A 71,497-nucleotide genomic window follows, 5' to 3' on the forward strand; every position below is an offset into this window, starting at 1 on the left:
TTATAGATGGCAAACTCCTTTTCTTGACAGCCAGCCGAAGTAAAAACAATCATGAATTGGAACCAGAGTTGGCTGGAATCCTGAATGGGCTAGATTTTGCTGCCTTGAGAGGTTTGAAGCTGAAAGAAGTTTGGTGCTATAATGAGGCGCTATCTGGACTTCTTCCAACTCCATCCCTATCTCCATGGCCTTTTGAAGTCCTAACTTATTTTTTGAAGATTCTGGAGCGAACCAATGATGTCTCTTTCAAACATTTCACCAATCCTTCTCTGCTTAACTGGTTTAGATGTTTTGTTGCAAATGCCCCCTATACCCCTAGTAGTCTAGACTATTGTACAAAAGTACCCTTCTGATAGTTTAAATATCTTTATTTCCATAAATAAAAAAAAAATGTTAGTTATCTCGTATTGTAAATTTGTAATGTTGGTTCATTGATTTCCCATCTTGAGTTTTGCTTCCGAAGTGGTGGTTCTTACCCGATCTAGACCTATTGGATTTGATTTTTGCTCTTTTTAAAAACTATATTTTTGAAGGCTAACTTGGAGTCGTGTTCAATCTTTTTAAAAAAAGTTTGCCGTAGGTTCTCCAGATTTCACGTACTAGGGTTTTTCTTCCTATCTGGAAGTTCTGAGGTCTGACTAAGGTTTGATTTTCCGTTTTCTATGTACAAGTAAAAAGTTCAATTTTTTTTTATACAAGCTCTGATTCTAGCAGAGAACCAACCCTGACTCATATTTGCTTATGTGATCGATCAATGTCTCTTGTCAAGTTCATCGATTTACAATCCAATTTGGAGCTTTTGAATCGATCTCAATCATTGCATGGTTACCTCAAGTTAGACTTCAAAAATAAGGTTTTTAAAAAGAGCAAAAATTAAATTTGAACACTAATGTTTGGGTTCTCTTATGCAGGTCTGCAAGAATTTTTATTAGGTATGCAAGCTAATATTGCGCCCGAGGGAGAGAACATTTGCCCAATATTCTTGTTGATATCATTTTTTTCGAAACCTTGATAAAAAAAATGTTTTTGAAATGTGTGTGTGGGTGCACATGCTACTCAAAGTCTGGGATGGACAAATGTTTGCAGCCTTACCCCCTGTTTTTATTTTTATTTTTATGGAAACAGTACTTGTATTAACATTAGAGTGAGAAAAACATATTTACATCATAGAGTAAGGGGGGGATAACATTCCTGTTGGTGATAGAGAAAGTAGCAAGGGAGCGCATTCTACTAGTCCATATATTATTTTTATAGTTAAATTGTACACTTGTAAAGTTTGAGGTTTGTTCAGCTAGTTCAAAAAAACTCGGAACAATTTGCCAAGGAATGGTGATTATCTGCTTGGCAACCAAAAAGTTATGAAGGTTCTTGTTAGTGATCCAGATTTCTTTTAGTTGGATTCCATCATTCACAGCATGGCAAGATTCCAATCAGCTCAGCCTTCATTTCGTCAGTTGAAGTGGCAAACCCTGCAGATGTTAAAACACTCTGGTTTTCTAGCAAAATGCAGTAAGCCCATCCTATTAGGCCTACATTTGGTTCAGAAAGACCTGCACAACATAAAATAGGTAAGTTCATAACCTGGTTAGCGTTAGTGGATGCATCTACATCATTGTATGTATTCACAATGTTATCAAGCATGTGGCTGTGCATCAGTGGTGGTCTTAAATGAAGATCTTTAATCCATTTGGTAACAAGTTTGAGTACAGGGGTAGGGTCTGCTGAGTCCATCTTGTGGATTACTTTGTTTCTTACAGTCCAAATGAAATAACAGGTAATAATGAAAACTGAAAAAAACCAAATAGTTGTTGGTTTATCCATGGTCTTGGATTGGAAGAGGGTAGCACAAAGCTGTGACAGACTAGAGCTTCTTAGGTGCTCAGTTCTGAGTCCGAGGGGTCCGCAGGCCAAGATACGCTTAGTCCATTCACAAGATAGAAAGAGATGCCAGTGGGATTCATCATGAGCACCACAAAAAACACATGTAGGCTCAATCGATGTCCACTTTGAGAGAGTGGCCTTGACAGGTAAACCTGCATGCAATACACGCCAAAAAAACATTTTAAATTTCGAATGGATATTTAGTTTTCAGAAAAAGCGCCACCATTTGGATTCACGGGGCCTATTTTGAAAAAAGTGGATTTAAAAGGTGTGCAGCATTCCGGGTAGAGAAGCTGCCATCTTTTGTTAGAGAGCATCTCCAGCAGTCCATAGAATCAGAAAGATGCAATTTAGATATTTCATGATTCAGGCAGTTGGGTATACGTGAAAGGATTTCATAATTCCAGTTTTGGTTGATGGTGAGATCACTTACCATATAGTAGGAATGGTTTTGAAGATTTGGAGGTATACAGTGCCCCGGTATAGTAGGGACCCACGGGTCATACCAACAATTGGTGGTCATTCCATTCCCAATTCTTCTCCACACAATTTTTTTGAGGTCAGGTAAAACAGAAACAATACTATTCCATATCCATGTGCCTCTCTTCTTTGCCACTTTTGGATTAAAAATGGAAGTGTTGGAGAAGTATTTAGCTTTGATTTTTTTTTTTTTTTGATAGTTGTATATAGCTTTGATTACTCTAGCCCATAGAGTAGTATTTTCATTTAGTAGTCTCCAGCCTAGTTTAATTATGAGGGCTTTATTATGGATGTGGGAATTACGAAACCCTAGTCCACCCATAGTTTTGGGAGTGCAGATTTTATCCCAACCAATTAGGTTGGTTTTGTGTTTATTTGGTGGTTTGTTGTTCCAGAAATTTAAAGAGATTGAATCTAGGGAAGAGCATATTTTTTGTGGGAACAGAAAATAGGTCATTTGGTAAGAAGGTATAGAGGCCAAGACTGATTGTATTAATACACCCCTTCCAGCAAGAGAAAGGCAATTTGCCTTCCAAAGGCTCAATTTTGATTTGATGCGTTGGACAAGGGGTTCTAATTCCTTCACCTTGGACTTGTGGTGGAAAAGCTTGGTTCCCAAGTAGAGGGAATTAGGGTTCATCTCCTTCATGCCCATCAGTTTGCAAGTTCTTCTTTTTTTTTCAAAACTGGTATTCCTACTAAAGAAAAGCTCACTTTTAGAGAAATTTATTTCCTGGCCAGTCAGGTTAGAGAAGAGTTCAAGAGCGGCCTTGATAGTAAGGACATCTTCTTTAGAGTTCCTACAGAAAATGAAGGTGTCATTAGCAAAAAGGAGATGTGTGATTTCAGGGGCATTTCTTGCAATTTTGATTCCTTTAAAAGTTCCCGTGTCCCTAACAGCACCAAGCAGACGGGAGAGTATTTCCCTAGTGAGGAGGAAAAGGTAAGGGCTGAGAGGACATCCTTGTCTTAGGCCCCTTGAAGGTTTAAAGTAGCCAAAAGGACTGCCATTTATTTTAAAGGAGAAGGAGGTAGTACTAACGAGGGACTTGATCAAATTCGTCCTTTTGACAAGGAACCCAAGAAAGTCGAGAATTTTTGTTAGCATAATCCATTTCACCCTGTCATAGGCCTTAGACATATCTAGTTTCATAGCTACAAAGCTAGAATGACCAGCTCTTTTCCTTTTTAGGAAATGGAAAATCTCATGGGCAATCAATATGTTGTCGGTGATTTGTCATCCTTGGATGAAGGCCGCCTAGTTGGGAGAGATGAAGCTGGGGAGGTAATGCGTGAGTCGATTTGCCATTATTTTTGCAATGATTTTGTAGGAGCCTTACCCCCTGTTTCACAAGAGAGGTTATTTCCGAGTTTTGAACCTTCAAACAGGTTGCAATAGCATAATTGAACCACGCCAAGACTTGCCCACTAGGTTTATAAAGCATTTAGTAATGGTGCCCTCTAATAGGTTTATAAAACATTTAGTGTATTGGCTTACACGTAGTGAAAGCTATATGAAAACAATATTAGAAAACTAGTGTCTTGCAAAGAAGGTGACATATATGATGATGTGGCATAGAGAATTAAAGTGACATGGATGAAGTGGAGAGATGCGATCAGAGTATTGTGTGACCGATATATTCTATAGGACTATTGTCCGGCCAGCTATGATGTATAGGGCAGAATTTTGGGCACTTAAGAAGTGTCATATAGCGAAGCTATGTATTGCAGAGATGAGGATGTTAAGATGAATGTGCGGCAAAACTAGGAAGGATAAATTGAGGAATGAATGTATTAGAGTTAATGTGGGAGTCGCCCCGATCAGTGACAAGCTCCGAGAATGTCGTCTAAGGTGGTATGACCATGTTCAACGGAGGCCTAGGGATGCCCCAATGTGGATGAGTTATCTGATCCCGATTGATGGAGCTAAAAGAGCTAGGGGCAGGCCTAAAAAGACCATATGAGAGGTTGTGAAGAATGACATGCATAGTTTGGGACTTGTGCCAAGTATGACCTCAGATAGAGCCTATTGGAGGGCAAGGATCCATGTTGCCGACACTATGTAGCTTATATTTTCTTGATTTCCTGGGCTATCCTCTTTCCTCTTACTTTCATTATCCATTTCTCACTTCTCTTATCTCCTTTTTTTCATTTTTATTCTTCGTTCCTCTTACTTTCTTTTTCCTCTATGAGAACCTCAGTTTTGCCTACTTTGTTTTGAAAGGATCCATGTATCAGAATTATTGATTAATCGATCTTGGAATATACCCCTCATTACTACCATTCCCCCCCCCCCCCTCCATTGCCTCAATCATCATCAAGATCCCTGTTGCAAATAATCCTCATTCGGATTTTATTTTCTACCCCTTTGCAAATAATGGTATCCTTACCACTAAAATTGCAGCTAAATTTCTATGTACTGGTTTCACCAACTTTGATGGAAATACTGCTAATAATACCAACCATCCAACCCTTTGGAAAATACTTTGGAAGTCACCCACTCACCCAAAATTCACTTCCCACTCACCCAAAATTCAAAATGTTTTTGTTGGAAGCTTTTAAACAAAGGACTCCCAACAATGTATCTCCTCAAAAACTTTCTAAAAGTTGATAATTTTTGTGTCTTTTGTAATTTTGAGTAGGAAACTGTGTAGCATTTTTTCTCTCATGTCCATTCTCTAAGCACATCTGGGCAGCAGGACCTCTGGGACTAAGAGCTGAACATCTCCATGGCTCTTCTCTAATAAACCTAGTATCCAATCTACATTTTTTCAAACCAAAACTCCACTCTAGATAAGAAATTTTTCCTATTTGTTTTCTCCATCACATGTTATTTCCTATGGATAACTAGGAATAATCATTGTCATTCCCTACATTTCCCACCCAATTCCTATCATCTCATGAACAACATTCACTGTTGGATAACAAATCTCAAACTCTTTTCACATACCCCATGACCACCACACTCCCTAAGATTTCTATGGAATACTACCTGGAAGCCACACAGCCAGAGGTGTTGACATTAATATGTGATGGAAGCTTCTTAGCAGATTCTGGTAAAGCAGGATGGGCTTCTATAGCAATTTTAAATCAATCATTTATTTTTGTTTTCTATGGACTTTGGTTTTGCAGGAACAGCTCAGGAGGAAGAAATAAAAGGTCTTCCTTCTTTCAGGCTTAGGACTCACCAAAGACTTGACTGATAAAAGGTTGGAGACTTGGACAAACTGTGAAGACATGGTTCGTTGGCTTACAGAGGATGTTTTCAAATGGCCTTGGGAGATATTTACCTTTTTGTGAAATATTCACTCTTTTCTTAAAGCTTTTCCTTCTGTAAATATTGTTAAAAAACAAAAAAAAAGACAGACTTCTTATTTCTATGGCACATGATCTTGCTCACTCTGCACGGTATAGTAAGTTGTAACAGACAAAATGTATCCTCTTTTTTGCTTAATTAATATCTTTTCTTTCCCAGCATAAAGGCCATAGAGCATTCTTCACTGATGGAACTGGGTAAAAATTCCTATGTTGAAGTGGTCGGTGCACCAAGATCTGGAGGAGTTGCCCTAACAACAGCTACTCCGGGGGAAAAAGTAATGTCAGGTGCTGCACAACCCATTCTTGATTCAAAACTCCTCTTGTTTCTTCGATAATTTTGCATTCTATAATGAGTAATTTAGCTGAAAGTGTGTTGCACTAGAAAAAGCTTGTTAAATGGGGTGAAGCATCAAACGAAGAGAACTAGAAGCAGCCCATCTATTATATTGTCAAAAGGAGCCCGATCACAATATTACAATATGTCACAAATTCTGGTTCTTCCCATAAAAGGGAAGTGAAAAGCAGCATCTGTGAACAACAGTCTTGATTCATTAGGCCACACCTGAATTTAAAAATCTCAAATTCTCAATGGTGAATACCGGAGATTAACATCTAGTGAGTCCGGGGAGACAAAAGGGAGGAAAAAAAAATGGTGAATCAATAAAACTACTCAATGGATATCAATCATCTTATTGTGGTCAGATTGCATAGTTGACTGTCTGGATGACTGCTACAACAAACAAATAAAAGAAAATTATGCAAAGACCAGATACAAAGGGATCACAAAACATTTCAACCACCCCCCCCCCCTAATAAAAAAAAAGGTGCAAGTTACTGGCCATAATGTAAAACTGTTACAGATGGTTGGCCACTCTGAAATTGCGTTGCACCCAGGCCCATCTCTGGAGGCAAGACTGCCGGTAGCATGTAAGTATTATTAGACAGATGGTTGGGCACAGGCTGGGGTATGGATGCAATAGCTGGTGCCCATCCTGCCAAAGGCCGAGCACCCATGATTCCATCAGCTGCTGGAGCAAATTGATTCCCATTGTATTGAGTTGCAGCAGGAAACACCATTTGAACTGGCTGTTGCCCCAGAACTGAGGGTGGGGTGCTGTAAATTGCAGTACCAGGAATCGTGTAATCTCTGCTTCGGTCGTTGTTGACCTGAAATCAAAATATCAATCAACACTCGATGCTTGTTGGGAATTATATCCAAAGAAAAAATACGTTAGAGGGAGACCAGAACCATATTTTGCTTTGCAATTTGGCGACATAATTGTTCCCTAAATCAAAAGCCCCCAGAAGATGCTCTTGGACAAAGGAAGCAGATTATTTTCATATTGGTGGTTGGCAAATATGGGCGTCAGATAGATATGGAATGCAGTCTAAGGGGACCATGCATATCAGGCACACACAAAGATCACCCTATTTGTTTGGCCCCACCTAGTACACCCTTGGCAAAATAAAGAAAAAGGCAGGTGCAGCTAAACCCAACCTGATTAGCCATCCTGACTGGAAACCAACCCGCCGCCACACCAAGTTTCTGTTGGACAGTTGGAGCCCTTATACCTAGTTCTTAACCCAGCTTCCTACCAAAGAGAGTAGCCACCAGAACAGAAATCAACCACCTTACAGCCCAAACTCACCAACCGGATTACAGAACAGGTTGGTTCTAGATTGGGTGATTAACTTTCACTCTAGAAACAGGATTACATGATTGTAGCCATCAGAGATGTTGCTTCCCGAGTGGATGCTCAATATGAAATAGATGATCAAGAAAGATATCAGCAGGTTGCAGATGTCAGGCATCCACTATTTTTTCATTGGTTTCAAATTATAATACTAGGGATCCAGCAGTATCAATTAACATTTGAAAAAGTTCGAAAAACCTTCAACTACAATTGCAGGGGATTGCAGGGGTTTAATTGAGTGTACCTTCACATTGAGATCAGTATGGTGGGAATATGAGAGGTGAAGCTTGCAAAACCCCCCATCATAGATGGAATGCCCCTCCAAGGCTTCCTTGGCAGCTATGGCTGTCTGAACATCTGCAAAACTTTACACCCTTAGTACAGTACCTCATATCTGGCAATTTATATAGGAGGAAGTGCAAGAATAACGTATAATCATAGGGCAAGTAAGACTATAACAAAGAGAAGCAATTACAGAGTGGCAGATGTCCTGCTACACAAAATGGGGTCTGATTGATCTGTCTCCATTGGCCATTGCAACAAGATCTCCATCAAGGAAAATAGTTTATGTGAATGTGTCTTCCATGTGTCATTATGGTATCACCTTTGCTATACATGTTTTTTTTTTTTTTTAAACATATTAGCTGCCTCTGAGGATAGAGGCAGTTTTTATTTGGGGGGGGGAGAGGAAGGGGGTGCCATCAACTGTTAATCAGGGGTTTCCTCAAGGTTTCGTTTGCCATAACATTCATGATTAAGCATATACAGATATACAAAGTAAGAATGCTCATAATGATGAATAAATTGGAAGGAGACCTACGGTGATATAGGGCTGATGCGATACCGGGGTTTCGCTATGGGCCCACCCAAGTAATAGAAGACTCAAATCAAGAGCTCAGTGACAAAACAGAAAATATTTTTAAGTTTATAAGAGAATGGCAGCTTGATAAATAGATGGAATCTTAAAAGGGTATCTAGGTAGACAAAAGAGAAAGGATAAGGAAGGGATTTTAATTAATGAGAAAAGGCAAAATAGGAATATGAGCTAAAATAAGGGCAAAAGGGGTTAAAAGAAATATGGAGGAGCAATCTGGGAAATCAGGGGATAAAGAGGATTAAAAGCAACCAAAAGAGGTTGTCTTCTACCTTCCGATGCAGTCCAGTGGCAACCGTCTTTCAATTCAGTTGATAAAACTCATTATGTAGGTTTCAGTTCGATCTAAGATTTTAGGCATGGATGTGTAACACAGAGACCTCTTTAAGGATGGGAAATAATGATACCGGAAATCAAGTTTATTCAAAAGAGATATGACTGAGCTTCTGCAGGTAGGCTTAGAATCAGATCTGAAAGTGACTCTGAAACCCACTATTCCAACAAGCTTTGGAGCTCAGGTTCAGCAAGATGGATCGCCCTAAGGTAAGGCCTCAATCCTCAAAATCTGAGAGGGAAAGGAGTAGAAATGGGGGAGATTGATACCCAATCATTGGAGACTGCAGTATCGCTGGAACAGACAGAACAGGGAGTTGATGACAGTATAGCAAGAAGAAGAAAGGGAAAATGGAAGGAGAAGGAACAAAGGAAGAAAAAAAAAACTAGGGGAGTTCACATGGAAGGAAGGGGACAGGACTGATAGGGGAAAGAGAAGAAAGAAGAAAAGAGAAAGAGAACACAGTGACCAGCAGGCCACAGCACCCCACACCCAATAAGGTATACTCAATGGTGGAGGGCCGGTTAGGAGAAGAGAATAGTTGCAGGGGAAGAGGAAAGAGATCACACAATCACACACTCTCAAAGAGTAAACTCAACAAACTTCTATTCAATTCACTTCACTGCCCATTGTTGGGTTACATGCAACTATATAAACGGAAAAATAACATGACTCCTAATTTAGACTGTGAAACTAGAATAACAACTTGCAATAAGAAACTCTAACTCTAACTCCTATGTACTCAACTCAAAATAAAAGACTGAAGTAAATAAATTAATTCCAACCCTTGTTGGACCAAAAACCATTAGACCAGTTCTGTTTTGGTTTGGGTCTCCAAAGCCTATCATGCCAGTCCAACCAGCCAAGTGATACTGCATCACTCCAACTCTATTTTCATTCCAACCTGTTGACGATTATAAGTAGATATATAAAAAGAGAAGGAAACAAAACAAACAAAAATTCCTATGCCAACTCTAAAACTAAAATATAGAATTCCAAACTAACTAGCCTATCTCCTACGACTCTATCAAGAGAAATAAAATAATAAGAGGAAATAACCAAAAGAAGTACATAACTACTACCAGCCCTTATTAGACCAAAACCCAAGTTGGGCTGGTCCCATCTGGGCTTGGGTTTCCAAACACGGTCATGCTGGTCCAACCATTTGAGTGCCACTGCATCAAGGGCATTCCAAATTTGTAATAGCTATGCATGTTTGACTTTTGTCTTGGACGTCATGCATTGAACCTTCATGCGTTCACTCATAGGGAATATGTTTCAGGTGCAACAATTAGAGCTTAAATGACTCATGTATAATTCAAGGAAATCGACATATAAAGAGAAAAGTTACTGTAGTTATAAATAAAATTTTAAAAAACAAATAAATAAAGGACAGACATAGAGATTTGCTAGCTCAAAAGATGCTGTAAGTAGATTTCCTCACAGGCCATTTATGATATGGCGCATTGAAGGTAAGGACAGGCAGAGATATATCTTTGCAATCTAAGAAATGAACCACAGAGATCTGTCCAGCAGCTTTGTTTTCGTCAAATCTGTCCCACCACCTGAAGTCCCACAAAAGAGAGGCTAGTGCAGTAATTAATCACAAAAAAAAATCCCTGAAAACCCATTCTTTAAAACAAAGGTTTAGAAACCCCTAAAATTTAAGAGTGCTTAATTCATACCCTGAAATACATATTTCAGAAACACTTCCCCATCAATGAAAAATGATCACTACAAATTATCCCCATCATTTAGCCCTTCAAACAGTTTAAAGGAGAGAACATCTAATTCAAATCTCCCCCTGATACAGTAGCGCAATCATGGTTGGACTGGCATGACCCAATCTGGAAACCCAGACCAAGGTGAACCGGTCCCAAAGCAGGTTTTTGGTCTAATAAGGGCTGGTAATGATTTACTTGTTTCTTTTGGGGTTAATTTTTTTTATTTTTGATTATTTTATTTTAATTTTGTTTGGGATAGATATGTAGGGGGATAATCGTTTCCTAGTTAGAGGAAAGTCCTATTTCAGTCTTAGTCATCTTTTTTGTTCTTTATATATGCTTTGTAAGCAAGGAAAAAAAACTCGGGTTTTGACCTAGCCAAAACAAGGTTTTTTAGGTCTGATTTTTTGCAGGTTGCCTATTTTTCACATTTTAAACACAATCCATAAATTACTTTCACCAAAAAATCACTGAAAATGGTACTTGTGGTTGACCCAAGTTTACTAGCGTATGCGCTGATACGATACAGACACAAAGTATCAATATGCCAATCCTTTTTTTCACACGCCACAAAGTATCAATATGCTTTAAAATTCCGGAACTCTCACCTTAGTATTCAAATCCTTACTCAAAACTTTCCATAGAAAAACTTCCGATGCCGACCGATACACTGATCTTTATCCAATCCCATATTGATTTCCAAGGTGACCGATCCTGAAAACAATACCATGGTCATTCTAGATGAATTCAATAAATTTTTTTTAGGTAATCCTTTATTTAAGTAGCATGGAGGGTGGATCTCATAATTTGTACTATCACGAAATGGCAGGAATTACAGGTTGCCTTCTTCCAAACTTTTTAGAAAAATCACTTTGTCCTTTGGATATTGCATTTCCTTTTCACCCCTTTTACTACTGTATTTCTACCCAAAAAAAAAGGAAGTGTATGGCAAGGTTATGAAGAGATGAGTTGAATGGAGAAGAAGATGCAAAAATAACCTTGATATGGCAAGGAAAAAGGTATTCAAAAGGCTATGGTTTCGACCGGCTCGACCAAGTTTCGACCGAAACCGGAGATAAGGTTCAGCCAAGGAAAAAGGTATTCAAAAGGCTATGGTTTCGACTGGTTCAACCAAGTTTCGACCGAAGCCGTCGGTTTCGGTCAAAACCATGTCGAGTTTTGGAACTTTTTTAAAGTTACACGGTAATTCATCTCAGAACCTGACGAAACCGAGACAACTCAACGGTTTCGACAGGTTTCGGTCGAGTTTTCGATCCATGCTTGTAAGACAATAGAGAAGGACCGAAAAGAATGATTTCAAGAAAGTAGTTGAGTTGCTGTGTTGTGTGGTGAGAGAGCCTATTGGTTGGTCGTATCCCCTCCTTCCATCTCAACTTTCCTGGTTCGACTCCTTCCCATTCCAAGTTGTACTCTTATTCTTCCTTGCTTTGATATTGAACTGATTTCTATTTCTTTTCCTGCTGTTACCTTCCAACTTCACTAATTTTTCTTCAACTAACGATAGCAACAGCCCATAGGTGAGTGATCAATCTCCCTCGTACTCAATCCTTTCGGCCTGTTATTCTGGTGTGAGTCATTCTCCTATAGGCAATTAAACCCCTGAAACCCAGACCTGAAAGCCCCTTCTATTCTGAGAACCAAACCTGCAAACCAGGCTGGTTCCTGCACTACTGCCAGATCTTACTTCAGGGAATTTTATTAAGTATCGTGTTGCAAATTCGAGTGGCTTATTGAGTTATTTAACAGACCAGAGGGTTAGGGAAATGCCATCAAAGTTCCAGATCAAACCAAGAATGTTTGATCGAGTTCTACCTTTTGAAATCAAGTTTGTTCTCCACCACTCTCCTTCCTATCATGAAGAAGAAGAACAGCAAAAGGCCGTACCCAGTGCACAAGGCTCCCGCGTTTAGCAGGGTCTGGGGAAGGTCAAATGTACGCTGCCTTACCCCTGTTTCCAGGGGGGGTTTCCAGGACTTGAACCCGTGACCAAGCGTTCAGCAAGTGAGCACTTGACCAATGCGCCAAGCACAACCTTCAAGAAGAAGAACAGTACTTCTTTAAAATAAGAACCGACTTTTCTGGTAATTACTAAAAGACCCTTACTTTCTTAGTTTCTTAAGTCCATTCATATCCTATCTCTATTTTATAGTTCCAGAAAAGCCCTCCACTTCTAAATTTCAGTTCCAGTTTAGCCCCTCACTTGTTATTTTACATATAAGATGCTGGACCATCCAAAATTTATGGATTTGCCATCAATTACTATTTGATTTGTGTCTAATCATGTTTGGAACCCCAGATTGCATAACCCCCAAACACCCCCCCCCCCAAAAAAAAAGGAAGACAATTACAGATCCATCAGCCAAATATGATGCTGAGAAGTCAAAAACCAAGCAATAAATGGTTTGCGAAGGACTGGAAATTCCACTTCTGTTAAACAGAATAAACCAGTAACTTTTATGAAGACTGGTGCAGAAGTAAAATCAGCAACGTACTCGTATCCAAAAACAAAAAGTGTCAGCAACATACAAGGGTGTTTGTTGAAACATCTAGGGCTTGTTATCCGAGTAATATTTGAAGGTTACCTGGGTACTGAATCAATGCCTGACATCCTGCATTCTTCTCAAACATGGCAATCTTTTGGACAGGTCCACATGCAGAAAACACCTGCCGAGAATGAATTAGTGTTCTATTTTGCATATATTAATACAGAATCTGGAAGTACAAGTAGTAATTGAAAATACCATGTATAAAATATCGACGTTCACCGCACACTGCATCTTTTCAATAGTTGCAAGAAGAACATTACTCTCAGGTTCTTGCTTTTTCCCATTGAGGCCCACAATAAACTGCATTTTCAAAGCAAATATGAGCAGCCATTATGGAGCATGCTGACAGGAAAGGGATAGCCTCACAGTTGAATCAACAAAATGAAAAGAAAACCAAATGTACTCATTCAGTATAAGAATCGACGGCTTACAAAAGAAAGTTGGTATATACAAACACTGAAGAAAAGTGGAGCAAAAAAATTATGCCTATGAGATATTGAATGCCTAAATAGAACTGCTTGTATGATTGTGAGTTGTGACCAGTCAATCATAGATTATGGACTGGATAGTTACCATCATGTGATTGGATTTATGTAGTTGATGGGAGATTTCTTTAGGTGGGAAGCAGCAAACGTTGCATTCTGGATCCCCAGAATGTACACAAGTACTATACAGCATGTGGACCATCCTATACTCTGAGGGGCACCATAGATTCCACATAAAATGAATATGAACCCATGAATCTCTTGTTACGGTGTTACCACTGACTTACCTGACCACTGCTATCTATGGCAGATGGAGCAACTGGGAGGTACGGATTAGTGTAGTCCCTGAGCAAAATAAGGAATATAAGTACTGAATTTCATACTAAAGAAGTTTAAGGCGCTGTAGAACATTGCAATAGAAACTAATAAACTTTTCAAACAAAATGAAATAACTTCTCAAACACAAAAATAAAATGAAAGAACCTCTCAAACAATAAATGCCTCATTATAATCAAATAAAGAAGGATTAAGTTTTTAAGTTATGGAGTGGAATGAGTAGCCGGAAGAGATGACTCCGCCCCCTCCGGCAGCCCTGCTTGCTGCCTACCCCGACGCTGCAATCGCTACCCCAACCCCCTCTCTTGCTACATCCTCTTCCCCTTCTTCCAACCCTGCACTTGCTATCCATAAACCACCTAACATTGCTACCTCCCCCTCTGCTTCACCCCCCGCATCACGCACACACCATGCATTAACCTCTCCTCCCTCACACCCTGCATTAACCTCTCCTCCCAGCCATGTACACCCCCATTGTACCCCCCCCTCCCAACACTTGGTGTTCCCTCTTCTCCGGCAGTCCCTCTGTCACCTCAGACAGACACTCCCTGCACTTTGTCCCTCCCACCATCGTTGATGATTCCAGGGTAGGCTTCTGCCCCAAGGGCCTGCTAGATGACGAGATTTCCAAATGGCACTGCTGCCTCGTGGGACATTTTCTTGGAGCCCGTCCACCCTTCCACATCGTCAAATCCTCACTGTAGAAGCAATGGTGCTCGGCAGGGGCTGTCTTCACCAACCTTTTATCCAGCGGCATCTTCATTTTCAGATTCTCCGACGACTCCGACAAGTCTCGAGCCTTAGAGGGTGGTCCATGGCTGGTTGGCAAGAAACTGATCTTCCTGCAGCAATGGGACCATCGCTCCTCCCTCAGCAAAATCAACCTCAAATCCATCCCTGTCTGGGTCAATCTGCCTGGTCTCCCACTTCACTATTGGTGTGCCTCTGGACTCAGTCTCGACGGATCGACCATCGGCAACCCTCTATTCTCCGACGAGCGCACCAAGAAAATGGATCGCCTATCCTTCGCACGCATCTGTGTGGAAATCTCGGCAAATGACCCTCCCCCTGACTTTGTCATCATCCAAGAAGAAGGTGGCCATTCTTTCTCTCAAAGGGTGACCTACGAGTGGCTTCCCCACTACTGCTCCATCTGCAAAACCTTCGGTCATTCCTCGAAGCAGTGTCTTCCGGCAGTGGATGCCGCTGTGGATGTCTCTATTGCTCAGCCGTCTCCTTTGATCACTACTACAGTTCCTTCAGATGTAGTTGAGAGCACTTTTGATGACACCAAAACAGCGCTTCTTACTGTGGAGGAGGTTGAAGCCCTTGTGGAAGATAAAGCTGCTGCTACGATCGATAACTTGGTTGAAGATGACGCTCATGGCCAGGCGATTACTGCTTCGATGGAAGGCAACTCTCATCTGCTCGAAGGTCCCTTGAAACCTTCGCGTGGCCGGAAAAAACAACGGAACCGTCATCGGAAAAGCTTGCGTGGCTCCGGTGAGGTTCCCTGCCTTGGCAGCCCTCCCGATGCCCACCTACCTCTCGGATCCTTTGACGCTGACCACAACAGATTCGTGGTGCTTCAGTCTCTCGATCCTGGCGATGACAGTGATGTGGCACCCTCGAACGATACTCTCAAGAACAGCCTCATCTGCGACGACGATCTGCAGGCCCCCCCTGCCGTTACCTCTGCAACGACGATCTGCAGACCTCTTTTGCCTTCGTCCTGCTCCTCTTCCACTTTTGGAAATCCAAAACACAGCTTAACCCCTTTTAACCAAACCACACCTTTCTCGAGGCCTTCCTCTCCCTTTTCAAAGCATCTCCTCCCTTCACGTGTCCCACCTAACCACTCACCCCCCTTTGTCCCATCTTATGCCAACACTTTGACTGACCCGACCCACCAAGTCACCAACCCGCCCTCTTAACCCACCAAACCCACCCAACCCATCTAATAAATGACTTAACCCCTTTCCCCCCTTGGCCGAACCACTCCAAACCAGCCCCTGACCCACCACCCGGTTCCACTTTGGCCCACTACCCTTCATCTCTGTTCCCTCCCTCCCCCTCTTGCCCCCTGGTTCGCTTTCCCTCCTTGAGAGAGTACCGCCTTAGGCCCTGAAGTATCCCCCCGGTGTCTAGAGTCAGCCCCACCGAAGGTTGGTTGCCCCCTCCCCCCCTTTGACCATGATCCCTTGGACCATTTGGAATGTCCATGGCCTCAATACCCCGACCAAACAAGCTGAGATTCGTGACCGTATCAAATCCTCCAAATCCTCCCTTTGCTGCCTCCTTGAAACAAAAGTTCTTGAGCCCAACTCTTCCCGCATCGCTCACTCTCTTGCTCCCTCTTGGTCTTTCCTCTCCAACTACACCCACTCTTCAATTGGCCGCATCTGGGTCCTCTGGGATCCTTCCAAATTCCATATCTCAGTCTCCTCCGCCTCCCCCCAATTCCTTCATCTTAGCGTCTCTGATCACCTTCACAATCTCCTCCTCTTCTTCACCATGGTCTATGCTTTTAATCGCCATCTGGATCGGCTCCCTCTTTGGGATGACATCCGCTCCATTGCTCTGTCTGTTGGTTCCGCCCCTTGGGGCATGGGTGGCGACTTCAATGTTGTCCGCTATAGCCATGAAAAATTAAGAGGGGTCCCCATTGACCACCAAGCTGTTGATGCCTTCAATTCTTGTCTCGAGGATACGGGGCTAAACGACCTTAGATGGTCGGGTGCTGAGCTCTCTTGGCACAATAAGCGCTCTGACCCTGACAGAGTAGCCTGTAAGCTTGACCGAGTCCTCGTAAATGACACCTGGCTCTCATCCCTTCCTTCTTCTTATGCCGTCTTCGACCTTCCCGGCCTCTCTGACCACACCCCCATCTCTCTCTTTGTCCTCCAGTACTTATCCTTTGGTCCCAAACCCTTTAAGTTTTTTGACATGTGGTCCTCCCACTCTGGTTTTCTCCCCACTGTCCAAACAGCTTGGGACACTCTGGTCCAGTCCTTCTCCTCCCCTCTCCTTGCCATCTCTTTAAAGCTCAAAATTGTCAAATCTGCCCTCAAGTCCTAGAATTCTACCACCTTTGGAAACATCTCCTCCCGTGTCTCCTCTTGCCGCGACACCGTCTCCTCCATCCAGTCCCGCCTCCAGTCCAACCCCCTCAACTCCACCCTTGCTGCGGAAGAGATCCTTGCTGCCTCTAAGCTGTCCTCCTCTCTTTCCCTTGAGGAAAGTTTCCCCAAACAGAAATCCAGGATTAAATGGCTCGAGCTTGGCGACTCGAACACAGCTTTCTTCCACCATTCTCTCAAAGCCAGGTCCAACTCCAACTCCATTCTCTCCCTCACCTCCTTCGATGGCTCGGTCCTCTCCTCTGTTGAAGAAATTAAATCTGAAGTTGTATCCTACTTCACTGGCATCTTCTGCCCCCCCTCCACCACCCAAGCCCCCATCCCGGCCGACCTTATCAACAAATTCGTTCCTCCTCACCTCTTCAACTTTCTCTGCTCCATTCCCTCTGACACTGAGATTATCACTGCTGTTCGCTCTCACAAGGCTTGTAAAGCTCCCGGCCCTGATGGTTTCAGTATAGGGTTCTTCTCCACTTGTTGGAACATCATCAGTGCTGACCTTATTAAAGCCATCAAGAGCTTTTTCTTCAACCCCCATCAGATCCAAAGCATAAATCACACTTTTCTCTGTCTCATCCCAAAATCCTAAGGAGCCTCTTCCATGCCTGATTTCAGACCCATCTCCCTCTGTAATCTCCTCTATAAGTTCATTGCTAAAATTCTAGCCAACAAGCTCCAGCTTGTCATTGATTCCCTTGTCAGCTCCAACCAGTCCGCCTTCATCTCCGGGAGAAGCATCACGGACAACATTATCCTTTGCCAGGAAATTGTTCGAGGCTTTCACCGTAAATCCATCTCTCCCTCAGCCCTCCTGAAGATAGACATCCACAAAGCTTTTGACTCCATCCGCTGGGACTTCATCTCCCAAGCCCTTCTTAAGATGTCCTTCCCTCCCACCTTTGTCAACTGGATCCATTTTTGCATCTCCACCCCTCGCTTCTCCATTCTCCTCAATGGCAGTCCTGCAGGCTACTTTAACTCCTCTGTTGGTATTCGTCAAGGCTGCCCCCTCTCCCCCTTCCTTTTTTGCCTTTCCCTTGAGGTTCTCTCTCGTAGCCTCCAATCCAAAACTGATCTCCATCTCATCTCCCCCATTCCCAAATGTAAGCCCACCAACCTGACCCACCTTGCCTTCGCTGATGACCTCATGATTTTCTCCAAGGCTGAACCTCTCTCCCTAGAGTCCATCATGTCTTCCCTCCACCTCTTCCAGGGGCTTTCCGGTCTTCGCATTAACCTCCTTAAATCCCAAATCTTCCTCGCTGGGGTCCCCGATACCACCAAAGTCACCCTCACTACCATCACAGGCTTTTCCCTTGGCACCCTACCCGTCCGCTACCTTAGCCTTCCCCTCATCCCTGCCAGACTTTCAGCCCACCATTGCAACCCTATCCTTGATCTCCTCCACAAGAGGCTGCAGCTTTGGAAAGCCAAACTTTTTTCCTATGCGGGTCGTCTCGAGCTCATCAGGTCAGTTCTTCAGTCGTGCTACATCTATTGGTACGGAGTCTTCAGCCTTCCCAAGGCTACCATCAAGGCTGCCGAATCTATTATGTGTGCTTTCCTTTGGAAAGGTGTGGATTCAGCTAGGTTCCTCCATCCCAAAAGATGGTCCTCCATCTGCTGCCCCAAATCTGAAGGTGGTCTTAGTCTCAGAAGGATTAAAGACGTTAACTTTGTTGGTTCTCTTAAGCTGATTTGGAAGCTCCTTACCAACAAAACCAGCATTTGGACCTCCTGGGTGTATGCTGGGCTTCTCCAAAGAGACTCCATTTGGACTGTTAGCTCTACTGCAGACTCCTCCTGGACCTGGCGTAAAATCCTCCAAGTGAGGCACATAGCCATGGGAGCTATATCCTATAGGATTGATGATGGGTTACATACCTACCTTTGGCTTGACAAATGGCATCCCTCAGGTGTCCTTGCTTCCATTGTCAACCCCCGTGTCATTTATGCATCCGGTCTAGACAGATCTACCCTTGTGACTTCCATCATCACCAGAGGCTCTTGGTCCCCCCCCTCCCATCCTCCCTTGGCAGATCTCTGGAGCTCCCTTCCTCCTATCCCCCCCGGTCATCATGGTAGAGGTGACACCATCTTGTGGCTTCACTCCCCCTCTGGCAGTTTCAGCTCCCACTCCGCTTGGGACACGGTTAGACATAGAGGGACCCCCTGTCCTTGGCATAAAGTGGTTTGGTTTAGAGGGCACATCCCTCGTCAGAGCTTTACCGCTTGGCGCGCCTTATCAAATTGTCTCCCAACCCAAGACTTCCTCTTGCATCGCAATATGCAAGTCTCCTCCAGTTGCTGCCTCTATTGGAATGGGCACGAAGATGCAAACCACTTGTTCTTCTCTTGCCCCTTCGCTGCCTCCATCTAGAACCGTGTCCTTCGCCATTGTTGGCCAGCCCGGAGATCGCCGCTGCCTCTCTCCAGAGAATGGGTTTGGATTGATATGACTTTTGGTGGCAACTCGATATGTGATTCGATTAGGAAGCTTGCTTTTTGTGCCGCTATCTCCCACATTTGGATGGAGCGAAACCTTAGAAGATGGACGTCCAACTCCCGCTCTTTCGACAAGATTTGGAAAGCCATCTTCTTTGATGTTTCATCTAAAGCCGGTTCCCTCCCCCTCGCTGGTGTTAGGGATACCCCAAGGAACAGGCTTATTGTTGTCTCCTGGGGTCTTCCTACCTCCATTTTGCACACTAGCTAGTCTCTAGCTTCTTTGTTGTTGGCCCTAGGGCTTGTTTTTTCCTCTTCTTTCTTCGTAATTAAATTTTTATTCATCCAAAAAAAAAAATCAAATAAAGAAAGAGATATAGCAAAATTCACTAAAACAATGTGGTGTTTGTAAGCTTGAAATCATCAAGGTATTGTGAATACTTCAGTCTCCTGACTAAAAGAATGACTTCATACTTACCTACTGCGGTGACTCTGAAATTTCACATTCAAATCCGTATGTGCAGAAAAATTTATCCGGAGGGTACATGGCCCTACATGGTCAGGAAGCAAGTAACTACATTCACAGGCAAACAAAGGAAAACAAGTCAACAATCCATTGTGCAGGATGGTAATGAAACAAAATCGGTTTATAGAGTACATGGCATAACACACCAGGTGTGGAGAGGCAGGGAGCCTGAACCAACCATTTTCTGGTCTAAACTAGGAGATCCTCTACACTAAAACAGGTCCATTGGGAAGATCATGACTCTCCGATATTTTGCATTCTCTAGTGAATAGAAGAAGTATGGCTAACAATGCAGAGAAACAAAATCGCAGTTAACACACAAAAATACTCGCATAAAACACAAAAATATAGACACACATACAAAGTATGTTCAGATCATCTGTTAAGATCAATTCTAGTTTAGATCTGCCAGATGTACACATTGTATACTCCACATGCACCAAATGTCCACAACCATATAACTTAGAGACCATTGTTATGGTCCAAAACACAGACAACATGACATACAAAACAAGTTCAACCTGAAAACTGGCCAATGGAGCCGGTATACCCAAATGGATTTTTCTTTTGAATTGAAATTTAAGTTAAATATTGTCTCCAATTGCCAGTCCCACCATTGTAAATGTCAAAGTACAATGGGCATGTCAAGCAAAAGCATTCCATGTGGCTATTATCTTTGCAGGATTCAATTACATTAAAGATAAATCACCTGGGTATGCTTCTCCCATCCAGGGCATTTTTTGCCGCAGAGGCCGTTTCAGAATTGGAAAATTGAACTAGTGCCTGAATATAGGGCATTAAGAAAAACTGTTGAGATGAGAGGGGTGGACAAAATAAAACATAAGAAGTAGATGAGGATTAGATTTAATATAAAAACCTGGAATCCAGCTGTCTTTTCAAAGGTAGCAATCTTATGTACAAATCCAAACGCTGAAAAAACCTTCATCATCAAATTTTTAGCTCTCTGAAAGGGTTACTGAAACACATGGTTTTGAAGCAAATATCTTGTAATATTGAAAAGGAAATATTTACCCATAACCTTCTCCATAAGAAGGTTTTTTAGGAAAAAAGGGCAGAGGGGGGAGGGGGGGAAGACGACACAAATAACCAGAGTTTCCAAGTCAGTGTATCTTAAATATGCATATATTTACATCCATGTACATATGTCATGGAGTATACGATAGAGGGGAAATAATCTGAAAAATAATTAATATGTAAGTTGCAATAACATATACTATACTATTTATGGTACTACTAATGAATATCAATTCCAGTTGAGGAATGCAACTGCTCTCCTATTTAGAAGTTCTTGTTCGCAGTGATTAGCTCATGAGCCCCCATTAATCCATTACCACTCAGAAACTGTTACAGGCTTACAGGACAACCTTGTGTCATCTTGTCTATGAGGTTAATGATGTTAGGCTAGAGTAATGAAATTGACCTGGATAGTTGTTACTTCTTGGAGACATTGTGAATGGTAACTGGTCCATGAAATGTTAATGGTAAACTTCAAGAAAATGAAATATATTGAACTCAACACTATTAAATATATCTTTTTTCCTGATTCACCAATGGGATTATTGAGAATAAGAGAAAGGATAAGTAATTGCCCAAAACAGAAAGATAAAACATAAATACAAACAGAAAGTGGTTATAAAACGGGCAACAACAAGTACAGGATCATACAACTAAAAACAGGGCTGACCAAAAGAAAAAAAGATCATTTGAAAAATCACTATCGAAATATTGTCCTGCATATATAGACTCCTTCACATGGAACAAGAACTCGCCGAGATCTCGCCCAGATCTTGGTAATATCTCGCTTTTTTCAAAAAGCGAGACGAGATTAGAGGCGAAATAGAAAAACTACATTGTCTCGACCGAGATCTTGGTCGAGATCAAGATCTCGATTCAACTGATACTAAACCAAACCCATGTATAAAAATGACTTAACTCGACCGAGATCTCGGTGCTCTCAATCATCTCAGTGTGAAACGTTGGTATATAGACACTTATTTATGCCAAAAACCAGGACAAACACTTATTTATGCCTAACATCATTTAAGTAAACGAACATTATATATATTCATTTAATTAAGATATTATTCATAAATAAGCAAATAACCCCCTATTTGAATCCAATTCTAAAATGATAAAAAATCAAATTCTAAAAGGATAAAAAATAAAATTCTAAAAGGATAAAAAATCAACCCCCCAGTTCAAGAACAAAAACTGGATTTTCAGCGGTAGGTGCAATTTTCAACTTTTAAATGTTGGGGTTTTTCTCAAATCTAAAAATTTCACAAATCTTAATATGGTAAAACATTACTAAAAACCAAAAGTGTGGTAAAATATTCATTTGTTTTCATGTCTAAAAAATTATTTTCATTCAGAGCAATTTTGATAGCATTCGCGCACACCAAATACGGTTTGACTGAAACACTCCTTCAATATAAATCAGATTGAAGCAATCTTAGATTTGTTGGAATAAGGCACTCAACAAACATGAACATGGGTGACAAGAATTAATGGGCATAAAGTTTTTCGCTCAGATGAAAATAGAGCAGTACATGTAAAGGCATGAACATTGTCATCTTATTTTCTCCCCCCTTCTTCTTTGGATAAGGTAAAGAATTTTTACTACAAGAAATGAAAGAAACCTGAATCCAGCAAGCGATATCTAGCTGGCTAGCTGCTAAGTGATAAGCATGATAAATATCTTTCCCTTAAGTTTCTCCACTGGGGTTAAGTTACCTACAAAATTCTATCACTAAGAGGCACTTTCTTTATGCCTCATATCTAAAGAAATTCTAAGATCTTTCTCTTTTTATTGTGTATCCTGTTTGGATACCATTGCCACAAGTTTGGAGAAAGATTTCTTGTGCAGAGGACCCAACTAGAAGCTTACATAACATACCCTTTCTATGGGTTTTCAATTACAGAATAAGACATGCCCCCCTAAAATTCAGATTCTTGTTTTTTTTGAGTATGTGTTAGTGCTACATAATTTTCAGATTGTAAGCTCATAAATAAGAATTTTAAGTGATTAATTATTCCTTAATCATATTAATCTGTAATGTGTAATGTAGATAACGCATAGTATGAAGCTTAAAGTGTGAGAATATGAAGCTTTAAATGATTTAATATATAATATAATCATCTAGGTCAAAATCTATAAATATTTGTACAACAGATAAAGTTGTGTTGTAAATTATTTGTATTCAAGGTAGAAATGTGATCGTCATTAGACAGAAAAAGCTCCTTTAGGAGAAACAAATTTCATGTCTCCATTTCAAACTTAATAATAGGAGTCGGGAACAAGAAAAGCATAGGAGAAAAGAAAGGAAAGCTTCCGTAATTCCTGGGATGGTAAGGACACGAAGATGAGGAGGAAGAAAGGAGTAGGGAGGAAAGAGGCAGTGATAAGCTAGGAAGAGAGTACACAAACACACATGCGCTCTTTCTCCCGATGCAGTAAGCTGCCACCGAAGATGTTGCCATGACATGGACCTGCTGATCCATTCAGATTCATGTCAAACAAAACCTTTCATGAAACACTATAATTACAAACTAACCACAAACTCAAATTCGCAGAGCTCCATAAAGTTATCATGTTCTCAAGGAATATTTTACCTCTTTCATCCATAAATGGGGGGAAAAAATATGCTTACCAGGTGTAGAACATCAATGCTGACATCATGCGCCTCAACACCCTCAATAGTAACCAACAATACATTCCCAGCAACATCCCCGGCAGTTCTGTTATTTACTATTTCTTGTCTGTTGGAATATTGTAGGTAGACAGTTTTTCCTCGTACCTGAGCTGGCTCTGAGGAAGTGGCATAGTATGAAACCATTGTGATTGCTTGATTCAAATCCGCCTAAACATAATCAACAAACAATAGGAGGGTCCACGTCAGTCAGTCATTACAACATGACATGACCAGGTGACTACAGACTGTAGGATTCAATTTTCACTCACGAATTCAATAAAAGCCTGATTCCTATTTGGTCCGACATTGCACTTTGTGTTAACTACTTCACCAAATGACTTCCCCAGTTCGATCAATTCCTCCTCTGTGCATTCCCATGGCAAGTTTCTCAAATGAAGTACCTTAGAAGGTGGCTGTGCATACCGAAACTGTGGCTGACCGGATACAGACATTATTCCACCCAACAATCCAGAGCCAGGAAGAAACGACACAAGAAGCCCCTGCTGCCAAATATCTTCCCGGTAACGCTATAATTATGCCCTTCAACCTAAACCCAAAATCTCTAAATTAAATGCTAAAAAACAAAAAACAAAAAAGCATAGAAGAGCAACCAGACTTTCTCATTTAATGTACTTTCTCTTTCTTTCAAGTAGACAAAAATCATGATAAGCTGCTGAACAGAATAAAGTTTCCATTACATGGCTAAATTTATATTACAAGGTTTTCAATTGAGGCGTTTATGCAGCCAACCTGCGAAACCGAATCCAACTCAAAATTATACAGTTGAAAGCAGTAAATCACCTCTTTTTATAAATTAATTTTCCAAGTGAACCATCTTCGCAATTTAATCTTCCCAAATAACAACCTTTTGCACCCAAAACACAACAATAATTAAAAAGTTACTGAACAATAAGAAAGACTATAATTAGGTAATTGATGCAGAAGAGTTCTCTATGCTCAAGTTTTTATACCCAAAAAAAAAAACATAGCAGAAGTAATTTAAAGAGGAAATCATAATTTAATTGCTGCAAGTAATTCAAATCCAGAATACAAATATATGTCAACAAGCTCATGAATCAGGGGGAAATATATACCAAACATAGCAGAAGTAAGGTTCTAAAGATCACAAACGGGTCCTGGTAATCGAAGAGAACAATTCGTGAAACGTATACTCGCTTAGGGCGCAAAGACCATTAACCGGAAAAACAGACACGTTGGTGCTTCACTTCTGTGGCTATGGATTCCAGGAAGTAATTTCGATTTCGCTCCCAGGTTCATTGACGGCAAAAAAAAAAAAAAAAAGGTAGTGTATGTTAGCAAAGAGCGGAAAACGGCGGCGAAAAATTAAACAATTTAGACTATTTCTCGGTTTGTGCCTGTCATCTTGCACGATTGGAACGGGGCGAAGGGTCACACTAAATAGGGTAAATTACATGTCACCCCTTGATTTTCAAACGAAACTCAGATCACTCCCTGGTTTTTGAAAAAACTTAAAACATCCCCTGGTTTAAATCCCAATATAACAAATTAGTCCCTATCGTAAGATTTATGATGTTAAGTGATGATGTCAGCTAGTTAAATAAATTTAAATCCTTAAACTACCCTTGACCAATGTTGAAGATGAAGTAAGGGTAGTATTATAAATTTAATTCTAATGTTTTAGTACAAGGGTAAAATAGTCTTTTCACACTAATAACTAACAGCAAACTAACACCGTTATTATAGAGGGGGTGATGTGAGTTTTTTCAAAAACCAAAGGATGATCTGAATTTCGTTTGAAAACCAGGGGGTGACATGTAATTCACCCAATTAAATATGAAATATTTGGTAATTTTATTCTTTTGTCCTTTTAGTATTATCTACACATTGTTTTCAATGAGGGTAAATTCTATCATTTATTTATATATTTATTTAGGAAATATTTCTCAATGAGTGTATTTAGAACTTGACAACTTCTTTTCTTTGTCCTTTGTCTTTTTAGTTTTTACAACAGTTGTTTAAGATAGGGGTATAAAAGGGATTTTTATTCCTCTCAAATGCGGTGCATTGCCCAGTGCACTACACTTGAGAATCCAACATTAAAAATATGAGCAGTAGCATCTTTTTATCTTCTGAAGTGTTGGGTGGACGGTTGGATTCTTAAGTGTGGTGCACTTGGTAGGCAGTGCACTGCACTTGAGAGGATAAATTTTCATATAAAAATATTCTCAAAAACAATTTGAAAGTAACATATCATTATATCTTATCATAAAATGTCATTACTATCCACATAAATTTCAATACACATGTGAAATGATGTTTTTACCTTTATTGGAAAAAAAAATAGTGTCTCCTCATATTAAAAGGACAAAAAAGTAAGATTACAATTTTTCTTTTTTTGTTGAAAGAAATTTTGTTGAATAGAAAGGCAACTGGAGTAAAGCTTTCACATTACAGAAATCTTGAAACCAAGAATTGAAAAGTGGGCATTCTATCTTACTTGCCAAGGATATAGCCTTCTTGGCAAAAGGTTTCTTTGACTTCATGAGGGATGTGAAAGAAAAAAATCCTATTTAAAAATGTGCAAGTCATTGACAACTTTTGAAAGAAGGCTATGAATTCTAAGGACAAGAGTTTCCTATGAGAGGAGTGTATCGCCCATGCTCAGACATAGTGCGAATGAAAAGACTGCCTTGTCCCCAATGAAAAACAAAAATCTCACCCCATGATGCTTCCGTGTGTGCTCACATTGGCCCCCGTGTGCGCACAGGGGTCACGCTCCCCCACAGAGAACTCTTGCCCAAATTCAAAATACGCCTATACATGTGTTATTTAGACAGTCCTTTTTAGATGTATAGATTCTAATACACCTATAGAGGTGTATTATGGCTAGGGCTGTAAACGGATCGGATTCGGCTTGGATAGTGTTATATCCGCATCTGCATCCGATTAGCTATCGGACGGATTCGGATAGTGCTAAACGGATACGAATATGGATCTGATATTTTATCTGTTTACATGTAAATATAGCTTTTCGGATAGATATAGCCTATCCGTATCCGCATCCGTTTAGCTTTCGGACGGATTCGGATAGTGCTAAACGGACACGAATACGGAAACGGATTTCGGCTATTCATTTACACCCCTAATTATGACACACAATAATCAAGCAAATGTGTAGGAATGCAAGATGCATAAAATATTGGGAAAATTACATGATTAGCTACTTTTGGGTTTTCATTTACAAAACTGACCACTCTATGTTTGAGTTAACAAAAATAGACAAAAACAAGTTAAGGTTTACAAAACTGGACAAAATAGTGCCACTCCCTCCCAAAATTACTTTTTTTGATATTTTTACCCCTGCCATTGTCTTCTCACCCAGGCATCCTCCATTCCCTGCAACCCACCCCTGTCCCTGCCACCGCCATTCTCTACTACCCAAACCCGCCCCTCCCTTCCCTTCCCTGTGATTACCCAGGATGCATGCCTGGGCGAGAAGGCAATGGCAAGGGTAAAAATGTCTAAAAAAGCAAGGGAGGGAGGGAGAGACACTATTTTGTCCAGTTTTGTAAACCTTAATTTGTTTTTGTCTATTTTTGTTAACTCAAACATACAGTGGACAGTTTTGTAAATGAAAACCCAAAAATAGCTAATTATGTAATTTTCCCTATTTCTTTTGTGAATTCTCGAATAAAGAAAGGGGGAATGATGGTCAAGTTGCCACTATCATGTGCCCTCTCGCCTCTCTTTTTCCTTGGCATATGAGTCGCGCTCTTCTCATCCCATTGGCTCAGCGTAGGAGTTTCATTACTGATCTTTCCAACAATGTGGCTGATTCTCTAGCAAGGAAGGCCTTGGCAGTTGTAAGCCCGATGGTTTGGTCTATTTCCACTCCTTGGCTCCAAGAGTTATGTAACTTGGAAGCCACGGCCGAGTCTTGCTCCTCTTCTCAATAATATTTATCTCTTACCACAAAAGAAAAAAGACACTCTCAATAGATGTTCTAAAATATTGATTAACGGTGCCCAACATGTACCTGAACCCCACCTGTAGGGCATACAAGAATCACTCATGAGTCATGACCCAAACTAACCATTTTAGTCATTTGTGTGAGCTAATCTAGCAAACTTCTAGTGACTCTAATCCTTTCCTCTAAGTCTAAAGATGTCCAATTTAGGTTATGTTTGCTATTCTTTGAATAGGTTATGGGTCTAGAATATATTCTTAAACGAGAAAATAAAAAAAAATTTATTTTCAAAATACATTCTAAACCCAAAAACCATTCCTAGAATGGAAACCAAACAAAGCCTTGATGAATTAGAGCTTATGATACTTTCAAGGACTAAAAGGAAGAAATTACAATTGTACTGTAGCAGTCTCACAGAGGACTCATAGTACTACTACTAACAGTGTACTGCATTACAGCTTGAAGCCACTTTGAGAGTTGGAAGTCTCAGAGTGAGTCTTCAGCCGACCATCCCTCCTTAGTCCTTTTTCTCTTGCTTATATGACAGTGTTCGGTGTTGGGGATTGGGGATTGGGAATTGGGAATGGGTACACCCTACCCCTCACCCTCACAATCCCACTTGCAATCAGGGTTCTGGGCTGGCTATGGTCCCCCACCTAAGTATAATTTTTTTCTTCTCCTGTCCGTTGATCGGACTTAACCTTGCCCGCCATAAGTAAAATCAACAATGAGGTGCCAAAAAAAAAAAAAAACAATATCATAAATAACAAAGCAGCAAGGTGAGAATGAGATATTAGCATACCCTCCCCTGCTGCTCAGAGAACACTTGATTTTATACTCTATATGTAAGGGCTCCACCCCAGTGGCATGTCGTGTTAATTCTGAAAGTGTATGGGCAGTTGGGGAATTCAAAAAATGGAATTATTTTTATTTTTTCTATTTTTATTTTCCTTTCAAATTTCAAGTACCAGATTAGCAGATACCAAATTCATGGAAATTTGGAATGAGAGAGGATGGAGGAGAGAAGATGCTGAGAGCATTTGCATATAAATAGCAACTCAATAAAAATTCAGAGTTTGTTCCTGCTAGCTATTTAACTCCATAACTAATCCACAATAACATTCCACACCAAAGCACAGGAAGAAATGGGAAGTTGCAGAATCGAATTATATTTTGTCTTCATGAACTTTGATCCAGAATATGAGCGTCTTCGATCCAAAAGGTGTTGTCTCCTTTCCTTTCCCCCATTGAGTGTTTCTTTCTTCAGAAACTCTTTTTCATTCTTTCTATATTATCTCTCTGTTTACAGAAATTGTTAACCATAAAAGCTCTAAAATTCTTCTTCTTCTTCAATCTAACAGAACAGAACAAGGGGCTTATGAGCTTGATTTGTACCTAAGCAACAAGCATGATAAGCTGCTAGCGAGCAGACTTGAACCAGGAACGTATAAGAAGCGATTTTCTTTAGTTATTGTGGATGGGTTTGCAGTAGAGATCACTGACGACCAGGTAATTAATAATGTTCATAGATTTTTCATGTTTGGGATTACTGCTGCCTGCCTGGTACTGTCGTGCGTCACACACAAAAGTGTGGCGGAAAGTACCGCCTTACCCCCTCAGGCAAAGCGCTCGGGCAGGGGTAAGGGGCGCACACGGCAGTAGGGGCAGGCGGAAGTAGAGGAGTCAAATTGGATCAGGCTTCAACAGAATTCATTGAACGTACCTTTCTTTCTTCTATGTTCTTTGATGTTTTTTTGTTGGTTTAAACCAGGCAAACACACTTAGATCTGCAAAGGGAGTGAGGATTGTAGAGAAGAACCAAGAGCTTGCATAGTGTAAAAGAAGTAGAACTTAATTAGAAGATAGGTTCTCTGTTTTGTCAGTGCAGTGGTGAAATTAATGTGTTAATATGGTTTCTGTAAGTATACGATATGATTCTTATGACACTGCTTCTAGTACTTGGACCACATAAAAAACATGGCACACACCTTCACCAAATGAGTGTGCTTCTTGTAGAGGCAAATTCAATGGGCCTACCAACCCTGTTTGGGCTCCATCAATGTTTCCTGATTACTTAAACTAATAATAGAGCCCTAAGCATAGTTTGAAATATTAAGGCCTGATTTGGTATGATTTCTATTTCAATTTTAGGGTGTGATTTCTATTTTGGAAATTGTTTAGTTTGATTTTTACAACTTATTTCAATGAAAAAAATACAGAGAATCTTCTATTCTCAGAAATTGAGATATAAAATGGAATTTTTTATTGTTGAAATATTTTATATTGATACAACCAAAATAATTTTAATAGTTGTTGACTATTTCATGAAATCAATTTAAAATTGAAATAGAAATCATACCAAATCAGGCCTACTAGTAAATTTCAGTTGAAATACCAAAATTTTAATAAAATATTTTGATTTTAACACTTGTCAAAACGAAATGGTTTGCACTATTTTTGTAACAACATGTGTTGTTTTTCTTCCACCAATGCTCCTCTAAACACTCTTGATGGTCGCAGCATGCATTTATGGAAGCGAAAGACATGTGTCATCACAAAACCATATGTGGAGGAGCCTTTACATACCGATAGTTGATCCGAACTCTACGAAATAATTAAGGGGTCTTCAATGTTTCGATTTTTACAGGAATATGCCTTATTTATGTACTATTTCAGCTATTTTGGTGTCATTTTAACCATTTCGATTAGGGGGCTGCAACAGGGTCGGGTTGGACTGGGCTTTATAGAACCCTAGCCCAACCCTAAGTCCCCTTAGCTTGGCCCAGGCCCGACCCGACCCTGACTCAGGGTCATAAAAATCCAACCCTGACCCGCCCTCAGGGTCGAACCGGGTGACCTTGATTGGCCCTGATCATGGGGAGGGGGAAGGAAATGCATGGGCCGAAATGGGCCAAGGAGAAAATGATCAAATGTACGTCAAATAACACTATAATAAAATGTATTATATCACTTATTGTCTTCATATATAATATATTATATAACAAAATGTAGGTGATGTTTAAAGTTTATAATATAAATATATATATATATATATATATATATTATATCAGTATATATTTTATAGTATAACTTAAAACAGGGTCGGGCCGGGCCATGCTTAGCCTGAGGCCTCAACCTCGGGCCGACCCAACCCTGATTCAAGGCCAGAAATTTCCAGCCCTAACCTGCCCTCAGGGCCAAATATCTTAGCCCAGGCCTTATTCGGGCTCAGGGCAGGCCAGGGCGGGTTCGGACCGACAGGACCAAACTTGCACCCCTAATTTCGACGATATATTTAGTCTTTTACCCAAAAAAAAAAATTTGATATATTTAGTCTGGGGCTGGGCTAGGATCGAAATCCCAATCAAAACCGAAATCTTGAACTTGGCCCTAAGTTGTTATTGAATTTTACATGGACATGGACCCACTATGTAACTGATTAACAACAATTGATCCACAGTCCTTGCAAGATTTCTCTTAGTAAAGATCAGATTTAGGTAAATCGATCATTTTGTGGTAGTAGTAGTTCCATCACCACCAGATTTTCCTAGAAAAGGATTCCATGTGGGCCATGGTTGAATGGTTCAAAAGGTAGGGGCAACCTTGGGCCTCAATAAATACTAAAGTTGGTTGGCCCGGATCATATGGATTTTTCAACTTCCAAGGGGATGATGCTAGCTTGGATGTTTGGAAGCATTCATTAAAGCTGAAAGAGGGATTCCTTTTGTTGTTTTGGTTGAATGACAAAGGAGACATGATCTGATGTATTTCGTGGAAGATGGAATTGTATTCTTTCTCCCCCACATTCTAGTTATGGTAGGCAGGGCCGGCCAGAGAAGTATGGCAGAGATACCTGAAATGAAGACTGACATAATTCGTATAAGCATTGTCTTCACATGCAACTTGCTTTGTGACCCTGTTGAGTTGTGTTTGTTTTTGTTGCTCAGCCCTAATCACTTCCTAATGACAATTCAATAATTTCTTATCGAAAATTATGTCAATTTTCATAAATTGTTTATGTAAATATGATTTAAGCTGTTCGAATCACTTCACCAATGGTAATGTGATGTTATGATTGGACTCTGGATTATTATCATTAACTCCCACTCCCTATTGTTCATAATCCAAAATATCCTTCTGCACTCAAAGCAGAGGGTCAAATGGGGTTGATGAAGTAATTATCTTTTCACCGTGGGTGGGTAGAGGAAGAAGAAAGTTTTCCGCCACCCATGGTGAAGGAAACACCCGTGTACGAAGTCAAAAATGCCCTTGACTATTCCCTCGTAACCATCTAACAACAATTAAAGGCTATCAATGAGGCAATTCCTCTTTTATCGTGGCTTGAGGAAAACCTCATCCAAGGAAGAATATTGAAGTATTACATGAATTCATGTTTTACTCAAACAAACTTGAATTACAGCTTCTATTGTGCAAGGCATTCAAACGCAGCTACATAAGTAGGATGTGAAGCGATAGTTTGCGCTTGAATCAAAATTGGTACTTACAATCTAAACAAGTTAATACAATTCAATCAACAATTGGAATCATGCATGGTTTTGTCGAATAATTTCAAAGGATGAAAATAGTAGTGCTCTTTCCATAATTCGGGTATAACTATATTATCTTTAAATTGATTTTGTTCCGACGTAACATGTTAAATTTTATCTAATCATGATTTCTCAGCAAATCTTACCATCATTCAATTATTTAGAAAAAATTGATGAGATGTTGGAAGTCATAGAGTTCTAGTCGTATATCCGGGTCCTTGATGTCTTCATATAGTACTTGAGGAGCTTCTCTCCACCTCAAACCTTGAAATTTTGGGTTGGACCATTAAACATGGTATGAGAGCTCAGGTTCCTTTGCTATCCCCATAAATTGTTTGTCGACATGTAGAGTTAGACATGTTGGAACTACATATGAGGAGAGTGTTGAGATGTTGAGAGTTATAGGCTAGAGTTATAATCTCACATTAGTTTGTTTAGGTCCTCTGTGCCTTCAAATATTTGAGGAGCTATCTATTTTCACTTAATGTCGCCTTAAGGTTTTGGGTTGGACCCTCTAGCAAAATGTTTGCAATTCCCTATAACAAGAACGAGATAAAAGATGAAAGATCTATGGGACAATCTAGTCTAAGCCCTGCTAGCAAGCTTCAAGGAGGAATGGTGTTTCAATTCGTGACTTGCAATTTCAAATTCTAACATATCTTGTTAATTCAAGAGGGTCCTTTCCTTCAAATTGGTTCTTGTTCCTGCAACTTGGGCCACCCCCCTTCTTGTTTTGTTTGATTATTTCCTTTTATTTTCCCGTTGTTAGTACCCAAAAAAACAAGAGACATTATACGATCTCCATTGCTATAAAGCTCTGATTTTAGAGCATTTTAACCATGCACTGGGATATACATTCACATTTCACCTGTCATTAGTTGTGGAACTGCTCCATCACTTCATTGTAATGAAAAGCCAGTCAAGAAGGAACAGAATCGGCAGGAACGATCGGCCTCTGCCAATTCTATTTGAGGTGCTAAATCATCCTTCCTCTTGAGACATTGCCACAAGCCACATTTTTGCAGAAGATTTCAAGATGTGAAGAGATGACCTCGTCTTTAATTGGGCTTGGACATGAGTGCATGAGATAAACTGAAATTGCATTGAGTGCTCAGTCTTATTAAGTAAACAAACCTCAAATTTCCACATATATTGTATGATTGAATGTGAGGCTGAAATTTGAAACGGCAGTTTACATAAATTCAATAGTACATCACTTTTTTTTTTTTCCAACGTGACAAAACTGTCTCTCGTAAGCAACCATGTGGGAAACCTTTTTGTAAATATATTTTGGGGGAAAAAGATCTCTACTTGGTGGTGTTTCTTACGCCCTCTCACAGGGTATCGCAAGATGACACCTCTGTCCCCTGGGTGGATACCCAGGCGTGCTCACCTATTGGCCCAGACACTTATGTAGAGACCGTGCGACCAAGTAGAGATCTCTTGCCCATATTTTGGTGAGAGATTTCATATATAGTTGTGTACAACCACAATCAACATTTTTGCCATTAGCATGACCCATGGAATTATTAATCGGAATCTGAAAGATAGAACTGGCTGATTCAGATCAAATGAATTTGGTTCCAATACCTTTCTTATTGATTCCGACCAATTTCATAGCAAATTTGGCTATGCATGGCTTAAATGTCAAGCTAATCCCATTTATTTATTTATTTATTTTAAATGATCTATGACTCTTAAGCATTGCTAGTAGTGGTGTCAATTTTCAGCCCGAACTAGTCCGATCAACCGATGTCAAACGGTTCAAATGAAATAGAACCTTATCGGTTTGGTTTTGTTTTGAGGTTTTATGAAACTCATAGAAACAAAACCGATAAGAATAGAAAAAAAAAAATGTATTTTTAGTATTTTTAGTGCATATATTTATATGCATAAAAAGGCGAAACCAAACCGGTAGTAGCCTTGATAATGGGCCGATAATAACCTGTTAAGTCAATACGATAAAAAATCGATCCAAATTGGATTGAAACCAAATAACTTTTGGCTTATAGGTTTGGGCTATGTTTGGATGCCAAGAAAAGAAAAAAAAAAATCATGACAGCATGGGACAAACAAAAATAGCAGTATCTGATCCCTGTAATATTTCTTCAGTCCTAATTGGGGAAGCGTTGGCAATCAGGGAGGGACTCCTCGAGGCACTGTCGGAAGGAACCTACAACCTGCAGATAGAGAGCGATAACCTTGAGGTTATTTCTTGCTTACAAGATCCTGCCAGAGCATCATCCTTATCGGTTCGGCCAGTCCTAGATGATATCAGACATCTCATTTCATATTTTGATACCTTTCAATTTTTATGCATTTCAAGGTCGGCTAACGTTGTAGCAGACACCTTGGCAAGGAGGGCCCAGTCTATTATGGATAGGACTGTTTGGCCCAATTCCGATCCCTGTTTCTCGATCTCTCTGACTAAAGAACTCAGGAGTGTAATCCGTTGATTTCTTAATAGATCCTTTATTCTACCCAAAAAAAAAAAGTGGGGGGGGGGGGGGGAAGAGAGAGAGAAACAATGTGGAGAGAATAAACCAAATCATAGTATCATTTCTCTAAAACAAATCATCTCCTCACCAAATAAGCAATTTCTAGAGGTGATGGTATGAGCAAAGTTAAAAATATGAAAAAGGTAGCTTAAACATATATAGTATATCAAACATGAAGTACCTAAGACGAAGTTTCTCTAAACATTGGATATCCCAAGTGTAGTTTATCCAAACATAACATATGAAAAAACACGTATAATATATGTTTGATATGGGTTTCTGTAAAGGATGTGTGTTTTTCATATCTATATAATTATATGTAAAAATACGTTTGTTTCAAAGTTGGTACGATATTCATATTATACATATATAATACGTGTATTTACTAAATATGCTTCAGACATCGGGCTTTCTCAGCTACCTTCCTTTTTCTTGATCTCCTCTTGTTCTTGCAACTTTCGTGGATAGATTGACCACATGGAAAAGTGATTTGACAAACCCAACCATGAAATAATAAGATGGTGGTCTAGAGTGGCCACATGTCATTTTATAGCATAATTTAAATACTTACCATTGTATGTCGGGGCACCTTTCCATTGTAACCACAGCCATCCATGTATGATTTTTAGACAAATCTTCAAAAAATTTGGCCTCAATTGATATGACGTGTGTGTTCATTTTCTAAGATGGAACTTTCATAAGGGAGTTTGTGAGTTTTGACTTTGGATATTGATTTAAGGGTGTCAATTTTGGATCAGAATCAGAACTGGATTGGAATTGGCCTACTAGAAATCGGAATCAACCCACCCAATAGCTTATTGATCCGGTTCCAGATCTACCGACAAGTTATTGGTCTGATTTCAGATCTATCAATTAAGAACCGGTGGAACTATAACAAATTATATATTATATAATTTTCAAGACTCAATGTTAACCCCTTTTTTTTTTTAGTTTTTCAATTTTGGCTGGTACTACTTGTCTCATATACTATTTTACCAAAGATTTGACTGCAAATTTAAAAGTCCATTTGGGAATGCTAACTTAAGAACATACCTTAAAATAATCCTAACTTATGAGGGTGGTAGTGTTCCTAGTTATTAAATAATACAAAATAAGATGTAATATAAACTAGTTCTATGATGTGAGAGAAAAAAAACAAAGCATATCTCATGTGATTGAAAGTAGTGTGTTATTACCCTATTATTATATATATATGTAACATGTGTTAGGGGATATTTTTTTTTATTTTGGACTGCTTGGAAGGACTAGAACTGGCCCACCCATTAGTTAATGGTCTTGAATCTAGAATCAATTAGCTTATTGGTCTGATTCTGATCCTACTTAGTGCTGGAATCATTAAGGAACCGGATCGATAGCCCAGAACCAGACCAATTGACAAACCTAGATATTGTGAGAGCAACAGTTTTTCAAATAAGAAATGGAAACCTAGTGGTTAAACGAACTGGTAAGATAAGTCTGCCATGTTTCTTTAAAGTGATCATTGCTTCTCTACTCCTATTGTAGAATGTTGCAATAATCAATCGCATCTCTACCTTTTCTTTCCTTTTATTTATTTTTTCTTTCGAAAATAGAGACTATTTATTAGAATATTTCATATAGAATGCATTTAATATTGAAAAACATTATCTTACATTTTCAAGAAATAAGTAAGCTCAAGCAATTCAAGAGTCAACAAAATGAATGCTAGCACTAATAGGTTGCTAGGTAATGAAAATAGTGTGCAAAAGTTATTGAAGTCCCAGGTAATTATCTACTCTCTCTTTAACTCCCTTGAGCCCAGAAGATCATTCTCGGTTAATTGATAATTTTAGATTGGAAGATGATTGGAACATTGAGTCATTGAACCGTGTTTTGCCTCCTAACATCACAACCCAAATATCCTTAATTAATCTTTCAAATTCTGATGATTTGTAGTGGTACACGAAATCCAAAAATGGCCTGTTTAGTACTAAATTGGCTGCCACTGAGCTGATTTCAAATGCTGGGAACAGTAATATGTTTACCATTGCTTGGTGGAAATTCTTTTGGAAACTCAATCTTCATCCTAAATTTAAATCTTTCTTCTGGCATGTTCTGAATGCAGGACTCCCAATCAAGGCTTCTATTTCAAAATGGCTTTTGATCGACTCTTCCTGTGCTCTTTATGGAAATTGTGCTGAACTATACTGGCACTTATTCATATCTTGTGATTGGGTTAAACATCTTTGGGTGGCGGGACCTCTGGGCCTGAGAACAGAATTTTTGGTCTTTTCAAATCTGCAAGACTTCTGCCTCACTACTTTTTTAAATAACAACTTAGACAAACAATCTTTAATTTGGTTCTTTAATGTCTTTATTATCACTTGTTACTTTATTTGGATTTCTCGAAACAAAGCCATGTTTGGTACAGAAAAACCAAACCCAACTAGGGTAATGAATCAAATTATGCAATATATGTTTGACTTGAAGCTGTCCCCCCCCCCATCCTTTCATCCTCTGATGTAACTTATTATCATGAGATATCTTGGCCAACACCACATTCCTCTGGCTAATTACCAAAGCTAGATTTTCCTGTTTTAATCTATGCAGGATACTATATACCTGGATTGAGCATTGCGGGATGGTCGTACATCTTTTTGACAGGAGGAAGATTTACCTTTTTTGCTGCAAATTATATGACTGCTTCTTCACACTTGGAGCCCGTTTTAAAAAGTATTCGGTCCGGACTGGATCATGCTTCGTGTTTGGGGTTGAAGATTCAAGAAGTGTGGTGTTCCAACCCAAAGATCACCGATATTCTTCCATCTCCAACCAAATCCATTTGGCCTTGGAAGCATGTTAAAGATCTAATTTATATTTCGGACTTATATTATGATGTTAGGTTTCAGAAGCAGGGAGACCCTTTTGTATAGCTATAGCTAGTAATTTGGCGCGCCATGCCCAGGCGAAGAATACTGTATATACTCCTTCATCTTAATATATAGTTTTTCCTCTTTTCACCAAAAAAAAAAAAAAAAATTTTTATTGAAGTCAACATGCAATGAATCTGTCAAAGTTTTGCCATCTTTTGGATCTAACTATAACTAGGGCTTTAAACGGATTGGATTCGGTTCGAAGAGTGCTATATTCGCATCCCCATCTGATTAGCTTTCAGACGGATTCAGATAGTGCTAAACGGATACGGACACGGATATTCTATCTGTTTACATGTAAATATAGCTTTTCGGATAGCTATAGCCTATCCGTATCCGCATCCGTTTAGCTTTCGGACGGATTCGGATAGTGCTAAGCAGATACGAATACAGATATGGAAACGGATTTCGGCTATTCATTTACACCCCTAACTATAACCCTTCCTTGTTATTATGAATCCACAAAGTTACTCTTATAAGTACTTATTTCATTTTCAGTTTGCTTGGTTTAAATTTCAAGGGTTTTTTTTAAATCTGTGTTAGTCTAAACGGGAGTCCTTAGCTACCGAATATGGTTTGCAAGCAAAATAGTTTAATGAACTTTTTAAAGGGGTGGAATAAGGATGTCTTTGGTAACTTTTAACAAAAAAAAATTAGGTTTTCCATAGCGATTAGGTTTTCCCTTTTTCCACCGCTGTTAGCACTCTCCCGCCGCTGTGTGTGTCTCCGCCCTTGTGGCGTGCATTGATCTCCGCCTGTGTGGCGTGACCCTATCTTCGGCCTATGTGTGTGCTTTGAATCTGCTTTTTCCTTCTCCATATCCTTCTTAGCCCCTCCACCATGGCCAACGGCCTCGCCAATGAGGAAGATACCGACGATGACGACGATGCGAATGCCATCGTTGGCATTATCTATTCCTGCATTCGGTTCAAATCTGTGGGGGAAAGGCTAGCTCCAGTAGCATTTATTGTGCCTTTGGCCACTGACGACAACACCAACTTTCCTTTCGAGCTAACCTACCCTCCCATCAAAGCTCTCTTCACCTTGGACAAGGAGTGCCAGAAACCCGACCTGCTGGTCTTCCTTTGTATCTGGTGCATCTCCGATGGCTGCTCTCGCGTGGATCTGAAGTGCCTGCTCATCGACATCAAGACTTGTGCGATCTACGAATCCCTCATCTCCCTCTGTTGGATCATGATGGAGCTCAAGTGCCGCGACAAGGAGGTGACCATGTGGGCGAGTTTTCTCCAGCGCCTTGTCCGGCGTTTTATTCCCAGATGGCCGTGACCTCTGATATAGAGGTTGGGACCATCGCTCCTCCCTCAACAAAATCAACCTCAAATCCATCCCTGTCTGGGTCGATCTGCCTGGTTTCCCACTTCACTATTGGTGTGCCTCTAGACTCAGTCTCGTCGGATCGACCATCGGCAACCCTCTATTCTCCGACGAGCGCACCAAGAAAATGGATTGCCTATCCTTTGCACGCATCTGTGTGGAAATCTCGACAAATGACCCTCCCCCTGACTTTGTCATCATCCAGGAAGAAGGTGGCCATTCTTTCTCTCAAAGGGTGACCTACGAGTGGCTTCCCCACTACTACTCCATCTGCAAAACCTTCGGTCATCCCTCGAAGCAGTGTCTTCCGACAGTGGATGCCGCTGTGGATGTCTCTACTGCTCAGCCGTCTCCTTTGATCACTACTACAGTTCCTTCGGATGTAGTTGAGAGCACTTTTGATGACACCGAAACAGCGCTTGTTACTGTGGAGGAGGTTGAAGCCCTTGTGGAAGATAAAGCTGCTGCTATGATCGATAACTTGGTTAAAGATGACGCTCATGGCCAGGTGATTACTGCTTTGATGGAACGCAACTCTCATTTGCCCGAAGGTCCCTTGAAACCTTTGCGTGGCCGGAAAAAATAACGAAAACGTCATCGAAAAAGCTTGCGTGCGCAAGCTCCAGTGAGGTTCCCTGCCTTGGCAGCCCTCCCGATGCCCACCTACCTTTTGGATCCTTTGACGCTGACCACAACAGATTCGTGGTGCTTCAGTCTCTCGATCCTGGTGATGACAGTGCTGTAGCACCCTCGAACGATACTCTCAAGAACAGCCTCATTTGCAACGGCGATCTGCAGGCCCCCTGCCGTTACCTCTGTGACGACGATCTGCAGACCCCCTTTTGCCTTCGTCCTGCTCCTCTTCCACTTTTGGAAATCCAAAACACACCTTAACCCCTTTTAACCAAACCACACCTTTCTCGAGGCCTTCCTCTCCCTTTTCAAAGCATCTCCTCCCTTCACGTGTCCCACTTAACCACTCACCCCCCTTTGTCCCATCTTATGGCAACACTTTGACTAACCTGACCCACCAACCCGCCCTCTTAACCCACCCAACCCATCTAACAAATGACTTAACCCCTTTCCCCCTCTAGCCGAACCACTCCAAACCAGCCCCTGACCCACCACCCGGTTCCACTTTGGCCCACTACCCTTCATCTCTGTTCCCTCCCTCCCCCTCTTCCACCTTGGTTTTCTTTCCCCCCTTGAGAGAGTACCGTCTTAGGCCCCGAAGTATCCCCCCAGGGTCTAGAGTCAGCCCCACCGAAGGTTGGTTGCCCCCTCCCCCCCTTTGACCATAATCCCTTGGACCATTTGGAATGTCCGTGGCCTCAATACCCTTGCCAAACAAGCTTAGATTCGTGACCGTATCAAATCCTCCAAATCCTCCCTTTGCTGCCTCCTTGAAACAAAAGTTCTTGAGCCCAACTCTTCCCGCATCGCTCACTCTCTTGCTCCCTCTTGGTCTTTCCTCTCCAACTACACCCACTCTCCAATTGGCCGCATCTGGGTCCTCTGGGATCCTTCCAAATTCCATATCTCGGTCTCCTCCGCCTCCCCCCAATTCCTTCATCTTAGCGTCTCTGATTACCTTCACAATCTCCTCCTCTTCTTCACCATGGCCTATGCTTTTAATCGCCATCTGGATTGGCTCCCTCTTTGGGACGACATCCGCTCCATTGCTCTGTCTGTTGGTTCCACCCCTTGGGGCATGGGTGGCGACTTCAATGTTGTCCGCTATAGCCATGAAAAATTAAGAGGGTCCCCCATTGACCACCAAGCTGCTGATGCCTTCAATTCTTGTCTTGAGGATATGGAGCTAAACGACCTTAGATGGTCGGGTGCTGAGCTCTCTTAGCACAATAAGCGCTCTGGCCCTGACAAAGTAGCCTGTAAGCTTGACCGAGTCCTCATAAATGACACCTGGCTCTCATCCCTTCCTTCTTCTTATGTCGTCTTCGACCTTCCCGGCCTCTCTAACCACACCCCCATCTCTCTCTTTGTCCTCCCGTACTTATCCTTTAGTCCCAAACCCTTTAAGTGTTTTGACATGTGGTCCACCCACTCTGGTTTTCTCCCCACTATTCAAGCAACTTGGGACACTCCGGTCCAGTCCTTCTCCTCCCCTCTCCTTGCCTTCTCTTTAAAGCTCAAAATTGTCAAATCTGCCCTCAAGTCCTGGAATTCTACCACCTTTGGAAACATCTCCTCTAGTGTCTCCTCTTGCCGCGACACCCTCTCCTCCATCCAGTCCCGCCTCTAGTCCGACCCCCTCAACTCCACCTTTGTTGCGGAAGAGATCCTTGCTGCCTCTGAGCTGTCCTCCTCTCTTTCCCTTGAGGAAAGTTTCCTCAAACAGAAATCCAGGATTAAATGGCTCGAGCTTGACGACTCGAACACAACTTTCTTCCACCATTCTCTCAAAGCCAGGTCCAACTCCAACTCCATTCTGTCCCTCACCTCCTTCGATGGCTCGGTCCTCTCCTCTGTTGAAGAAATTAAATCTGAAGTTGTGTCCTACTTCACTGGCATCTTCTGCCCCCCCCCCCCCCTCCACCACCCAAGCCCCCATCCCGACCGACCTTTTCAATAAATTCGTTCCTCCTCACCTCTTCAACTCTCTCTGCTCCATTCCCTCTGACTCTGAGATTATCACTGTTGTTCGCTCTCACAAGGCTAGTAAAGCTCCCGGCCCTGATGGTTTCAGTATGGGGTTCTTCTCCACTTGTTGGGACATCATCAGTGCTGACCATATTAAAGCCATCAAGAGCTTTTTCTTCAACCCCCATCAGATCCAAAGCATAAATCACACTTTTCTCTGTCTCATCCCAAAATCCGAAGGAGCCTCTTCCATGCCTGATTTCATACCCATCTCCCTCTATAATCTCCTCTACAAGTTCATTGCTAAAATTCTAGCCAACAGGCTCCAGCTTGTCATTGATTCCCTTGTCAGCTCCAACCAGTCCGCCTTCATCTTCGGGAGAAGCATCACAGACAACATTATCCTTTGCCAGGAAATTGTTCGAGGCTTTCACCGTAAATCCATCTCTCCCTCAGCCTTCCTGAAGATAGACATCCACAAAGCTTTTGACTCCATCCGCTGGGACTTCATCTCCCAAACCCTTCTTAAGATGTCCTTCCCTCCCACCTTTGTCAACTGGATCCATTTTTGCATCTCCACCCCTCGCTTCTCTGTTCTCCTCAATGGCAGTCCTGCAGGCTACTTTAACTCCTCTGTTGGTATTCGTCAGGGCTGCCCCCTCTCCCCCCTTTTTTGCCTTTCCCTTGAGGTTCTCTCTCGTAGCCTCCAATCCAAAACTGATCTCCATCTCATCTCCCCCATTCCCAAATGTAAGCCCACCAACCTGACCCACCTTGCCTTCGCTGATGACCTCATGATTTTCTCCAAGGCTGAACCTCTCTCCCTAGAGTCCATCATGTCTTCCCTCCACCTCTTCCAGGGGCTTTTCGGTCTTCGCATTAACCTCCTTAAATCCTAAATCTTCCTCGCTGGGGTCCCCGATACCACCAAAGTCACCCTCACTGCCATCACAGGCTTTTCCCTTGGCACCCTACCTGTCCGCTACCTTGGCCTTCCCCTCATCCCTGCCAGACTTTCAGCCCACCATTGCAACCCTATCCTTGATCTCCTCCGCAAGAGGCTACAGCTTTGGAAGGCCAAACTTTTATCCTATGCGGGTCATCTCGAGCTCATCAGGTCAGTTCTTCAGTCGTGCTACATCTATTGGTGCGGAGTCTTCGGCCTTCCCAAGGCTACCATCAAGGCTGCCGAATCTATTATGTGTGCTTTCCTTTGGAAAGGTGTGGATTCAGCTAGGTTCCTCCATCCCAAAAGATGGTCCTCCATCTGCTGCCCTAAATCTAAAGGTGGTTTTAGTCTCAGAAGGATTAAAGACGTTAACTTTGCTGGCTCTCTTAAGCTGATTTAGAAGCTTCTCACCAACAAAACCAGCATTTGGACCTCCTGGGTGTATGCTGGGCTTCTCCGAAGAGACTCCATTTGGACTGTTAGCTTTACTCCAGACTCCTCCTGGACCTGGCGTAAAATCCTCCAAGTGAGGCACATAGCCATGGGAGCTATATCCTACAGGATTGATGATGGGTTACACACCTACCTTTGGCTTGACAAATGGCATCCCTCAGGTGTCCTTGCTTCCATTGTTAGCCCCCGTGTCATTTATGCTTCTGGTCTAGACAGATCTACCCTTATGCCTTCCATCATCACCAGAGGCTCTTGGTCCCCCCCCCTCCCATCCTTCCTTGGCAGATCTCTGGAGCTCCCTTCCTCTTATCCCCCCCGGTCATCGTGGTAGAGGTGACACCATCTTGTGGCTTCACTCCCCCTCTGGCAGTTTCAGCTCCCACTCCGCTTGGGACATGGTTAGACATAGAGGGACCCCCTGTCCTTGGCATAAAGTGATTTGGTTTAGAGGCACATCCCTCATTAGAGCTTTACCGCTTGGCGTGCCTTATCAAATTATCTCCCAACCCAAGACTTCCTCTTGCATCGCAATATGCAAGTCTCCTCCAGCTGCTGCCTCTGTTGGAATGGGCACGAAGATGCAGACCACCTATTCTTCTCTTGCCCCTTCGCTGCCTCCATCTAGAGCCGTGTCCTTCGCCACTATTGGCCAGCCCAGAGATCGCCGCTGCCTCTCTCCAGAGAATGGGTTTGGTTTGATATGACTTTTGGTGGCAACTCGATATGTGATTCGATTGGGAAGCTTGCTTTTTGTGCCGCTATCTCCCACATTTGGATGGAGCGAAACCTTAGAAGATGGACGTCTAACTCCGGCTCTTTCGACAAGATTTGGAAAGCCATCTTCTTTGATGTTTCATCTAAAGCTGGTTTCCTCCCCCTCGCTGGTGTTAAGGATACCCCAAGAATCAGGCTTATTGTTGTCTCCTGGTGTCTTCCTACCTCCATTTTGCACACTAGCTAGTCTCTAGCTTCTTTGTTGTTGGCCCTAGAGCTTGTTTTTTCCTCTTCTTTCTTCGTTATTAAATTTTTATTCATCCAAAAAAAAAAAATCAAATAAAGAAAGAGATATAGCAAAATTCACTAAAACAATGTGGTGTCTGTAAGCTTGAAATCATCAAGGTATTGTGAATACTTCAGTCTCCTGACTAAAAGAATGACTTCATACTTACCTACTGCGGTGACTCTGAAATTTCACATTCAAATCCGTATGTGCAGAAAAATTTATCCGGAGGGTACATGGCCCTACATGGTCAGGAAGCAAGTAACTGCATTCACAGGCAAACAAAGGAAAACAAGTCAACAATCCATTGTGCAAGATGGTAATGAAACAAAATCGGTTGATAGAGTACATGACATAACACACCAGGTGTGGAGAGGCAGGGAGCCTGGACCAACCATTTTCTGGTCTAAACTAGGAGATCCTCTACACTAAAACAGGTCCATTGGGAAGATCATGACTCTCCGATATTTTGCATTCTCTAGTGAATAGAAGAAGTATGGCTAACAGTGCAGAGAAACAAAATCGCAGTTAACACACAAAAATACTCGCATAAAACACACAAACATAGACACACAAACAGAGTATGTTCAGATCATCTGTTAAGATCAATTCTAGTTTAGATTTGCCGGATGTACACATTGTATAGTCCACATGCACCAAATGTCCACAACCATATAACTTAGAGACAATTGTTATGGTCCAAAACACAGACAACATGACATACAAAATAAGTTCAACCTGAAAACTGGCCAACGGAGCCGGTATACCCAAATGGATTTTTCTTTTGAATTGAAATTTAAGTTAAATATTGTCTCCAATTGCCAGTCCCACCATTGTAAATGTCAAAGTACAATGGGCATGTCAAGCAAAAGCATTCCATGTGGCTGTTATCTTTGCAGGATTCAATTACATTAAAGATAAATCACCTGGGTATGCTTCTCTCATCCAGGGCATTTTTTGCCGCAGAGGCGGTTTCAGAATTGGAAAATTGAACTAGTGCCTGAATATAGGGCATTAAGAAAAACTGTTGAGATGAGAGGGGTGGACAAAATAAAACATAAGTAGATGAGGATTAGATTTAATATAAAAACCTGAAATCCAGCTGTCTTTTCAAAGGTAGCAATCTTATGTACAAATCCAAACGCTAAAAAAACCTTCATTATCAAATTTTTAGCTCTCTGAAAGGGTTACTGAAACACATGGTTTTGAAGCAAATATCTTGTAATATTGAAAAGGAAATATTTACCCATAACCTACTCCATAAGAAGGTTTTTTAGGAAAAAAGGGCAGAGGGGGGGGGGGGGGAGGGGGAAGACGACACAAATAACCAGAGTCTCCAAGTCAGTGTATCTTAAATATGCATATATTTACATCCATGTACATATGTCATGGAGTATAGGATAGAGGGGAAATAATCTGAAAAATAATTAACATATAAGTTGCAATAACATATACCATACTATTTATGGTACTACTAATGAATATCAATTCCAGTTGAGGAATGCAACTGCTCTCCTATTTTGAAGTTCTTGTTTGCAGTGATTAGCTCATGAGCCCCCATTAATCCATTACTACTCAGAAACTGTTACAGGCTTACAGGACAACCTTGTCTCATCTTGTCTATGAGGTTAATGATGTTAGGCTAGAGTAATGAAATTGACCCATGGTTCGAGATCTCGTCGAGTTTCTCGGTTTCGTGAGATAGCGAGTCGACATGGGAGTCGGTTCCTAAAACTGCAATATCTCGCCTAGATCTCGGCCAAGTCTCGATTGCCATTTCTCTGTTTTTTTAGTTATAAAATTTCAATATCTCGCCGAGATCTCGATATCGAGTTATATGGTTTTTTACCCAGTTTTCATGACCCATATGCCCATATGCCCATTTTTTTAAAAGAAAAGAGAGCAATGTACAGAACTCGAAAATCTCGAGTTCTGTCCAAAGCTCTCTAAAGTTTAGAGAAAAACACTCCAAGAGCTCTCTCTCTCTCAAATTTCTTCCTATTTCTCTCAAATCTTTGGTTGATTATGATGTTTGAAGTGAGATTCAAGTGGTAAAGTGAAGATTCAACTCCAAATCATCACCTATTTGTAGGATTTCAAAGGTATTTTCTAATTTTTCCCAAATCTATTTTTTTCAAAAAAATTTGTGTAATACTTGTTAGATTCATGTGGTTTTGATATATGTTAAACATCTTTGCCCGATCTATCACTTGATGGAGTCAGATTTATTTTTCAGTTATTAAATTTTTTATTATAATTTCTGGAAAAAAAAAATGATTTATTTGAAAAAAGAAAATAAAAAAAATAGGATGAATAGTGATTGTTTGAAAATGAATTTGATATATGTTAAACAACTTGGGATGCTCTACAGCCCCATAGATTAATTTTTTATTTTCACCCATTAAAAAAATTATTTTATTTTTCAGATTTAATAAATATATTATAAAAATTTATAAGATATATATAATTTTAAGGAAAAATACTTGTTGCTTATGGAAAATTATGTACAACATATGTACATAATATTCAACTTGAAATGGTGCCAAATACATCATTACATTATATTTTTCTTATACTTTAAGTTATAAATATTTTTTAAAAAAATTCAAAATATTATTTTTAATTAAGAAATAAATACTAGGGTTAGGGGATAAATAAGATATAGTTATTTCATAGTTATAGTTGCTTGACATTACGTTTAAGAGTTATGAATAGCATACTTTAAGTCCTGAATACCTTACTTTAAGTGATCCATGGTTATTAATACTTGCTTTTTTATGTAACAATGTAAAATATAAGACATTTTGTATACAATGTCTGATATAGCATGGCAACATGGAGTCCCCATGTCCGCAGACAAAACTTTTACCTGACAAACGGAACCTTAAGGAAATTGAATATCCCATATATGGTTAGTAGCTTAGGTATATAAGTGTTTTGATGTTCCATCTAAAGCAAATTTGTTTGTTGACTGTTTTAATTCTATTTACACTACTTCTAACCCTTTAGACTCGTTCTTTATTGAAAGCTTATTTGAACCCATAATATCTGAAGATGAGATAGAGATCTCATTAGTTTACCTTTGAGAGAAGAAATTAGGGAAGCTATTTTGTGGTATTGGGGCATATAAAACCCCAAGACAATGATATTATGCTTCCTTTTGGAGTAAATCATACTATGATTACAGTAATTCCTAAAAAAGAGAAGGCTAATAGTGTGGAAGAGCTTAGGTCAATTAGTTTATGAACAATAATCTATAAATTAATTGCTAAACTACTAGCTAATGGACTTATAGACCCTTTCTATATAGAATTGTATCCCCTTTCTAAGTTGTTTTTACAAAAAGATAGGCATAGTACTGTTGATGTTGTTATATCCCATGAATTCATTTCTTGAAAACCCATAAAGGGGGGTAAAAAAACGGTTGTGCTACTTTCAAGCTTGAAATATCAAAAGTTTATGATCGAATTGAGTGAGGTTATTTAAGAGTCATTTTTGAGTATTTGGGCTTTAGCCAAACATGGTGTGATATGATTAGTTACATCAAAATGGAGGGTAGTTGTATTGGTGTGTTTTTTTTAACCTTGTCGTGGTATCCATCAAAGATGTCCTCTAAATCCATATCTATTTATATTAGCTATGGAGGGTCTGTCACATATTCTAAAGGTCTATAGAGATATGGATATGTTTTTGTAAGGGGGTTGGTCTTTTTATAAATGATACAATTATTTTTTATAGAGCAAATGAAAAAGATATCTCTACTATGCACATTATATTAAACATTTTTCAAGATTTGTCTAATCAAGAAAATGGAGCTATTTATAGTAAGAGGGTAGAGTATTAGTCTAGTTTAGGTATTAACCAGATTGAGGCAAGGTACTAAAACTCGGGTCTCGGTACCAACTCGGCTCTTGGAAAAACCGAGTTGAATCGAGATCTCACCAAGATCTCTCCGAGTTAGTGCATTTTTTTTTCCGTTGAGTTAGGTAAATACATAGATGGGTCATTTTCATGGGTCAACCCGAGATCCGAGATCTCGCCGAGATATGTTGAGTTATGTCGAGTTAGGGGAGGTATTTGAGTGGTAGGTGGGTTAAAAAATGGATCGAAACCGAGACTTGAACCGAGATCTCACGACGAGATATTGCACTTTTGAGACTTGCAGGTAGTATCGTCTCGATTTTTTCTAAGACCGAGAAACTCGGCGAGATCTTGGAGATCTCACGAGTTCTCAAACTATGGACTAAGGATAAAACTATTTACTTTAGGGTTCCTGTGTTTTTTAGAAGAAATAAGTCACTTGCGATACTGTCTTGTGCAAAAATGGAAAGGAAGTTAGAGAGTTGGAAGATTCCCTTCCCTTCATAAACAGGTAGGTCAGTCGTAATTAAATCAATCCTAACTGACTTATTGGATGTCATGTTTTGCTTTGCTAAGAACAATCTAAATTAGATTCCATTAATTCCAAATTATGGAGGGAAGAAGGAGAAAGGAAAAAATGGTGTTCAATAGGGTGGCATAAGGTTTGTAAACCAAAGCCCTCAGGAGGTTTAGGATTTTGACTATTAGAGATGCACAATAAAGCCTTGCTTCTCAAACTTACTTGGTGTACTTACTCAACTGAATTGTTATGGGTTAAAGTCTTAACAGGAAAGTAGTATCCAAATAATTGTCTTCTCCATTCATCTACTTTGGCTAAGAGAGGGTCAATCATTTGGAACAATATTGTTAAGGTTAGTTTGCTAATTTCCTAACCCTTAAGAATTCCCATAGAAATCCTATTCTCAACAAATGGAGGAAATTTTTTTAGAAATTATCGATTCATCCTAAGTTTAAGATCTTTTTTTGGCATTTTATAAATGCAAGTTTACCAACAAGAGGAATTTTATTAAAGTGGATGCCTATCAATCATTCAATCCTATCTGTACTATGCGTGAAGCCCAAGAGGAATCTGTCTGGCATATTCTCCTTTCTTGCCCAATGGCTAAGCACATTTGGGCAGCCGGTCCCCTAGGCCTAAGAACTGAACATTTTTTGTTTCCCTCTATTGAATCTCTTTATGTTTATTTCCTTACCAGTAAAACTCTTGATATGTCTTCTCTAAAATGGTTTTTTTCAGTCTTTATTATCACGTGCTATTTTATTTGGGATTCCCATAACAAGAAGCTTTTTGGAAAATCAAAACTCGACCTGCTCCACACAATAAATTTTATTAATAGGTGGCTCAATGACCTAAATATTCCCCCCCCCCCAAATTGTTGACTCTGTTACCCCCTCCCCTTATGGGTTTAATTTTCCTGATGGATTCACAAATATTATATATTCAGACAGTCCTATTTTATGTTGCACATGATCTTTTGAACAAAGGCTAAACAAGTCAACCTGCGTTTTTGTGTCTTGTTGCAAGGGAGTATCATTTTGGCAGAGACAGGGAGGATGGAAGCTCATCATCCGTTGGAGCTAGAACTTACGGCTATGATGAAAGGATTATAGAAGGCGAATGATTCTAATCTCCAGTAGCGTGAAATATGGAGTGCGAACGAGGAAATATTACTTTTTGTTCCACAACCAAAGGATCAACCTTGGCCGTGGCTCTTAGTCCCTCTTCTTCTTTATATTTTGGATTCTACACAAGAATATAATTTTGTTCATATGACCAGGGATAACTATATTTTTTTTGGGTTATCCCTGATGCTTAGGTCTCATACCTCAAACTTTGACCATATTGTTTCTCCTTTATGCTTATAGTAATATATCTTTCTGCCTCTTTCATCAAAAAAAAAAAAAAAAGGTCATAATGTTAATTTGGTGTATTCTCTCTTCCCATTTAGTGGCTTCTAAGATTTTGGAGATCCCTTTTAAGTTCTTTTTGCCTTTTGAGGATTTCTGGTTTTCTCCTGTAAGTAAAACTGGGAGTTATACCCAAAAAAATAGAATTAGCTGGTCAATTAAAGAATAACACGATTATGCTGAGTAGGAGTGATAGGCAGGTGTGGAATTTTGTTTGGCATCTTAGGGTACTTCCCAAATTTCGTATGTTTTTATGAAAATTTTAAGTAGAGATGTGATTGTGAAAAGTATGTTAATGAAATTTCTTACGTAGAGACCCATTTTGTTGCTTTTGTAACCAAAAAAAAAAAATTTGAAATTGATTGGCATCTTTTTTTTTTTCTTATGATTTTTAAAAAAAGAATCTTGGTTGCTGGACCAGTGGCCTAAGATCTGAATGTTTCCTTGCACCAAACTCTATATGATATGATTAAATCCATCAGCCTTAATCCTGATCTTTCAAATGTGAGAAGCATTGTTTAATTTCAATCCTTGTTATTTCATTTTACTTTCTATGGTCAAGCCTAAAATGATCTGTTAGTTAATTAGGAGCCTAATCCAATCAAGCAGCCACCACTCTTCACAGAACTGAACCAGTTAGACAGATCACAAATATCCAAAGCCTGCAACAAGAGATCACATTGATGCACCTATACATGCATGGCTAAAAAACAATGTACATTACTGCAGTCAAAAGATCTTAGACATCCAAAACTGACATACAATAAGAACACTATGGACGAAGCTTCCTCGTCAACCACTTCTTTCGTAATTTAGCATCCAATGCCAAAAATGTCTTTGCTTTTACTTCATCTTCTAAAAGATCACAGGCATCCAGTAAGAGGTCTTCATCTATGTCTGGTATGGCCTGAAGAACTTCAATTACTTTTTCTGTTAAAATGGAGTCATCATTCTCTTTCTTCTTACTTGAGATTGATGCAACTGTGACAGCCATCTCATGAAGAGCATCTGCCATACCTTCATCTGAGGTCCTCCTTGGCTTTTTAGAATGTAGAGAGGTTGATGGCATGTCGGATTGACGCTTACTTTGTTCAGACGAGTCCATTTCCCTCCCTGAATGTAACGAATCCTGTAGTGTATTATCCACAGGATTTTCATCACAAATAGGCAATGTCAAAGGTTGGGGATCCCATGATACTTCTTCATTCCTATGGACGTCATTGTCAAGATCTACATCGTGATCCAGATGAGTTTGCTCTGTATCAGCAGTTGCATCTCCACAAATCACACATAAGCCATTATAGTATGGGATGATTTTATTTCTGTACACTCTCACAGTCGGGTGTGCCTGCAAGGATCATATGTAAGCCAACAGTGATTGTCAATGTAGTAATTGAGTAACAAAACAGAGAACAGATGTTGTACCTTGATATAATCATCCCAAACGTTATCATGAGCAAAAATCATTTGCCGTGATTTGTCCCAGCCAAACCCACTTTGGCCAAGAAGAACCTTTATAGTACTGTATTGCCTCCTCAAACCTCTGTACCGATTTTTCAGGACATCCTTTTCATAGTGAAATCCAAATTTCGTATTGAATGATGTGATCATGTGCATCCATGCTTTTTTCTTGAATGTGTTACCAATCTTATTCCCTTTATGCACCTGGTCTCGCATGAGTTCAACAAAGTAATTGTCCATTGTCGGTGTCCAATCAATCTTTGAACGATCATCACTGGCAGGGGGTTGGGTATCGATCTCCTTCTCTAAAATTTGGGATAACTCAGTAACAAAATTATATATAAATAAACAAATCATGCTTCCACACCAACCACAATAATTGCTCATGTAGGTGAGTAGCACTTGTTATCAAAACAGAACATTTATTAGTTACCAATAAATATCACAGGAGAATGAACTTGAGCCAGCATAATTATCAGAGCAATTGGTTCAAGTATATCTCTACCTTCAAAGTCAATGTCAACATCATGACATGATAGACTGTATCTTCCATCAGCAATTGAATGTCCATATATCATGCACAAATCATTATAGAACGGTACAATTTTCGTTTTGTAAGGTCGCAAATCTGGGTGTGCCTAAAAACATTGCATGTAAGCAACTTGCGATCAACGGTGTTTAATAAGTAACATGCCGAAAATGAAGTGCAACATACCTTGATGTAATCATTCCAGATGCAATCATCAGCCACTACCATTTGTCGGGTTTCATCCCACCAAAACCCATTCTGTTGAAGAAGGATCTTTATGTCATTGTATTGCTTCCTCAGACTTTTGTACCGGTTTCTCAGAATGTCTGTATCATATTGAAATCCAAAATTTGCATTGAACAAGGAAATCATATCTTTCCATGCTTGTTTGCTGAATAAGTTACCAATTCTATTCCCCCTATGTGCTTGGTCTATTAAAAGGTCAATGAAGTAACGATCCATTGGTGGTGTCCAACTTGTCCTCGAACGGTCACCACTGCTTGGGTGCTCGCCATCCATTGCTTCACCTGCAACTAGGAATGAACGGTAATTAGAAGTTAAAGAAACATTCACAAAAATGCATTATACTTCCAGACAAGGCATACCAGATTTCTTATACCATCCTAACCTTGTGCAACTCCTCAAACTTTTAGAAAAAGTATGAGTAAAAAGAGATCAAGGAGATAAAAGAGTGCATTGTGCCGACAGTTCTTGTAGATTCAAGGTTAAGTCTCAATGTAGCCATAGAAAGTTTAAGTACCCTTTTCCAGTTGAGCTAGCACAGGTCAAAGCAGTACCAATTAAGTATAGCTTTTGGATGGATGCAGTAGAGGGATAGCATCTTAACAATCAATCTCCAGAGGATGTTGTACCCTGAATTTAGTTTACAAGTTTCAGGAAAATGTCCCAAATATGCTGATCCATTGCAAGTTTACTCTGAGGAATATTATAGAAGACATGGCAGTTAGGAGAGAGATTCCCCAAACAACATGGAGAATCTACTGTAGTCTTTGAAGAGGCAAAAGCTCGGAAAGGGGACGAAAACCATGGTTCTTCTATAGCTGGGAGCTACTCTTTGGTGTATATGGCAGACAAGAAACAACAGGGCATTGAAGAAACATAATGACCATCATGTCAGTAAACAGGATTACTCAGTGAGAAACAACAGGGCATCGGAGATGTTGGATATACTTTTCTATTGACTGATAAGTAGATCTTTTTCTCTAGCTTGATCTTGTGCTTTCTTTTTTTATTCATATCGGTTTTACTTACACACAAACACAAGGAAAGACAAAAGAAGAGCTAAAATTAGTTATACTCAACTTAGCTAAGCCTTTTCCCAACTAAATAGGGTCCGTCGGCTGCATGAACTCTGTTCCGGCATTCAACTTTATTTAGGGTCATTTAGTTGTCAAGGCGAGGCTATTCATTTCTTTTCTCACTACTTCCCGAGTCAGCTTTGGTCTATCCCTTTGTCTTTTAACCCCTCTAATGTGTCATATATCACTCCTCCTTACTGTTGCACTCAAAGACCTCTGTTGCAAATGTCCATACCACATTAAAGAAACTTCCCCCAAATTGTCTTCTATCGGGGCTGCTCCTTGATCACCTCAACTTTTTGACATTTCTAATTTCACATTTTCTAGTTTTACCACTCATCAATCTCAACATCTTCATCTCAACTACATTTATTTTGCTTAAATTAGCTAATTCTAGGTTAGAATCTGTACAAGTCCTAAAATATAAATTATGATGAGTTGACTACATTGTTATTAGTTCACACCCATTACCAAAGGTGCTTCTTCATGCTTGTATTTCTATGCAGAGGACCCTAATTCTGAGAATAATATACAGTATATTCTTGTATGATCAAATATGCTTAGATCGGTTGTACCAGTCTGTAGACATTGCAATTTTGTCACTCCAAAGAACCCACGTGACATTAGAATAAAATTACCAGTACCTTCAGAGCATGTACGCCAGAAAATGACCATTTTATCCTTCGGCAAAATAGGCAGAGCATGACCCTTCCCAGAATCACCCAAAAATTGTAGGATAGGCATATTTCATCATAATATGCCCAAATCTCCCCTTCGATGCAAAGACGACACCATTTTGTCGTCATTTCACCCAAAAACCTATTCACAAGCCCCTAACTTCAAGCGCAATTTTGACCATGTTCCCAACATAATTTGCGTCCGATATTTGCATCATTGGATAGTAATCTGAAAAACCTTTATAAAGATCGTAAAAATACGACGACTGGATTGGGAAATATCATCCCAGGAAAATCCCTGTAAAAATACAAAAAAAAAGGGACAATATTAGCAAAATTAGGGATTTGCTGGCTAAAACCACCTTTAGACGGCAAAAACCCAGCTTTTTCGCTGGAGAATTTCCCAATTCGCTGGTGAAAGATCCTCTCCCCCTTGGCTTTAAATAGCCGCCCAAAAAACAGAAAAATCAGAGAAAAACCAAGAAAAGAGAGAGAGAGAGAGAGAGAGACATTCTGGGAAAATTACCCTAGAAAACCCGAAAAATAGAAGAATACCCAAAATATCCCTGAAAGCCAGAATTCTGCCACGATCGTAACAGGAGTGCCAAAACTTTGATAGACTAACTCGGCAAGGCTCTTTTGGGCCAAACAAGTAAGTTTCTCTCTCCCCCCCTATTTCAATTATTTAATTAATATATATGTGTATATATATATACTAGTAAACTTTCACGTGCAAATGCACGTGGACATTTGTTCGATGGTGGAGAGAAAATGTAATCATGCGAGGAAACCTAGTATAGTGTGAAATTAATGTATCAAATTTCAAATACTTCAACTGAACTTGAATGCAATTCCATAAGAGGGCTTTTGTTAGGTGACAGAGAGTAAATTACTAAGAATTTACGTGCAAGAATCTCTAGAGAGATTAATATTTGTGTCGAAGAAGATTGAATGGCACTTCGGAATTTAATTGTACCAAAAGCAACAAAGATTATTTTAACAAAAACTCCAAAGAAGAGATGCTTAAATATACAAAGAAAAGAACCTGCCTACACAGATTGGCACATTTGGTAGATAGAACCTGGAATGCATTTGCATATAATTTTCTCATATTAGAAACTTTAAATCTGGAGAAATCACTTCCAATTACATGCAGAAACCCTTTCCACATCTTCCAACTCCCATCGTGCTGCAATAGTATCTGCTGCCATCTTTCAATGACCACTTCAGTACTATCTCTGCTCTAATAATTCTGCTAAGGCTAACCAAACCCTTTCATCATGAGGACATTCCCTTGTCTTTTTATTGAACTCCTTTTTGTATAAAAATATGCCAACTTTTTGAGTCCAAAAACAGAATTGACAGGAAAAACAAAATAAAATTAAGAGATTTCAATTCAACATTCTCTGCTTACCTGATAATATTCTAATCTATGGTGCTGAAAAGGCAGAGCATGAAATTGAAGGTTAACATACACCAACAATAGAGATCAAAGAGAGCATTGGAGCCAAGTGGTGGTGATAGCTTTCTACGATGGGATGTCACTGGAAATGGTTGCAGTCAAGGTCATCAAGTTCCCCACTTCCCTTGTCAACATTGTTGAATAAATTAATATAATCTAATGTAAGTTATTTTGGTTCTAATAGTTAAGAAAACCAGATCAGTCATTCAACCATTGAGTAAACTGGCTTATTTCTCCCATGTCAAAACGGTACTTAGAAGTGAAACCATACCCGACAGAAATAAATACAAATGGTAAAAGAACAAGAGGGGGGGATAAGGAAGTAAATCCACCGATCACAAAAGAAACTAATCAACCATATAATCAACCATACATAAAACAATATTATAAAAAGTATTAGGTGGCTTCACGATACACTTCCAGTTGTTCTACTTTAGAGCAATAAAACTATTTTGGACTTTTTCGGTTTTCTCATTCCTTTAAGGGAAAAAAATTCAGCTAATCAGCGATACATGAAGGGGAGAGAGAGAGAGAGAGAGACCTGCCAGGGAAAGGGATATCGTGGAGAGGAGATAGAAATGGTACACTATCTTCCTTTTTCTCTCAGTAACAATGCATGAAAGAGAGGTACATTGGGGAGACAGAGACAGAGACAGGAAGTGAGAAATGGCTCTGGATTTTGGAAGCTTCTTTTTATATAAACATGGGAGGAGTCAATTCCTTACTAATACATAGATCATCAATGAGGAGTTTAAACATATGTCAATGTCGATTTTTAAGGAAATAAAAAGGAAAACATCACATTATGTGTAATTGAATAGGAAAACCCAAACCAATGCAGACCTAAAACTCGGATTCAAAACCACACCCTAGCATTACTATTTGAAGAATAAAAGCAAAATTCATAGAGTAATTAAAAAAAAATAGAGCGCACAAAAGAAACAAAAGAAAATACCTCTAAAGAATCACCAAAATTTCTTTTCTGCAATCTAAAAAAGAATGGCAGAATTTCTCAACAAACTGAAGGTACTCGTTTTGTTCAGACGTTGATGTTGCAACCATGCTACAAAGTAACCAATCTGTTCAGCAAGCTCTACATGGAAATTACTCACCAAACCTGTTTTCCTCATTTAGTTTTATCTTCTCCTGCTGTAGTGTAAAAAATTAATTTGAGGCAGTGAAGTATCAAGCCTGTAAGCTGTGGGTTGAGTATAGGTACCTATTTTTTAAAATAATAAAAGCATTATCATTAAGAGCCTTCTCCCAGTCAGATCGCAAAATGCATGCTTGATATGTCAAAGCCTTTTATGATGCACATAAATTAAAAGAATGAGAACAGATAGCCTTCCAAAATATACAAAGAAGAGGTAATGAGAGAGTACTAATTAAATATACAAAGAAGAGGTAAAAGTTTGACATCATATTAAATATGATCTCAAAGTTCTTGAAGTGTCCAACATGAATATTTGTTCATTTTCTTAGAATCTCTACGGTGACCTGTAGAGAATCAGCACATCTAATACAGAAGCATCATATTGAACACACCTCCTTCTTTGCCTTTAGTAAATATGTTATTCTATGGGTAGAGGGGGAAAGAAAGATTAAGAAAAATTTTGACCAACAAATGATGAAAAAGAAGTGATTCCCACAAACATGGGTTATAAATTCTAAAGAATCACCATCCAGACACATTGTGGAACTGTTAACTAAGTCCAGAAGCTTTAAAATAGAGCCACAATCCGACCAACAAGGAAGAAAAAGAAGTGATTCCCACAAACATAGGTTATAAATTCTAAAGAATTCGATTTGCCCTTTAATATTAGGTTTTTTTCAACCAAAACCAATAAAGGGTGAGGAGGGAGGGAGAGAGAGAAACAAAAAATAGAGAAAAGAGGGATGAGGGAAGAAAGAACACATAGTTGAAATTACCAGTTGAGATTTCTTGATAGTGGCTTATCTAGCTGTGATCAGTGATCCCTGAGAAGCACGATACAAAAGGAAAAAAGCAATGTTAGGGGGTGTGGAGGAACGGAGGGAGAGAGAAACAAAAACAAACAAAAGAGGGGTGGGAGGAGAAAAGAACGCAGAGATGAAATACCTGGTTGAGATTTCTTGATTCTGTTTCATCTGCCCGCGATCAATGATTCCTAAAAAGAACAATATTGTAAATTTACTGAGTAGGGAAACGATTCAAACTCACGACTTGAAATCAATGCCTATGATGGCCATTCTGTCGAACTACATCAAAACCCCGAAGCGCTTAGAAGATTCAAGAAGAGGAGGAAAAGAAAAGGCTCACAAGTCGGTTTCCTCCAAGTTGATTCACGAGATGCAACATGAACAGGCGAACGTAGAAGAAATTTTCACTGGAGATGAACAGTATAACTGAAGTGATGAAATTAAAATCGATGAACTATTGGGGGATGCGGGAAAAAGAAAAAAAAGACAGGAGAACGGTACCGAGAAAAAGTCCTGAAACAAGGATGGAGCAATGTCAATGTAGAGGGTTGATAAAATTGGAAAGAAATATACTCTCCTATGAGAGGGGATTTTTTTTTCTTTTTACGTAAATTGGCAGATTTCTAACTACTTAAGGTTGAGAAGAGAGAGAAAAGAGATAGATAAATGGGAAGAAGAGAGACCTGTAGGAGAGAGACGTGGAATGGGAAGAAAAAGTGTAGATTATCACTAAAGATTTTGGTCTCCAAATCCCGATTTGCCATGGGTTAAAAAGAAGTAATAATTGCCTAACGAGACCTGTTATTGGATCACTAAAGATTTTGGTCTCCAAATTATGATTTGCCACTAATTAAAATAAGTAATAATTAATACTAAGGGTACCTAAAATTATGAAATTATAAGAAAGAATGACATAAAGATTAAGAATTGAAGAATGGAATTTTAGATAAGAATGAAGGGTAGAATAGGTAACTAAAAGATTTGCCACAACGTGCTATTATATAATAGTATGATATATATATATATATATATATATATATATATATATATATATATATGTGCATGAGAGTATTAACAATAATAATTAATACTAAAGGTACCTAAGATTATGAAATTATAAGAAAGAATGACATAAAGATTAACAAGGGTAGAATAGGTATCTGAAAGATTTGCCACAACGTGCTTTTATATAATAGTATGATTTTTTCATTGTCCGTATTGATCCACCGATACGAGATCGGCCAGGAATCGGTATCGATCTCCACCTCCACCAATACCGATCTGGGACCATATTTATTGAACTGCATCGGTTAGGTTACCCTATTTTCTTCTAAAAAATTAGTGTTTTTTTAAATATATTTTTACCTTTGTCTATACTAACCCACCGATACAAGATCGACCAGGAATCGGTATTGGTCTCAGCCGATACAGATCTAAATCGATCTATCGGTTAGGTTTACCTTTTTTCACCGTCAACAGCTAAATGTGAAAAAAGTCTCAGACAGAATTTAAATGTGCTCCCAAGTACAACATCTAGAATTTAAATATGGATCTTAATTAACTAAACTATAATAAAACGTGACATTATATAAATTACTACAAAACAAACAGGATACAACAACCACTACGTCAACAACACAACTATATTTTCATTTAAAAATCAACGGTAGTGTAAAAAAAAGTAAATCATACGGTAGTGTAAAGAAATGTATATCATGATTCTGTAAGTTAGACTCACTAATATATCTACTTAGAATCCACGTATGGTCACACGTGCATTTACACGTGCATATTTACTCAATTCATGTTTTTGTCCTGAGAATAGGTATCCTTCAAATCATCCCACATACCCTTAGCAGTGGTGTGAAACATCACGTTTGCAGCAATTTCTGGTTCCATGTTGTTCCATAACCAAATCAAAATAATGGCATTGTCTTGCATCCAATCCTCATAATCTTTTGAATCAGAGGCAGGTGGATCGGAGGTAAGATACCTAGTGGCCATAATGTAAACCTTCACAGCTTGAGCCCATAACAAATAATTCGAGCTCCCTTTCAGCTTGATAAAGGTAATAGTAACATTCACAGTGTCAGTTTGAGATGTAACCACTGGATTATTTTGGTTTTCACTCATAACACCAATAGGGAAAAATAAAACCAGTAAAAAAAATACCACAAGGGAACAGCCAGCCAACGATAGGGCAGCAACCATTAAACAAATAATGAATAACAAGTCACCAACTATGGCATCTAACAATAGAACAGCAATCACACACAAATCATCAACTGTAGCAAGATTCCAGAATAATAGGCAGTAGAGAGAAATAAAAAAAAACCAATATTCAAGCTTGGAACCAGCAGAACCAACCAAATAACCCAAAACAGAGCACTGGCGGCAGTTATAAGGGAGATTTTGCAGAATTTACAATCAACAGGGTAGAAGAACCTGATATGATGATCGAAGATACCGTATGATATACTTTTCTTTACACTACCGTTGATTTTTAATCTAGCCAGCCTTGGTTGTTTCCTTTTAGATAAGAAGGAAGGGTAGTCCAGCCCTGACCCGCCCTCAGGGCCAAATATCTCAGCCCAAACCCTGTTCGGGCTCAGGGCGGGTTCGAGCCGACAGGGCCAAACTTGCACCCCAGTTAATTTAGAAAATCTACAATTCTAGAGTTCTTAGTTGTTCAGAAGTCCTAATTATTAGGAAGTTTAGATTTTTTTGTTTTCTATATATATGTAACCACGTATGACCCTCCCCAGACCCCGCAGTGGTGGGAGGGTACTGTAAGACCAGGTTAGGGTTAACCTAGCCCCAAATTAAGCCAACAACACAAAATAGAAGAAAAGATTGAGATTAGAAAGTAATCAAATCTGAGCAAACCAGCCGCAGGAATGGACTCCAAATCTGATTGAAGACTAGCCTTGGTGGTGTGAATGCCTGCTCCAAATCTGGTCCAACTCTGATGGTCAGAAGTGGATATCTGACTTGGTCTCGAAAATAGAAGGTAAAGCTCAAAATTAGAAGGTGGTGCTGTAGAACATTCCAGCCAGCAGTAGAAGTTGAAACTGAGGTTGAGTGAAGGCCCAGACAGCAGTATAAAACCCTCCAAATCTCAGTCAATTCTGACCAAGGGTTGCTGAGATATAGGACAGATTCAAAATTAGAAGGTTGATGGAGATCTTGCAAACTAAAGGGAGTTTTCGACTCCAAGTCAAGATTGAGTGCAGTTCCTTGTGCAGGTACTTTGTGCTCCAAAACCCAGCAGGTTCTGATGGTTGGTTGAGGAGTTGTGAAGGCCTGAAGATGCTTGGGGAATTCAAACAGGAACAGCAGGCCACAAGGTACTTTAAGCCTTCTCTAGGTGTGTTACAGAGGCAACTGATAAGGACTTGACAGAGGCTTGATTCTGGTCTTCAAAGTGTACCCTCACAGTGGTTAATTGCAGTCAAAAAAGCAGCACAGCAGTATAGATTGAATAGGGAAGGGAGGAGAAGAGAAGACAAATGAAGAAGGGGGGGTAGGGGGATGGGCTTACTCAGCCCTACGTCTCTCACCCACAGCTATCCCAGCTGTTGAAACAAGGATTCACTCCCATAACTGAGGGCAAGGATGCCTCAAAACTTCATTCAATAATTCATTAAATCGTCTGCAGGGTACTAAGAGTCATTCCGTATATATAGGCAGCAATACCTTGCCCCTCAAGTAAATAGAAAATAGAAAGTAACTTGCTACCATGTAGCTTTCAACCAAAATAGAAAACTCCTATAAAATCTAGCAGCCTTACTTCAAAATAGAAACTCATATTTTAGAAATAGTAACAAACTGAAATTAGAAACTACCTAATATAAACTGAAAATAGAAACTAAACTATGGCAGCATTAGGATAGAATCTTCCTCCATTTGATGGGCCCACAAGATCTTCTAAAAAGCAATCCCAAACAAGGCAAACTTTGGCTGTGACACTGTTCACGTGAACAGTGTTTTAGTCTTCAACTTAGGCCTTCTAGAAGGATTCCCATCAAGGCAATATGGGCTGTGACACTGTTTACGTGAACAGTAATTCCTGACTCTTCTCTTCTTCATGCTTCAATCTACATCAGACGGTCATGCATTGGGTACGCCCTTTTTATTATATGTAACCACTCACATGATTTATGATAGACTTTTGGTTAATGGATTGTTTATTTTCTTGGCAATGGCCTAGCCGGATTTTCTCTCTCCCTCCTCTTGATTTGATAAAGGGATTCTTTTTCTTTCCTCTATCTCTCCTTTCTTTGTTCTCTCTCCTTCCCCATGGCTGGAGATTTCTCTCTTTTTCTTCTCTCCCTTCCCCCATGATGTCCTATCTCTGTCCTTCTTTTCTCCCTTATATTTCTTCCCATCGATGTCCATTTTCTCTCCCTTGTTTCTCCCATTGACTCATCAAAGTTTACTAATTTTATTTATTTTCATTAGAACTTCATACATTTATCTCTGTTATCTCCCATCATCAAATCTGGATTTTTTTTTCATTATTTTTAACCATTAGGTCTAAGGTCAGATTTGTCTTTTCAATAGATCTTCTCAGCTTTCAATCTCTTGATTGGGCCCATTAGATTGGTTGTTCGATGTCAGCTTGCATCACAAATAGATGCATGGGTGGCGGGGAGTGGGTTATGGTTCAGACTTCAGAGGTGTGGTGGTGGAGCTTGAGAGAGAGGAAAGGTTCGGATGTTTTAGAGTTTCTCTTGTTTCTCACACCAGAGAGAGAGAGAAACCTGACTGAATGTGGCTGCGTGGGCTTCTGACAAAGGCAGTGAAGAGAAGCCAAGGTGAGAGGCGAGAGGCAAGCGGTGAGCCAGAACATGGGAGGGCGACAGCACAAGGGTTACAGGCAGAGACCAAGAAAGGAAAGGAGCAGAGTGATGTTAGGGTTATTGGGCTGCCATATGATGTGGCAGCATAGTTAGTAAGTTCAGATACGGCAAAAAATGGATATGGATACAGACAGGTATTATAAGGATTTAGACATCAAGAATATTTTTAAAAATCTGACGCTAAAAGAAATGTACAGAAATAATACGGTACATGTTTAATATGTGTTTAATAAGGTTCATCTATAAAAATCCGGGAGTAAAAATACGGGCATATATTCACTATGCAACAAGCATGCTCATCATCTAATAAACAGAGTAAATAGTATCTAAACTATGAGTTATCAAAATGAAACTCACAACTGAATAGAAACATAGAAAATTTTCAGAGTAGAATGAGAATTCCAAAACACTAGAACAGCAAAAAAGAGTTTTTTGTTCTGAGAGAAGGGGGGGGGGGACAGAACAGAAAAAATGGAGAGCCCTCTGTAATATGCAACTACCCCAGATGCCCTGAGAAGAAGAACGAAAAATGGTTTAGCAGACCATGAATGCATCTTCTCGACTAGTATTTTAGGAACAAGATACTAAGAGAGAGAGGTGAAAGGCCTGTGCTTGGGCCTGCTAAATAAATTAAATATGATAGGGGAACGGCTTCAGTGAGTGGGAAATGATTTGGAGTTTCCCTCATATCGTCTCCATAGTTTAATTCCCTTCACCTTAGGTCATCACACTTGGCTTTGAGCCACAAGTGCACGGCAGCAGACCTCTCCATCTAAAATGTCACCCTATTGATCAATGCCAGGGCAGAGGCAAGCCAACAACCTTCTTGCCCTCAGTCAACGGCAGATGCAAGGCCAGCAGCCCTCTTGATCAACAGAAATACAAGGTCATTTGTGGTGGCAGACCCTCAGGATCAACATTTCCATTGGTTGTCACTTCTGTGTTGCATAGTGATGTTTTTTTTTCCTATTATTGTTCTCTATGCAGTTACAGCGAGTTATGGAGATCATATTTCCAGAATTCTTGTTTTGTATTTACTGCGTTAAGATCAAAGAGCACCGTTTGACTGCTGGGTACATTCAGTCCGAAACCCACCCCACACCCACCCCACTCTTTTTCCATCAAACAAGAACTACTATAGATTGAAGCAACAATCTTTAGATATCAGTTGCAATTTCACTATTGCCATATTTCTATCTAAGGAGGACGTGAACTTCAACTGTAGAATATGAAAGCCTAAAAACAAAATCGAGAGTCGCCATCCACCCTGCTGACTAAACATTTAAAGTGATGATCTAAATAAATCATCTAATATTCTTAATGTTGAAGAAATCTGGAGGGTACATTGAGACCAACATCTGAGTTCTAATTCACCCAAAAAAAGAACATCTGAGTTCTACAGCTCATGAAATGAAGACCTAACTGCTCAGACTTAATTGGGTTCGTGAGTGGCGTCTGCTTTGAGGTTTGAAGAGCTCTAAAATCCATCTACCCTCCCAAAACGATGAAGATAGAGCGGGAGAAAGAGTGTAAACAGAGTCGAAGAAGGAGACATACCTGGTTACTCCGACCATTGCAGCGAAGGGAAGAGAAATAGGGTAATGAAGGAAGGACGAAGGGTTTGCAGCTGGGAGGAACCGTTAACGAGAGTTTCTGATATCTGAAACATGAGACAGGTAAGGGGCCGGGTGTAACTGTGTAAGTTTGGCCCTGACGGTCTGAGCCCGCCCTGAACCCGAACTGGGTCTGGGTTGGATTTTTCAACCCTGAGAGCGGGTTAGGATTCGATTGTTCAAGCCCGAGGTTAGGGTTGGGTTGGATTGGGCTAGGGTTGAGACCTCAGGCTGAGTCCGGCCCAGCCCAACCTAGCCCGACCCTGATTTTAACCCTGAATTTATGATGGTTTTAGTTTTAAGTTTTTTTTTTTTTTTTTTTTTATGAGAACAGAAAAATATTTTACTTAAGGAACCTGATAAAATACAAATTGTTTATCTTGCGCATAGGTCGCAAGGTTAAGGCCTATTGCTAGACATAAGTTATCTTTAAACTTAGTAAAGGTAATGTCTAGAGATCTATCACTTATATACATTAAGTCTTTAATATAAATATACGGCCAAGGATCGTTAGTAGGGGATGGAAGAGCATTGGCAACGGTTTGATTTGAGTACCAAATCTCCTTAATCTCCAAGCCTATATGCGCTACGTGATCTAGACTAGTCCTGATGCTGTACAATTTTGATTCTCAGACCGAAGAGGATAAAACATTTCCTACAACAAAACACAAGAACCTTCCATCCAACAAAAAAATGTACGACTAACCTCTTATTCTTACTCCTAGAGTCTGGATTCCTGTACACATTAAAATAAGATATTTAAACTGCGAAATAGATAACCAAGGAGCCAAGTTGTAAATATTGTCGTGCATCTTAAGTACATCATTGGAAGATAAGAGGGGGGGTTGTAAATGTAAATCCGCTATCCAGCGTGCCACTTGGTTTATTACCCATAAAGCATTTGGTTTCTCATAACCAAATATGACTTTATTCATGGCAGACCAAATGAAGTAACAGGTAATATAAACACCTCAAAAAACCAAATGGATGAGGCCTTATTTAACTGTCTTAAAGAAAAAAATTTAAAACAAAAGTCACTCAGGGAATCATAGACCAGAGATTCAGTACGTAGACCCAGAGGTCCAGCCACTCAGATATGTTTAACCCAATAGCATGAAAGGAATAGATGCCAATAGAATTCAATACAATTTCCACAGAAGGCACAGGATGGGTCGATCTGACGCCATTTTAGTTTAAAGTTTTATTAAACTTTATGATGGCTCTATTGTACATTGGTGCTCATGGTATCATCTCACTTGGGAACGCATACCATGGCAACGGGACAATGGGAACCACTTCCCAATCTAATTGGAAGTTCAATGTTATTCAAGTATTTTCTTGATCAGTGGATTAATTACCTACAAAAAAAAAAAGTGGATAGTTAATCTTGTTTTGCGTCATCATCACAATTTACAATTTTCAACTTGATTTAATTGAGCCTTGGACCAACTACTCGGTTAAGTGGGTTCCATACCTCACAGAAACAACCATTTTGATCAATTTGATTTACACTGAATCTTTGAAGCTTTTGATGGGGAAGGGGGCTTAGGTTGTGAAGTTCTGTTGCAACTTGGGAATGGTATACGAACTAGGGTTAGGGTAAATCAAGGCCAGTCAGGCCCGGCCCGGCCCAATTAGGGCCAATTAGGGCGGGCCTACGCTGGGCTGAACCCAACAGGGTTGGGTCTGGGTTGAGATTTTTAGACCCAGAGTCAATGTCAAGGTGGGCATGGGATAAGCTAAAGTGTTCCAGGGTTGTGTTGGGTTTTAAAAAACTCGGTCCTATTTCACCCCTAGTCAGGGCTTTGGATTTAAAGCAAGGTTTTAAAACTCGGAATCGATCTATATATATATATATCATATCATATCATATTATACTATGATACTATTATATAAAAGCACGTTGTGGCAATTCTTTTAGTTATCTATTCTTACCATTCATTTTTATCTAAAATTCCATAATCATTATCTCTTCCATCTTTTATTATTATATTATATTCTTTCTTAAAATTGGTACCCTTAGTTTTTTGTTTTTTTTTCTTAATTATTAAAACCGTTTTTATGACAGTAAATCTATCGAATTCCATTCTTACAAAAAAAAAAACTATCTAATCAAATCAAAACTATCTAATCGTGTGACCTTCTCTTTCCCTCTCCCTCTCCAATCTCCCAATTTCAGCCCTCTCACGTCTCAAAGAAAACGAACCTTTCTCTCCCAATCTCCCAATATCCAGTCCCTCTCCACCATCTCCTTCTCCCTGTATTCTCTCTCTTTGTCGCTAAGCAACGGTTTTCTCTTCTTTTCTTGCATGGAGCCTTCCTTCAAGCAGTCTCTTCGCCATCCCATTTCATCCCTCTTGATCGCCCGATTTGCGCAGTTCAGCAGCTGTCCTGGTATCTCTCCAAGGTCATCTCATATAACGCTATTAGAGGTTCGTTGAGGCTAGAAGAAGCTGTGGCGTGGGAGCCCTTTGCCCGACGCATCTCTCTCGCTCATCTCTCGCTCAAACAAAGGGAAAGGAGGTCAAGGGAAAACCCTAAAGGCAGACAACCCGAAGGGAGACGGTGAGTTTTCTGCACCAACCTGCAACTCTCTGTCGCTCATCGTTCTCTCTCTCTTACTATCTCGCTCACTCTCTCTCTGTCGCTCTCTTTGTGTCACCCTCTGTTTCTGCACCAACCTACAACTCTCTCTCTCTCGCTCTCTCTGTGTCACTCTCTGTTTGTGAACTATAAGGAGCACCTGGAATCATGAGTTCTCACTTGTGGTTAACTCTGTCTCTCTCTCAAGGTGGGTGGGGACGAGACACAGTTTACCATAACTAGATTTAGATGTTTACGTTCTTAGAACTTTTGAAATTTCTTTCTTGTACATATGTATTCTCTGATGAATACAGAATCTTTGTTTTATCTTTTGCAAGGACTAACTTGTTATTGTATCTCCAATTAAAGAATTATATATTGTGTATAAGTAAAGGAAGAAGTCAAAACAACATCCCCCTACAAGGGGTCGGCTACACGGGTGACGGGTCCTTCTCCTCCAAACAACCCTGTCTGCGATCATACTAGGATCGAGCCCTACCACATGCATATCCTTTGTTACCACTTCTCCAATAGTCATTTTAGGTCTGCCCCTACCTCTTTTAGCTCCGTCAAACTGAATCTGGTCACTCTTCCTTATTGGTGTATCTATGGGTCTCCTTTGGACATAACCATACGACCTCAAGCGACTCTCATGGAGCTTGTCCTGGATTGGTGCAACTCCTAATTCGGCTCTAATACAATCATTCCTTACTTTTATCTCTTTGGGTCTTACCGCACATCCTCCTTTACATCCTCATCTCCACTAAACTCATCTTATCTCTATATTACTCTTCTTAACTGCCCAACATTCCACCCCATATATCCTAGCTGTTCTTATTACTATCCTGTAGAATTTCTCCTTAAGCTTAACAAGCATGCATTTGTATTTATTCACAATTCATAAATGCATAAAAATATATAAACCAAACATTTATACAGATACCTGACAATGAACCAGATAAGTATATATCACAAGGTATCAAGCCCCAATGGTTCTTTGGAATATCAACTTTTGTCCAGTTATAAGTTCTTGCTATAACAATAAGGTTGCAAGCAAGTTCTAGACTCCATCAAAATCTCAGTTCAGTTTGACTAAGTTACACTAGCATAACTTCAAACACCTTTTCTTTGCCCTCCTCTTCAAACTGTAGATAATGCTTCTAATATTAAATTATTGAAGTGTTTAAAGATGTTGCATATGCTTGATATTGGTTTTCAATTTGCATTCTTCAAATCTCACATTGACAAGATTAGAGGAAAATATTGAAATCCCGAGCTACACATACTCAGGAACTATTAATTGCAATACCCACAAAAATCTAACCCAGTTCTGATCATATTTCTGAAAATACTTCATTCCATGTTTCCTCAGTGCTCCCCAAAAGAGCAATCATGGAAACCGAACCTACTTAAATTCCGAAACAGATACTAATAGCGAAATATATATATACAATGCCCCAGAAAAGAAAATTGAGAATTTACCAGGATATGAATTTTACTTATTGGTTTAAAGTTTTATGTGGATCCACAGCAGAAGAACATCCAAATGGGTGAAAAATAAAGGAAACCAAACAAGTCGAACACTAATGTAACCTAATTTTCCATTAAAACAAATGGACTTGAAACAAACAGTAGCAAAGTTTAGAAACTCACCTGTTCGACAAGTAGAAGATGTGAATAGTGAATGGTGAAGGACGAATATGCTTATCCAGGGATAAGGAGGAGTAGGGGCTTGTTTGTGGGAATGCCAACTAATGCCGAGAAACCCTGGTTTCCATTCAATCCATATTGTTGCGGAAACATAGTTCACATGAAATCGAATTTGGGGATTGGGAAAATTTGATGTTTATAAGTGATTGGATTTGATTTATTAAATCTTCTGGAACGGTTGATGGAGGTGTCAGAAATGAACGGTTTGGGTTTCAACATATCAAGACCTCTTAAAGGATATCCCTTAATCGCCAACCTGATTTGGTTTCGTAGATAATACACTACCTGCCAATAAACATAGGGCTGGTGTTCTCTGTGTCACAACGCAGCCTGCGTGCAGACACATGGGCCTACCATTCAGGGGGCAGGATGGTTATTTCTCCCACCCCATATGTCTGGGTATGGCTTGCACCCAGGCCGGCACAAAGAACATTTGGCCATAAACATACCAAAACAAATGGGCAAGAGATTGTTATCTAGTCGTGTAGTGCTTACATCAGCACGAAGTCAATGAGAGTGCACGCATGGGCATTAACATACATATGATTTTTTATTTGGGTAAATTACACGACACAACCTGAAAATCAAACGATACTCAACTCATCCCCCTGTTTTTTTTAAATATCAATCGTCCCCCTCTAAAGTAACGGTGTTAACTTAAATCAAATAAAAAAGTAAAATGATATATTTACCTTTTAGATTTAAACAAATAAAACAAATGAAAATTGATTTCATTTTACCGTTGGATGGAGCTGCAACCGCAAGGGACTTGAACCCAATCCTCTACTAGGGCATTTTCATCTGCTCTGCTACGGTAAATCCATCTCTTCTTCTCCTCTGCCATCTTCTTCCATATGGTGTGGTTGTACTGTCTCGCTAATCTCTCCGTTCCAATCATTAGCAGACAATCCCCTCCGCCGCATCACAATTCACCCAATCCATCCCTCCTCCGATGCCTCGATCTACAGCTCAAGATTGTCAGAGAAACCAAAGCTTGGACTTACGTCGACACCGGGAGTGATGTGAAGCCCAATGACAAGGCAGATTCCGATTTGCGGTTGCTTGCACCTCTTTCCCTCTCCTCCTACCCATCTCCAGGTAACGCTCTCAATAAAAACTCATAAAATTAACCACCATATTTTCTCATCTATTTAATTAATTAATTTCCTGTGTGTATTCTCTTCTTCATTCTTTTCTCCTTTTAAATCAAATTTTCATTCCAAGTTGCACTTGCTCCGTCTACCGCCCATGATCTCCCCTTGGTATTACCAGTTTCTTCCTTCATTTCTTCCTGACTTGGGTGCAACCATTTATTGTGCACGAATTCTCGGATACATCTCATCGGCTTCGCTTCTCTTGTAGAACTCTCATGTCGGAGCAGCTGTCATCGCTGGCGGAGGAGAAATAGGAAGAAAGCAAGTTGAGAAGAAGAGTTTGGCCGCTGCAAACAATCGAATGTAAGCTTCTGCAATTTTTCTCTCCTTTTCTCTTACCGTAATAAGAGAAGAAGAAATGGGTAAGATTAAAATTGCAAATTATTCTATTCCAAGATGGACTTCTCTTTTTCTTCTCCGATGCATTGCTCTACTAGACTGGCGGAGATTGAATTGCAAATCATGTGAGGAAGAGGATCTATTTTGGGGGTTTTTAAATTTAAGGGTAAAATAGTAACTCTACACTACTCAAGGGTAGTTTAGGGATTTAAATATATTTAACTTGCTAATTTTATAATTTAACCGCATAAAACTAACGGTAGGGACTAAATTGTAATATAGGACTCTAATACAAGGGGACGGTGAGTATTTTCATAAAACAAGGGGTAAGTTGAATATCGTTCCATTTTCAAGAGGTGTCGTGTAATTTACCCTTTTTATTTTATGACGGGCAGGCGTGACTAACACAGGAGTCACACGACCAAGTACGTACTTTTTCCCTAAAAAATTGATAACATCGACAAAACATTAGACTTTTTGAAGAGATCCTATAGGGGTTATATGACAACAGTTTTTATGGTTGAGGTTCTCGGTTTTGTTGGTAGAGAAAACCTCATGGTCTGTCACTTCAATCTCTAACATGGCATGTTGCCTGGGACTAAAATTTTGGGCATACATAGATCCCATGTTTTTTGCTCATGCGTCAATTATAAACCCAAACAAAGTTTGCCAAATTGCAAAACAAAGCATTGAAGAAATCTTTATTTTTTTGTAGAAGAGAAACTTATTTATTAAAACGTGCCCAGTACAAGGAATCCGAATTACATAGATTAGATATCCAAGGAGTGGATAGGAGCCAAGAAGTTCTACACGCAACGGACAATACTCTCCGAGCCTAGGAGTCAGCCACGCTATTAATCTCCCTAAAAATATGATGGAAAGAGCAAGAAACAAATGTTGAGGGCCTTGCAACTTTGGCTAGACCAACCATAACCTATCCCCCTGCTGGCAAGTGGCGGCAGTCATGAGGGCATTTCTTTCCATTTTGATTCAACTAGTCATATCATTTCATTCCATAACCATGTATGTTATTTCATCTCAATATTAAATGATAAACCATTATTCAGATGAAGCGGGAAATGAATGATAACGCATTATGCTTCAAGGTCACCAATTGAATAATAACTACATAAAACATTATAAACCAAAGCTCCACTCACCCAGCTCTAGGTCCGGATAAATTGGAAGAACCCCCTTCTGGGTTCGTTTCTTGAATATTCCAGTGCATCATCTACATAGGCACACTTTTATTTTAAGATTGTATTTTCTTTACTATTTCAAATCTAAGGTTCCATGGTACTAACATTCTTATTGTTCTTGTATCTAATCGCATGTAGGTAGTCTAGGTTCCAAGTATATAAATAATCCTTATAATACTTGTAATCTATCAATTCCCTACCATCTTTTCATTTGTTTAATCCCTAAACATAACAATACTTTAATTCATTTCAGTATACAAATAATTCTTAAAATAGTACTCGATCTATCATGCTTGTTCAATGGCATTACTCCAACAAGTTTTCCTAATTATACAAAACCTAACTTAACTTAAACATAATAATATCAAAATCCTCATGCCAAATTTTTAACCCAAATTCAATATATGCATCGAAATCCAACTAACATAAAGTGTCTAAGCATGCTAAAAAATATTCATCAACTCCTACCATTCAAACATGTAAGAAGCATAACACTGCATTGTTCCTACTAATATTTTCCACCCATTTACCATAAAAATAACTTCCCAAACATGTAGATAATTATTTTAGGGAAAAAGTTCCTTGCGTGGGACGTAGGGGCCACGCCCATGCACAATGGGTGATGCAATGACCGCCATGCCCCCCATGTATGGCAAAAATTCCACTGCCCATTGTGCTGTTGCGCATGCAATGTGGCCCCTGCATCCCACACAGAAAATGACTTCCCATTATTTTATTACTCCCATCATGAAGATGACCCATTGGATCATGCAAAAACATTGGCATGATTAATAGAGACATAATATATATGTTTTCACAACCCAAAATACAATTTTATTCCTTGAATCTTTAACCCAACATACAAGTATCAAATCCAAAGCATGTAATGTTCAACCATATTAAAACAATCTCTCAAACTCCTACCATTCAAGCATGCATGATACCATAATAGTGCATTATGCCTAATGTTCCCCATCAATATTTATCATTAAATAATTTTCAAAACCAACAATACTAGCTTTTTCCCAATCATGTAAATGTTCATTTACTTGTGATTTCCATCATACAATCCCACTAAT

At 39.7% G+C, this 71,497-nt stretch overlaps 4 protein-coding genes across 9 annotated transcripts; 1 reads left to right on the forward strand and 3 right to left on the reverse strand.

The window, feature by feature from the left end:
* Window positions 1-6,484: 6,484 nt before the first annotated feature.
* Window positions 6,485-24,912, reverse strand: LOC122652640 (polypyrimidine tract-binding protein homolog 1-like). 6 transcript variants are annotated; one of them, XM_043846443.1, is made up of 12 exons: window positions 24,694-24,912; window positions 23,787-24,064; window positions 23,476-23,685; window positions 23,253-23,317; window positions 20,682-20,766; window positions 20,514-20,587; window positions 19,757-19,852; window positions 13,645-13,702; window positions 13,068-13,172; window positions 12,909-12,990; window positions 7,618-7,730; window positions 6,485-6,846 (listed from the first exon to the last, which is right to left on the reverse strand). In XM_043846443.1, the coding sequence occupies exons 2-12, from the start codon at window positions 23,967-23,969 to the stop codon at window positions 6,511-6,513; spliced, it is 1,407 nt and encodes a 468-aa protein (XP_043702378.1). In that variant the 5' UTR covers window positions 23,970-24,064; window positions 24,694-24,912; the 3' UTR covers window positions 6,485-6,510. The 6 variants fall into 6 exon arrangements, with proteins under 6 accessions (XP_043702378.1, XP_043702373.1, XP_043702374.1 ...); XM_043846438.1 differs by lacking the exon at window positions 23,253-23,317 and having other exon boundaries at window positions 20,682-20,744; window positions 24,694-24,911; XM_043846439.1 differs by lacking the exons at window positions 19,757-19,852; window positions 23,253-23,317 and having other exon boundaries at window positions 20,682-20,744.
* A 3,666-nt stretch (window positions 24,913-28,578) lies between these two features.
* On the forward strand, window positions 28,579-29,412 carry LOC122652642 (subtilisin-like protease SBT2.5). The gene is made up of 3 exons (XM_043846444.1): window positions 28,579-28,688; window positions 28,828-28,975; window positions 29,238-29,412. The coding sequence occupies exons 1-3, from the start codon at window positions 28,612-28,614 to the stop codon at window positions 29,298-29,300; spliced, it is 288 nt and encodes a 95-aa protein (XP_043702379.1). The 5' UTR covers window positions 28,579-28,611; the 3' UTR covers window positions 29,301-29,412.
* Window positions 29,413-43,813: 14,401 nt separating this feature from the next.
* On the reverse strand, window positions 43,814-45,413 carry LOC122652643 (polypyrimidine tract-binding protein homolog 1-like). Its single transcript, XM_043846445.1, has 3 exons — window positions 44,853-45,413; window positions 44,688-44,761; window positions 43,814-44,026 (listed from the first exon to the last, which is right to left on the reverse strand). The coding sequence occupies exons 1-3, from the start codon at window positions 44,919-44,921 to the stop codon at window positions 43,927-43,929; spliced, it is 243 nt and encodes an 80-aa protein (XP_043702380.1). The 5' UTR covers window positions 44,922-45,413; the 3' UTR covers window positions 43,814-43,926.
* A 4,777-nt stretch (window positions 45,414-50,190) lies between these two features.
* Window positions 50,191-67,854, reverse strand: LOC122652639 (L10-interacting MYB domain-containing protein-like). Its single transcript, XM_043846437.1, has 5 exons — window positions 67,670-67,854; window positions 51,728-52,068; window positions 51,518-51,650; window positions 50,977-51,317; window positions 50,191-50,899 (listed from the first exon to the last, which is right to left on the reverse strand). The coding sequence occupies exons 2-5, from the start codon at window positions 52,058-52,060 to the stop codon at window positions 50,324-50,326; spliced, it is 1,383 nt and encodes a 460-aa protein (XP_043702372.1). The 5' UTR covers window positions 52,061-52,068; window positions 67,670-67,854; the 3' UTR covers window positions 50,191-50,323.
* Window positions 67,855-71,497: the final 3,643 nt, after the last annotated feature.

The sequence above is a fragment of the Telopea speciosissima genome, chromosome 2, assembly GCF_018873765.1.
Source record: "Telopea speciosissima isolate NSW1024214 ecotype Mountain lineage chromosome 2, Tspe_v1, whole genome shotgun sequence".
NCBI lineage: Eukaryota > Viridiplantae > Streptophyta > Magnoliopsida > Proteales > Proteaceae > Telopea > Telopea speciosissima.

What these genes read in the sequence shown, in the direction of transcription:
- LOC122652640 (XM_043846443.1), bottom strand. Translation starts at nt 23,969, where the DNA reads ATGTCTGTATCCGGTCAGCCACAGTTTCGGTATGCACAGCCACCTTCT. An exon ending in TTTCAGAGTCACCGCAGTAG is followed by an intron (nt 13,703 to 19,756) that starts GTAAGTATGAAG and finishes TATTTTGCTCAG; the next exon opens with GGACTACACTAATCCGTACC. An exon ending in CCATAGATAGCAGTGGTCAG is followed by an intron (nt 13,173 to 13,644) that starts GTAAGTCAGTGG and finishes TTGAAAATGCAG; the next exon opens with TTTATTGTGGGCCTCAATGG.
- LOC122652642 (XM_043846444.1), top strand. Translation starts at nt 28,612, where the DNA reads ATGGGAAGTTGCAGAATCGAATTATATTTTGTCTTCATGAACTTTGAT. An exon ending in GAGCGTCTTCGATCCAAAAG is followed by an intron (nt 28,689 to 28,827) that starts GTGTTGTCTCCT and finishes TCAATCTAACAG; the next exon opens with AACAGAACAAGGGGCTTATG. An exon ending in TAGAGATCACTGACGACCAG is followed by an intron (nt 28,976 to 29,237) that starts GTAATTAATAAT and finishes GGTTTAAACCAG; the next exon opens with GCAAACACACTTAGATCTGC.
- LOC122652643 (XM_043846445.1), bottom strand. Translation starts at nt 44,921, where the DNA reads ATGAAGGTTTTTTTAGCGTTTGGATTTGTACATAAGATTGCTACCTTT. An exon ending in AAAAGACAGCTGGATTTCAG is followed by an intron (nt 44,762 to 44,852) that starts GTTTTTATATTA and finishes CCCTATATTCAG; the next exon opens with GCACTAGTTCAATTTTCCAA. An exon ending in GATGAGAGAAGCATACCCAG is followed by an intron (nt 44,027 to 44,687) that starts GTGATTTATCTT and finishes CTGTGAATGCAG; the next exon opens with TTACTTGCTTCCTGACCATG.
- LOC122652639 (XM_043846437.1), bottom strand. Translation starts at nt 52,060, where the DNA reads ATGGATGGCGAGCACCCAAGCAGTGGTGACCGTTCGAGGACAAGTTGG. An exon ending in TCTGGAATGATTACATCAAG is followed by an intron (nt 51,651 to 51,727) that starts GTATGTTGCACT and finishes CAATGTTTTTAG; the next exon opens with GCACACCCAGATTTGCGACC. An exon ending in TGTTGACATTGACTTTGAAG is followed by an intron (nt 51,318 to 51,517) that starts GTAGAGATATAC and finishes CCCAAATTTTAG; the next exon opens with AGAAGGAGATCGATACCCAA.